Consider the following 72089-nt stretch of genomic DNA (forward strand, 5'->3'; position numbering starts at 1 on the left):
CTCTTCCAGTACACTTCCCGCCATCACCTCGCACAACCTGGGCCGTCCAGATTTCCACTGGTCCAGCAACAGCCTGCGAGTGGGCTTTTCCACACCGCCCCCACCTGCCTATGAATCAATTATAAAGGCATTCCCAGATTCCTGAGTAGGGTGCTTTTGGTTTAAATTTGTTTCTTCCTTTTACTGAAATAGAATTACAAATAGGCTAACTGGAATTTTGAGGGCATGGCCCAAACAGCTAATGAGTTTCCAAGCTGAGTTATGCTCAAGTAGTTGGACATGACAGTGTAAAACACATTTCTTTGAATACATTTTTTCCTTCCTTGTGTCTCACAAAATAGTAATATTTTCCAATTAGTTGTCTATTTATGTATTTTGTACTCAACGTGAAGGTTATTAAAGACAGTGATTCTTATCTAAGACTCAGCTGTGATACAATATATATATATTAGACTAAAATTAAAACTTTAGATATTCGTGGTTTACAATACTCATTCACTGTCCAATGTGACTAGAAAGGGGAAAAAAATCACTATGTCACTTTTTAAAAACAAAACAAAAACTATCTTAAGGAAACTTAATTTTACTTTCTTCGGAATGATGTGAATTGTTTTATAATCCTGAATTTTTAATGGATTATATAAGCACAAAAATGACAGAACAGAGATTTCAAAGTTCCTTGAAGGCATTCATTTATGAGAGGAGTCAGAACCAAGGAAAGGAAGGGAACTTCTGTGGGTGTTATAGAACACTTCAGTTTTACCACTTATTTTTCCCCCAGACTTTGTGTCTTTTCTGAGAATAGTTATCTACACCACTGAGGCAAAATCCGTAAGTTTCCTGAAACACTGAACTCTTCTTCACTGTTGTAGTTATGTTGTTAGAAAAACAGCAATAGCAAATCCAATTCATTGACCTAACAATACACTTTAACACTGAGCTTACATTTTCCTAAAGGATACATTTTATTTCATAGATCTAAATCTAGCAACCAGGAAACACTTTATCTAGGGACCTTCTCTTGGAACTCACAAACAACTAGGGGTCAGTAGTGAGAGAGTTTGTCATGAAATAAATGTTATAACCATGAATAATTCTCCTTCCTGGATCAGCTCATCAGGCATCATCCTTTGTTTGCTTTCCTACGAATTTCAATCTCAGATTCTATGAAGAGTCTTTGTATAATGATGAAACCATGTCATATGGTCCTGGTGCAATCACTTAAGGAGTCTGCTTCCACAAAGAGCCACCCCTGTAAAGAAAGGTACATTCCCAAATATGGGTACCAGAGGGCTTCAGTGGCCAAATGCCCATGGCTGCCCTTTTTCATTTAAGGACACGAGTTCACTGGAGTATTATTCAAAAGTCCTGTGGTTCATATCTGATATAGTAACTATTTAGCTTATGTTGCTGTTTATTTGTTTCTCTGAACATTGTAATTTTAGTGAAGAAAAAAATGTACTCTCATTTTAGCTTCTGCAATGCAGCGCTCACAGCAAATAGTATCTGAAGATGGTTCAAGAATGTAATAATATCTACATATAGTAAGAGATTCTGTATAGCATTTTCTTTAATATTTTTATTAGCATTTATCTTCCACTGTTCTTCAAGGACAATTATTCTTAATGATGTCTATAGATCAATGCTCTCTAATGTAATATACCAGAAAGAAAGAAGAGGGAGGGAGGGAGGAAGGAAGTGAGGAAGAAGGAAAGAGAAGAAGAAAGAAAGAAAGAAAAAAAATCTCACAGGATAACCAATTTATTATCAGTTGGTTTTCAACAAATTTAGCAATTGTCATATAACCATGTAAGATTACAGAAGAGCATTAACTTAGTAACAAGGTTATCTTTTGCTTGTATGTCATCCTTAATATTTAATATGAGAAGTGAGGAAAGTGTATAGTTTTTAATCTAGAATTTATATTGGGAATAAAAATTGCTTGGTATCTCTCAAATTAGGAAAATAGAAGCAGAAGTCCTCTGGTGAATTTAACCATCTGGCGGAATTGTTAACACTTCTCTCTCCAAGTTATGGAACAATCAAAATGAATATCTTATAAATACTGTGCAATGTATGAAATGTGAAATTAAAGCAAAAACGAAGGACTTTTTAAGTCGATCTGTTTAATTTGAAATGTTCAGTTGATTATGAAATAAAATTAAACTGATGTCAATTTTGATTCAGTGTATTAAGTAACCATACTTACATTTACATTTACATTTAACCATACTTACATGGTTACATTTTAACCCAATCTAGACCATTCTTTATCTGCTCTTGAGACACAAACATTATTTTATATAAAAATATGTAACTAAAAACAATGACATTATAAATAAATGGAACAAGATATTTCAATTAATAATGCATATAGAAAATGACTACTTTTTTGTTCAAAACATTAATTTAGATTCTTACTTCACTGAACATGTAATTCCAGAATTATTTATTTAACTTTTTTTAGAGAATAAGCTTTTTCCTGAGATACGGTTGACATGTAACATTATATTCGTTTTAGGTATAACAGTATAATGATTCAATATAAGTATATTTTGCAAAATGATCACCACAAGTATAGTTAACATCCATTACCACACATAGTTACAAATTCTTTTTTCTTGTGATGAAAACTTTTAAGATCTACTCTCGTAATTTTCAAAGATACAATTCAGTATTATCAGCTCTAGTCACCATACTGTACATTACATCCTCAGAACATATTTATTTATTTATAAAATATTTTATTTATTTATTCATGAAAGACACAGAGAGAGAAAGGCAGAGACGTAGGCAGAGGGAGAAGCAGGCTCCAGACAGGGAGCCTGATGTGGGACTTGATCCTGAGACAGCAGATGACACCCTGAGCCAGGGGCAGGTGCTAAACCACTGAGCCACCCAGGCGTCCCACATATTTATTTTATAACTGGAAGTTTGTATCTTTTGACCACCACCCATTTCACTATACCCCCACCTCTGGCAACCACCAATGTGCTCTCTGTACCTATTAGTTTAAATAAACATTTTAAATAAAGACAATTTTAAAACGAGGAATTCAAAATGTTTAGCCAATCTATGAAACAGAAAAGGATCACTTTTTAAGAGCCAAAGGGATGGAATAAATTAACAAACTTATTCAAAGTTTAAAAGCAAGGAGAAGAAAAGAGAAAGGAAAAGGAGAAAAGGTAAAAGAAGAGATCCACCATAAATATAACAAACAAGTGACCAGTATCTTCAAGTTATAGTTAGCTCATACAAATGGATATGGAAAGCATTCAATTCTAAACTGATAAAGGAGTAAAGGACCAAAAACGATTATTCATCAAGAAAGTTTAGTTGATTAACCAGTATATGGTGAACTGGGCAGTATTACTACTAAGAAATTGCATTTGTATATTTAAACAATATTCTAGTCTTTTTGTCTATCATCTTAGCCGATCATTTTTAAAAGAATGGATCTCCTCACTGTTGACAAATATTCTAAGAGTGGTTGTCTCACACATTTCTGGTGGCAAGGTAAATTGGGAATACCCTTTTCAAAGACAGTCTGGTAAAATGTACCTAAAGGCTTGCACCAGACAGATCATGATGTCTCACAGTGTCTGCTGGGTACATAATTTCCTTTGAGAAAGATGGCAGTGGGCTTGTAGGGACACCAATCTTGCTATACTGGCCACGGATGACTGAATGAGAACATCTCATAGCAGATGGTGAGTAACTAAGCAAATTAGATCTTTCCTGCTTTGGGCTGAGAAGGTTGGGATAAAGGAAGAGTGTGGGAGAATTGCTAGCAGCAACACCTCAGGAGGGAAGGAGAAACTAGAATAGCAAAGATCTAAAGCAAAATCACAGCAGCAGCCTTTTTATAAACTCCTATTACTACTTCAGGTTACTTATATATATTTATGATTCCAAAGTTTGAAAGACACTAACTCCCAAACCAGTTCAAGGAGTAGGTGATGAGAAACAGACCCTTAGTGTGTCTTTACTGGGATAATTCTGCCCTCACTCAGGCAGGTGGATCACTGCTCTGGGCCACATGTCACATAAGACTCCACACTTTGGGTTAACTTTCCTGAAATTTACAACTCAGTGTGTAGGATGGCCACCACTGGGAATGCTATCCTGGATAAGGTGCCTTGAACCTGGATCAGAACCCATGTGGCTCTTGGTCCTTGTTTCTTCTTTTTGCAGTGTTCTTTGATCCTCTAGCCTATTACAGAGTGGACCATATTTCCCAGGAGCTCCCCAGCTTTTATTTATGGGGCTTCCTGAGTCCCTCTGGTGGTCCCAGTTCCAGGAGGCAGCCTGGCAACCAGATTACTTCTGCTGAATGGGGCATGTTTCTTTCATAGAATCACACATTGGATAACCAGAATGGTACTAACATGCTAATTTGGGGTAACTCACTCCGAACGAAGAATTTTTATGTGCATTGACTGTGTAATAAACAACTATTTAAGTATTATTTTTCAAGATGTTTAAAATATTTTGGGGGAGATCACTATACTTCATAAGTACCCATGAATTTTGTAAAACATTTTTTTTTTATTTTTCTAATTGGCTTTATTAGAAGTATCATGAATGGTGCAGCATTCTGTCTAGCAAGTAGAGGCAAACTCCTCTAAAACATTTTAAATCGATTTTTAATAGGGTTAAAGCCCCACAAAAAATATTAACCAGAGCCTCATATATCCTAGGTGTGCCCCTGTGCCGAGAGAATGCAGGGAGACATAAGACTTTTGCCTAATCTGATTTGCAAAGTAAACAATCCAAGCTTCAAGGTGATGAATGGTTACCATTTCTGACACTTGTAATTTGGATATTATAGTTACCAAAGAGCTTTGAGTCTTGTAGCTTTAGAGTGATTCCAAGAGGTAAAGCCATGCAGGAAAAACAAATCTCTGATCTCTCTTATGGTCTAGGTAAAATAGAAATTATCCATTTAAGTACGGTAGCATACATGGTGGCTTTTGCAAGGTATGTTATGGAAAAAATATCTCCTAGATCCAAAGCTGCTGACCAAGAGGAGATTGAACTCCAGGGTTCACCTGTATCACTGCAGCCAGAAGTCCCTACTGCTTATAGCCTTCACTTTGAGACTATGAAAGCTAGCTGCAGAAATGGATATGTTTATGAATTGTGGGATTTCCAGAATGCCAGAGACTCTATGATTAAAGATGGTCTTTGCTGATAAAAAGTCAGGCTTATAGGTAAGCCTCAGCTTATCTAAAGGCAGGTGGTGGGAAGACTGAAACTTAAATTGTTGTTGACTACAATTAGGACAGGAAGAACTAGGGCTGGCAGCTAGTACATAACAGAAGCCAAATGGCTGAACGGTCTTGGGAATCCCAGAGAAAAGTGTGCAGGATATCATGTTTGTTCAAAAATAAAGAACAAATTGATCGACAGTATTGACAAAATGCATGACGATGAGTTAATGATCTCTACATAAAGCACTCATGTGATCCTTACAAGAGAGAAATTAGGAAATCCACTGGTGAAAATGTAAATGAAAATGAAAAGTCCTGAATAGGAAACAAAACTCCATCTACACTGAAAGTAAGGGAAACTAAAAACTCCTATTAAAATCCACAAAGGATAGCAACAAGGTACGATAAACTTTGGTTGAGATTGACAAGGGATACCAAGAACAATGTGCACTTTCCAGCTCAAGGACATAATATGATATTATAGAGAACCATCAAAGTGAAGGAGATTTTAACAGGCAATTCGAATAGCCAGCCTGGAAAGACACGGGCTGGAGACAGGAATATGTTGGAAAAACCTACCACACCTTGCTCCAAACAGCTGCTGATCAACTGATTGGTCAGAACTCAAAATAAAAAAATAGGAAAGAAAGAAAAAAAGAAAAAGAAAGAAAGAAGAAAGAAAGAAAGAAAAAAGAAAGAAAGAAAGAAAGAAAGAAAGAGAGAGAGAGAAAGAAAGAAAGAAAGAAAGAAAGAAAGAAAGAAAGAAAGAAAAAGAAAGAAAGAAAGAAAGAAAGAAAAAGAAAAAAGTCAAAATAATTACTCTGCCCAGTAGCCCCCTCTTCCCCCCACTGCAAACAGACTTTCCATCAGGGACTGTTAAAGTCTGAAGACAAACTCTTTGTAACCTCAGAGAAATATATACACATAAAGTTTTTTTCTACTACTTTGATGTAATTACCTCATACATGATCAAGAGATAAAATTATACTGGTAGAAAGTCTTACAAGATCATTTGGGATTTTTCCCAGCACATTCATGTTTTGAAGTTATGGGAATAAACTTTCTCAAATGAAGAAAAAGAGCTCTAGCAACACCTGAAAATCACAAGAAAAACGCTGAAAATCTACAGAAGTGCACTAGAATTCATGGAGTAGTGGCCGATTTATTAGCATCACAAAGCACTGGGTTTTCCATATGGTAAGCTATCTGGCAAGGCTGTGATTGTAGATGGAGAAGCTGCAAAAATATTTCTCCATATTAAAACAATGGTTAAAGAAGACAGCTATCTCTTGGATCAGATTTTAAACTTATATGAAAATAGTCTCTTGATAGAGAATTAAATGTCCTCCAAGACTATACCTTGAATGAGGAAACGTGAGCTTCAGGCTTAAGGCTATAATGGATTGACTTACTCTGATCCTAGGTACAAATACTGTGTAGAAATTGAACCTCCATCATACTATTATTAGGAAGGTTATTGCTTTTGCTAGTGCTCTAGTTACAAAATTCCACAGGTCTTTTGGGTTTTTGAGTGATCTGTCCCCAATTTTATCTTATTAATAAGCAGTATTATCTATAGTGCTTGATTTTTTGTAGAACCTGGGATTTTGGGGGAATGCATATATAGTCTTATAGCAAAAACACAAATACAGACATACACACGTACAGATGAAAAGTTTCGGAAATTAGGGTATCTTCTTCTAGTATGAATGTCTTATCAACAAACATCCAGCTAAACATTACGCAGTGAACTAAGTTGCAATCCAAGGTTATCCACCTCAGATTGTAAGAGACTCTTCCAATATGAAAGAAGTGACCACAATTGATGGAAATTTCACAAATTAAGGGAAAAAACAAAGAGTCAAAACTCAGATTGCAGACTCCCACTGCCTTATCCACTTGACATATTGAATATTCAAACCTACCTACTCTGTCCTCCATCTCCAAGTACTCATCAAAAGCCAAAGGGCCCCAAGTAGAGAAGGGACACAAGAGATCCCACTAAATCTTTAATAGCAGATTTGGATAGAGTGGTCCCTATATTCATTCTCAACAGTAGTTCATTTGAGCCAGGTTTCCAATATTACTGTAGGAGCTGATTATAGAACTATCTCAAGGAAATCCCAAACGGGGAAGAAGACAGGCTTTAGAAGCAAATCAAACAAACTGCAATCATGGATTTCAATGCCAAGTCTCTTTCCCTCTCTTATGTTTGCTTTTCTCAACATGTTATGCTTCTCTTTTTCTTTTTGTAATGTAAAATAGAATGTCAATCACACACTAGGGGAAAAAGTAAAGCCAGAAATTGCCACAGTTAATTAGCTACTGGAGGATGGGAACCAAAGATGGATAGCTCCCTTACCTTTTATAGTACGAATGTATGGGACACACTATTTTGTCTGCAAAACCCCTGCTGTTTTGAAAACCACATTCTCTCCCCCTACCTACCCACATGATTATGGCAGGAACCATCACTGCATCAAATATCATCCCACAGGATGCCTGGGTGGCTCAGTGGTGAGCATCTACCTTTGGCTCCGGTCGTGATCCTGGGAGTCTGGGATCCAGTCCTGTATCAGGCTCCCTGTGGGGAGCCTGTTTCTCCTGCTGTCTATGTCTCTTGCCTCTCTCTGTGTGTCTCTCATGAATAATTTTTTTTAAAAAAGTCATATCTCTGTTGGTCTAGGAGAGTGTATCTGATCAAGCAAATCCAGTAGCCCTTCCCAAAGGATTTTGTGGGAGGGATCCTGAGAAAGGCCACTATCTCTCAGATAGCTAAACCAGTTAAGAAGTAAAATTTAAAAGCTCTATTCTGTCATATGATGGAAAAGACATACGACCAATTCACACAGAGAGCAGAATAAGATAAAAGTGTCAACGGCTTTGAAATTCTTAGTTCTGGGAAGCTCCTAAAGCCTGGCTATGTCCAACCTTCTCCTTCCTAATGGCATGAATAATGAAATCTTTCTAGAATTTCAGGAGACACCACAAAAGCTTTCTAGCAAATCTCCATTCACATACAAAACAAATTGGCTTAGATTACAATAACTTGCCAAAAAGATTTCCAACTAAATAGGAAAAAAAGAACTGGGAACAATATTCCTGGATTCTATGGTAAGTCTATGCTGAACTCCACAAGAAATTGTAAAATTCTTTTCCAAAGTGGCTGCATTTAAAATTTCACTAGCACCATATGAGAGTTCCCCTTATTCCATGTCCTCATCAATACTTGTTGTTTTCTATGATTTTAGCATTTTATTGGTTCTAGTGGATGTAAAGTGTATCTTACTGGAGTATTAATTTACATTTTTCTGAGGCTAAAGACTCTAAGCAACTTTCATTGTGCTTATTAACCATTTATATTATTTCTTTTGTGACATATCTTCTCAAAATATCTCAAATATTTTGCCACTTTTTTTTTTTTTAATTTTTATTTATTTATGATAGTCACAGAGAGAGAGAGAGGCAGAGACACAGGCGGAGCGGAGAAGCAGGCTCCATGCACCGGGAGCCCAATGTGGGATTCGATCCCGGGTCTCCAGGATCGCGCCCTGGGCCAAAGGCAGGCGCCAAACCGCTGCGCCACCCAGGGATCCCTATTTTGCCACTTTAACAAAAATTGAATTGTCTTCCTCTTATAGAGACTCAAGAGTTCACGTAATCTAAACAAGAGTCCTTTATCAGATGCATGTATTGGAAAATATTTTCTCTCAACTTTGGCTTGCCTTTTCATTTCTTAAAGTGTATTTAAAGAACACAAGTTCTTCATTTTTATGAAATAAATTGTATCAATGTGTATTATTTTATTATTTGTATCCACCCCAAAGTCAGAAAACATTGGTTCCTTCTGTGTTAGAACTGTGTAGCAACTTGTAGCTGCCTTAGCCCCCAGAACTCTGAACTCTCCTGAACTCTCTCTATGTACTGTTTAGGATCCCTCTCTCAGCTCTGGAATTTGTCCTCCCCCAAAATTTGATTGTAGGACTAACCTCATTTGTTTTTCGTCTTTCAGGAATCAAACTCATGTGCTGTCTGTTGCCCAATATGTAGATTTATCACTCTGCTGTCCAGCTCTATTTTTTTCTTTGACAAAACCTGCTTTGACTTCTCTAGTGACAGGCTGTCGGTTTTCACAGATACCCTGGTTTCAAGACTGCTGATTTTCAAGACTGCCATGGAACTGGAAAGAACAAGCTGGGAAGAAGCAAGTTAAAACGCGGAACAGCCCACTGTTCTTAACAAAGATTCAGTTGTTTCTCTTGAATAAATGCTTCGTGGGTTGTCCCAAGTCTTTGGTTAATTTCCAGAGTACTGAAAGATTGATTGATTGATTGATTTTTGCCTGAGATGTGACTTTTTAAAAAAATGTATTCATGAGGGACACACAGAGAAAGGCAAGAGACATAGGCAGCAGAAGAAACAGGTCTCCCTACAGGGAGCCTGATACAGGACTGGATCCCAGGCTCCCAGGATCACCACCAGAGCCAAAGGCAGATGCTCAACCACTAAGCCACCCAGCATTCTGTGAGATCACATCTCAATTTCAAAATCTGTACCACATATTCCAAGGCTTCCAGTTTTCTAATTCTCCAGAATAAATTTTCAACGTTATTAAATCAGTGTTTTCTGGATATTAGAATTTCTTGTTCCAATCCATTCTGGAAAATGATGCTTATGTGTGATAAACATTAAGATCTAATATATTGCTAAAGGTAATTTCAATCTTTGTGTTTAAACACGTCCATTCACCTGACCAAAAAGAAACCCAGTCAGAAGTGGTATTTTCCCTGGGACCTGTGTGTAGTGACTGATTTTTCTCTGCCTTATTCCTAAGTGCATGCATTTCCACAGTTTGTTCTTCAGTGAAATTTTCATTAGAGGAGACACTTCAGTAACATTTCCCACATGCTTTGACATTTTTTCTTTTTTAGGAAAATGTTTCATTCTATTAGATTAATTCCACCCTCAGGTATTTGCATAAGTGGTGTGGATCTGGCCTTTGACGTTATCTTCCTGAATGATCTCTGATTGCTCACTCAGTCATATCAGAGACACACAGTCTCATTGAATCTTGTGCTATCTTTACCAAATCAAATCTGTAAAGTTCACTTGTAATTTAATGTATTGTTTTTGAGTCATCTTGACATTTTGACTTCATAAGTGTAAACTGAAAACTGCATTTACTGGAAATTTGTTTTTAAAAATAAAACTACAAATGCCAGATCCCTGATCTACAGATGCTTTATAAAATTAGGCAATGTTTATGATGAGGTAATGCTCCTAAAAGAAAATGTTTAAAAAGAAATTTATATCAATTATTTCTAAAGTCCATAAAAGAACTAGACTATCTTCAATAGTGGAATATACAAGGAATGGTGTAAATTACTAGGACAAAATCCAATTGTTTTAAAAGGAGGTCCAGAACATAAACTAATGTTAAAAGGGTGACAATGTTTAGCATTCTTGAAGAAAAGCTTTTCTTATTTCAAAGTTATAAATATTGTAAATACATAAATAATCTTTGTGATATTGAAAATCAATGCCCTCAATTTTAATTAATAGAAGTTCTGAATATTTTATATTAAAACATATTAACATCTTATTTTATAGTAACATCAAAAGTTGAAATTTTCCTAGAGAATAATTTTTATTAATAACCTAAATAAACTAGAGTTAACTCTTGCTACTAAATGGAATCACAGCAGGATCAATCCCATCACTTCATTTTTATTTGCCATTTAGCTGGATCCATGCATGTTAGTGTTTAAAGGTAAAGGAAATGGCTAAACACAGGTGAAGAGGAACTTTGAGTATCTTTATGTTACACCTTCTGAGGTTAAGAAGTTTGGGAGTTATAAAAGGTATTTTTGGAAGGAGGATAACTGGGGAATTTGAACTGATACTCTATATTAGGTAATATTGGGAGGTTATTATGATTTATGTTAGATGTGAAAAATATTATGTTATTATATAGAAATAAGTCCTTACCTTTCAGAGATACATACTAAGAGTGAGATACTGTTAATTATTATTTACTCTATAATACTTTAGCAGAAAAAAAGCAAAAGAAGCAATATAGCACAATATTAACAACTTTAAAATCCAGGTGATAGGCTTATGAAACGCTCATGATACCACTTTCTCAACTCTCCGTATGTTTGGAAATTTTTTTAAAGATTTTATTTATTTACTCATGAGAAACAGAGAGAGAGAGAGAGAGAGAGAGAGAGAGAGAGGAAGAGACACAGGCCACAGGCAGAGGGAGAAGCAGCCTCCATGCAGGAAGCCTAATGCAGGACTCGATCCCGGCATTCCTGGGTCATGCCCTGGGCTGAAAGCAGGCGCTAAACCCCTGAGCCACCCAGAGAAGTTTTTGTTTTGCTTTTGTTTTTAAGTTTTATTTATTTATTAGAGAGAGAGAGAGAGAGAGAACAGGAGGGAGAGGGAAGGAGAATCTGAAGCAGACTCCACGCTGATGCCAAGCTCCATCCCACAACCAAAAGATCATGACCTGAGCAGAAACCGCGTGTTGGACACTTAACCTGCTGAGCCACCCAGGTGCCCCTGTTTGGAAGTTTTAGTAGTAAGATGTTTAAAATGTTTTAGAGCTAAAAAAAGAGAATGAAATTTTGGCCATCGAGCTTTAGCAACCCCCCAATGGAATACATGGATTAACAAAAGAAGTATTACTTGTTTCCTTTTATTCTAATTTTTCTAAAGTCTTATAAAACTTTAAAGTATAAATCAGAATTAATTAATTGCTTGCTTTGAAAGAAGTTGAATATAAAGAAAAATAATAATTAAAAACCTTTTTTTCCCCTTCTTTTTTCTTTTATGTCCTCCTTCTTGGCATTGTTTTTTTTTTTTTTAAGATTTTATTTATTTATTCATAAGAGAAACACACAGAGAGAGAGAAAGAGAGAGAGAGAGAGAGAGAGAGAGGCAGAGACATAAACAGGAGGAGAAACAGGCTCCATGCAGGGAACCTGACATGGAACTCTAGGATCCCAGGTCTCTAGGATCACACCCTGGGCTGAAGGCAGCACTAAACTGCAGAGCCACCCTGGCTGCCCTTGGCATTGTTATGTTAACATTTGTTAAAGGACTTCTAAACAGAAAAATGTAAATAAAAAATAGATGATAAAGCTAGGAGGAAATCAAGGGGAGGCAGTAATTATGTTAGTTCTCAAAAACATAGTCTTAACACTCCAAACACAGAAGAGCGAAGGGTCTCAGATTTGACTTTTAGTTTTCTAGCTGTAAATTTTTAAAAAGAAACACGAATGGATGCATTATTCAGAGTGCTCCTAAAATAAAGGCAAATCATGCATTAAGGCAAATCATTCATCCAGGCAAAGCCAAGTAATTTCTGATTTTTAAGTCCTAAAAATTATTCATTTGAAATTTATCCTGAAGGGGATCCTTTATGATGTAATGAACAAAACTTGAAGCAACTGCCTTAGGATAGCTAAAGCAAGGAGTTTTTTGGAATGTGTCTTAATTCAGGCAGTTGTCATTATGACAAAAGAAAATCAGTAAAAATAAACCTATTGGGGCAAATGTCACAGTATCTTCAAGGTAAACAGCACTTCTATGGGCCTGGAAGTAGTTTTTGACATATCTTGAACAGAACTTTTTTTTTTTTTTTTTTAGATTTTATTTATTTATTCATGACAGAGAGAGAGAGAGAGAGAGAGAGAGAGAGAGAGGCGGAGACACAGGCAGAGGGAGAAGCAGGCTCCATGCAGGGAGCCCGACATGGGACTCGATCCCAGTACTCCAGGATCAGGTCCTGGGCTGAAGGCGGTGCTAAACTGCTGAGCTACTCCGGCTGCCCTTGAACCGAACTTGTTAACCAATTTCAAGAACCCAGTGGGAGTTGACAGATGAACTTTGAAGAGTTCTAGGAATCCTATAAATTGTGTACATTAGCAGGCATTTATGAACATGGATGCATTTGCGGAGGACAGGATTGTATCTTTTATTAGAAGGATATTTGTTTCAGAAGAAATTGAGAACCAACTGATTCACAGAAATGAAGAGACTGTTCATCTGTTATGAATATCTTTTTTTAAACTAGCTTTTTGAAAATATGTATGATAATGAGTTTCGAGATTATGCTCTCTACCCACTTCTCAAAATGAAAAAATTCTGTATATCCACTAAAGAACAAAATTGCATGCTCTGAGTCAGCTCATCAGGGTAGGCTTGATCTCCTGACAGTTGAGGTACTGATTTAGGACTAATTGGTAGAGAAACCTATTTCATGTATGCATAGAGATGAGCCCGGGGTATATTCTTTAGCTAGGATAAAGATTTTTACAGACAATAAATTGGGGTGTATTTCAAATAAAATTGAGAAAATAGCTTCATGTAATGTGTTAAGTTTAACATGAGTATTTTAAGAGCAAGTACAGTTGCTTATCTTAAACATTGCAAAAGAAAAGTTGAATAAATCACCCAAAGGCTGTCTGGCTTTGAGCAAAACAATTTCCTGGAACAACATGCTAATATAAATTGCTTGCAAAATGTATTCCTCTGTAACTGAATAAGGTACCTTGCTGAATATGGTTGTTAGCTATAAATGAGTTAAAAGTTTTCTTTCTGGCAATAAGGAGTCAGGCCAAAAGTTTCTTAAGGTCTTAGGTAGATGGTAAGTATAAAAATTTATTATACATCTTGTGTCTTTGTGTGTGCATTAAGATTTTATATTTATATATTATATATTAAGAAAAAATATTTTTAAAGATTTTATTTGTTTATATGACAGAGAGGAAGGGAGAAAGAGAGAGAACAAACAGTGGAGAGCGGCATGCAGAAGGAGAGAGGGAGAAACAGTCTCCCCGCCCAGCAGGGAGCTGGATGTGAGGCTTGATCCCAGAAACTTGGGATCTTGACCCGAGCCAAAAGCAGATGCTTAACTGACTGAGCCACCCAGGTGCCCCAAGAAAAATACATTAAATGTATATGTATGTAAATGTACGCATGTATGTACATGGTAGAGCTTGAGTTCAAATCAAAGCAGTGTAACTCCAGAATGTATGCCTTACCCACTGAGCGAGGCTCCCTCCATGTGAAGAATACAATCGTATTATTTGCTAATAAAAGAATATTGCCTTTCCACTCTCTGTAAAGGGATTTAATAAAGGAACAACGCATCTATCTCACTCAAAATACTATTTAGTCACTAAAGAGCAAGTAAATGTTAAAAAAAAAAACTATTATTTTATCCTAGAAATAATTAACTGTTCTGTCAAGACCATTTGTATAGTGAACATTTTGTTTTAGGTTTCATAATTGAGAGAAGTCTAGAACAGTTAATGTAATAGCTGGATGTCTTTCAGTCAGCTATTGTCTAAGCATAGGAAGTATTGCTTCATTTGTACATAATTAAGAGAGTCCATTTAAATGGTTTATTCTTCTTACTCTCGAATGCCTCCAGCCAGCCTCATGATTGTTTACACAAGTTCCCACAATAATACTATGAGGAATTTATCCCAATAAAATTATATAGAGAAGGCAAAAAGCTATATTCATGGAGATATCCAGTCTATCTTTATTAATAGTCAAATATAAGATGGGGGGAGGACCCCAGAGGTCTCATATTAAGGGGCAGAAAGGCAGCTATATCAACAAAATGAAATATTACCAGAAATGTTGTAAGTAATTATGAAAATTCCATAAAATCATAGAAAATGTCTGTCTAAGTGTTGAGAAAAGATATCAAATACTAATTTATAAATGTGTATTAACATCTACTATAACTTTAACAATAAAAAATATAAACTGGTAAAAGGAAATGTGAAAAATGGAGTCATATAATGGAATTATACACATTTTGTTATTCTTTCCCTAACATTGTGTTTTTTTTTTTTCTTTCTGATTAACATTTGAGAGTTTCTTGACAGATTTCTGGGTTTTCATTAGAAGCCTTTAAAGTTTCACTGGTGATTGAAGCCCCTGGGTCATTCAGTTGGTTAAGCATCTGCCTTCCACTCAGGTCGTGATATTTGGCATTTCTAGCTAATGATACTTCATATTTAGTGACTATATTGTTTAAATAATTATAATTTATATCCTGTTATGCATTTATTAACTACTTTTCAAGCTATTTCTAGGTCTTTCAAATGGTTTCTACAAATGAGAGAATATATTCAAAATTAAAACTATTCAGGAACAGCTGAGATATCTGTTTCTCAATTTGGCTTCATAAAGCATATGGCTTCTCCATGTCTGCACTAGTTTAGTAACTTCAGAAGCCAGCTATTACTTGAGGACACTTAGGTTAATAAAGCTAGGAGGAAGGTTTTAGAAGGACGTTGGCCCTTTTTTATTTTCCATGAAAATGTATAGGGAGTATAGAAATGGCAAAGAGTGTAGTATGTATACCAAATCTGAAGCCCAAAGTTAAATAATTTTTCCCTAGTTTAGTACATTAACTTCAACTATTTCAGAGGACAAATTAAAAATACCCCAATATTGGTAGAGTTTCCAGTCTAGGTTAAAGTGAGTAAGAAATTTTGACATCTAATATGTCTGCTTATCCTAATGAAAACTCCCAGCTTAAATAAACCCCAATTTGGAAGATTTTAAATCCTGGAATTAACTTGATTCTCTACACTTTAAATCACAATTTAGGGTGAATTGACTTTTGGGGTATTTTTGTAAAGATACAATAATCTTAATACATTTGAAACCTCCTATTTCTTAGAAGAAGCTGCAATTGATGACAGCATCCAGTTTCTAACCTTCCATCCATCAAAATCATGCTCTTTTAAGCATCTCTCCTTACTAGTTTCCAAGAATTGTTTTTTCCCCTTTGGTCTTAGGCAAGAATAGAAATATTACTCAAAAGACTTATTTTTTAAATGTATTTGTATGCCTCAATTATTCTTGGATACCTCTTTACAATTTCATGTACTCCCAAAAAATAGTACATATTAAATGCAGATACATTAAAATTTAGAAAAGTGGATTGAGAAGAAAGAATTTATCAGTAACATGCTCCCACACATGGATAATTACTATTATGATGTTGATATATATTTTAATAATTCTTTCTTCTCAAGAAACTTATAAAAGGGTAGTGGAACAAAATAAAGCCCCTGCTGTTGCACTGGTCTGCCACTCAAAATCAAGACTGAAATTCATATTCTCCACTATAGTAGTCCTCCCTTATCCATGGGGAATATATTCCAAGACCCCCAGTGGATGTCTGAAACGGTGCGCAGTACCAAACCCTATACATACTATGTTATTTCTATAAGTACATACTAATGATAAAGTTTAATTTATAAATTAGGCACAGTAAGAGATTAACAACAAAGCTAATAATAAAATAGAACAATTATAATGACATACTCTAATAAAAGTTCTGTGAATGTGGTTTCTTTCTCCAAATATCTTACTGTACTGCACTCACCCTTTTTCCCATGATGAAGTGAAATGACACAATGCCTATAGGGTAAAATGAAGTGAGCTGAATGATGTAGATATTGTGACATAGTGTTAGGCTGCAATTGATCTTTTGACACTTCATCAGAGAAAGAATCATCTGCTTCCAGACCCATTGTTGACGGCAGGTAACTGAAACCATGGAAAGCAAAACCAGATATAATGGAGGACCCCTGTACTGCTCATTCTAGATTCCCTTCATGTTCAGCTAGCACACCTGATAGACTCCATAACACACCTACTGATGGCATGAAACAGACTCTCATTTGTGAGATGTCTGAGTCTTTGCCATCACTCTGTCCTCAGAATGTAAGTGCTATTGACCATTTAATATACAGAGTAGAAAACAGCACTAAAAGATCACATAATTTAAAAGTGAATGGGACTCTTGCTGCACTCGCAGGTAGAAGCTTATTCCCTCTAGGTATTTAATACCTCTATAAACCCAGAAGCCCAGATTTGCCAGAAATGGGAACTACAAATTCTTTAAGTGGGTCACTGAGAATGATGGTGGTAAGCAGGTTTAATTCTTACTTCCATCCCTCAGTTTCTGAGCTCAAGTATTATATCTACTGGCCAGTAGCTTCTGAGAGAAGTAACATGTACTTGTGCAAGTAGGTCCCATAGTTATATGCCATTGTTGCATCTCCAATGCTGCAAGGAGACCCCTTGATCCCTGTGCAATCCAGTTTTGGTAGATTGAGCAGTCTATAAATCCTGGAACAGTAATCAGTCAATCAATCAATCTTTAAAATAGAAAAATAAAATAGCTGCTAAAAGTGCTCAGATTTTCTCCTATTTAACAAACAAACAAGCAAACAGGCAGACAAAAAAAAAACCCTCTTAATCTGATTTCTCTTAAAGTATTGTCATATCTGTCCTTCATAACAAAATCAAACTTCTTGAAAGCCTTCTCTTTAATTTCTCTACTTCCTCACCTCCCAGAAGCTACCATGGTCCGACTTCTGCTACTACAGTCTTTCTCCAATTGACTTATTTACTCAGCATACTACCCTCCAGTTCCATTCATTTCAATGTAAATGGCAGGTATTCACCCTTTCTGATGGCTGAGTAATATTCTATTGTGTATATATACCACATCTTTATCCATTCATCTGTCAATGGACATCTCAGCTCTTTCCCCAGTTTGGCTATTGTGGAGATTGCTGCTATGAACATTGGGGTAAATACCCAATAGTGCAATTTCTGGGTCATAGGGTTGCTCTATTCTTAACTTCTTAAGGAACCTCCACACTATTTTCCAGAGTGGCTGCACCAGCTTGCATTCCACCAACAATGCAAGAAGTTCCCCCTTTCTCCACATCCTTGGCAATATTTGTTGTTTCTTGTCTTGTTAATTTTAGCCATTCTCGCTGGTATAAAGTGGTATCTCATTGTGGTTTTGATTTGTATTTCCCTGATTAGGTACCTTAATTTTTTTTTATATATTTTCAACTCTTCTCTCTCACAAAACTGTCTCTTTCATCTAAAAATATTATACTTCTACCTGCCCTCAGATTAAGATCTCACCTTCTATTTTCCATAAGTGTCATAAAATATAATTTGCTCAACTCCCTACTAATACAACTTCACATCTACATCAAACCTTTTATCCTTTTCTGCAGATGCCATGGAATAGACCTTAATGACTTCTCAGAAGCCTGGTGCTATTGACTAGCCTACTCTTCTGTCTTGAATATTCACACATTTAGTTTTCCACTGGCATCTTGCTATCATCACTAAAATATATGTAAGCCCCATTCACCATGAAGAGCCTTTCCTTTACAATTGCTATGCTGTCTTCCTCCTCCTTTTCCACAGTCAGTGTTTTTAAGAGTTTCTGGCTACTTTTACTTCTGACACTCCAACATATTAGAATCAGGATTTCTCTCTCCCCATTTCACCAATATTGTTGCTGAGAACCCCCCTTGCCAAACAATCTTATGTAAAGTTTAAATTAGCATATTACCTGAAACTCAGAAAGATTCACTACTACTGATCATCTTAAAAAATATTAGTTTCCATTTCCTTTTAAAACCTCTATTCTTTAGATTTATCCTGTACCACCAACAGTCTTCTTTTTACTTGTCCTTTTTTCTTGTCTCTCTCTACACTTTGTCCTTAGGCAATCCAACCTAGCCCTGTGAGTTCCTTTACTGTAGTCAAGTTAATGAATCATATATTTCTTTTTTAAAAGATTTATTTATTTATTTATTTATTTATTTATTTATTTATTTATAGAGCACAGGCAAGTGAGAGTGGGAGGTAGCAGCAGAGGGAGAAGGAGAATCTCAGGCTGACTCTGTGCTGAGGGCACAGAGTCCAACTTGGGACTCAATCTCAATATTGAGCAGAAAACCAAGATTCAGACGCCCAACTCACTGAGCCATCCAGGTGCCCAAATCTAACATATTTCTTGCTCTTACATTTCTTTTGAACTCCCAAGTCATATGTCCTTCCATCACCTCTGCAATTACATTATAGGATTTATAGGTCCTTAAATTTAACATCCAGGACTTAATTTATAATCTTCATTCTCCTCACCTAATTGTACCAATAGTTAGTTTCTTTCCCCCTATTTCCTATTCTACCGAAAGCTATCAATACCTGGCCCAGTTCAAGCTAGAAATCTAAGAAAACCTCTTAGTCTTCTCTCTCACATCTGCCATTTCCAAAGAGTCACTAAGTAACCCATCCACTGCTATCAGTTTAGGGCAAATCATTACTATATTTTCACTTTTACCATCTCTTAACTCACTGATTTAGTAATAATTGCTTGGGAAAACCCAGCTGAGGGCCCATGCCCTTTCAAGCAACTTTCATCCACATGTACTTACTACCATCCAAAATTATTGTCTTGAAATGTTCTTTCATTATTTTAGATGATTATTGAATATTCAAATCTTACAACCATTAACTATCAAAGATGCTACTCTAGTTTGACTGAAGTACAGCAATTCAAATTTAGGCACCAGTGTCATGGCTATGAAATATAAGCATGTATTGACATGTTAGACATGTGCCTTCCAAGGACTGGTGAATTATTCTTGGGCTCAATTCATTGAATATCTGGCTAATCACTTAATGTCCAATCATCTTCAAATCAATTAACTCCTCAGCTTCTGTATGTCCTTCTACTTGAAAAAAGAGTAGATACTCTACCCAGCCGGTCCTTTAAAAAGGAGTGAAGAATGCCCAGCTCTCTAGCACACACACTAGGCCTGTTGTACATCCTAAAACTATTCTATTTACCAGATAAAAGACTCAGTTTTTTGAGGAACAGTGTGTACTAGGACCATGCCTACCCACTCAACATTGTAAAATTGCAATACTATCCCCTTACCACCAAAACTAAACAGCCTGGAATTTAATTCTCTTTGTGATCAAAACACCTCCACTTTTATTCCTGCTGTGTACTGTGAGGCAGCATTAAATTTGATTTTGTTTTTCTCATATTCTGTGAATTGACATGTCTATAAAAAGATCTGCTTGTTCTAAGAAATAAATCTGCTTTAGTATCCTTTGAAACTTGAATTCCAATCTTCCTCAGACTGATATGTTGGTCTTTCTCGAGTCAGTATTTAATGGGTACTTCATGTAGCACCTAGACTGATCTCTTAAAAACCAACATCAGCTTGGGATGCATGGATGGCTCAGTCCGTTAAGCATCCACCTCTTGGTTTCATCTCAGGTGGTGATCTCAGGGTCATGGGATTGAGCCCCATGTTGGGTTCCACACTCAGCACACTGTCTGCTTGTTCCTCTCCCTCTGTTCTTCCCCTTGCTCTCTCTCTAAAAAATAATAATAATAAATAAGATCTTTAACAACAAATATCAGCTCATATCATATCTCTACTTACTGGCTTTCCTTTCCCTTAGGATAAGGCCCTGTATCAAATTTTTATTTATGCCATACCTCCAGATCTTCTCAAATGTTCTTTGTTAAACCTGGAATATTCTTCCTTATTTCTCTTTTGTATTTTTTTAAGGTGCTCTAGTCACTCAATAAATCTCAGCATCAATATAACTTCCTCAGAAATACCTGCTCTAGTTCTCATAATACGTACTTTTTACATCAATCCACATACATCACCTACAAAGCAGGTGGCAGGCTAGATTTGGTCATGGGCTATATTTTGCCGACTCTTGAAGTATAACCACATAATTGAAGAGATATTTCTTTGGGACACAAGTCTGCAAACAACTTATTCTATGAATCCAATGAATACAACTCTAAAGGTTTTACAAATTAAAAACAATAATTAGAAGTTTTTTATAGAAGAGAATTTCTAATTTTTTTTTCTTTTTGCTTCAATCTAGGAAGTAGAAGAGATTTAACATTAAGATTAAATAGTGCCAGATGGAATTAATTTTTTATTTAAAAAAACTTTCCATTTTTCCCATTTAAATTATTAAGTTCCTTCTGATCAGTAAGCATTTTGGAGGAACTTATACCAAGCATTGGGGCTATAATGATGCATAAGACTCAATTTCAGTCAGAGACGTAATTAAATAAATTGTCATTTAAGTGCAGTGTGAAAAAAACCTATGAAAGAATAATACAGATGAGGTGGTACAAAAGCAAGTCTAGTGGGTGAGAGAAGGCATTCTAAAGGAGTGGTGAATCACACTTTTTAGAAAACATTCCCTTTTCTTTTGTGAAAAAAAAAAGTTATTTTATAAGAATTCTACTGGCTTCGGCCAATATTTATCCAGGTTAAAATATTTATCAATATACTAATCAAGTATTAATCAGAGGGCTGCTAAAACATATTATTTCTTTATGAGACTAAAAAGTAGCCTATTTATTATTTAGTGAGACTTGGCCTGGGAGAGATAATAAATAAGCCTGAGAATTTTTTCAAAAGATAAAATTGGTAAGATTAGGGGGGAGAAAAAGCATCCTAAGACTAAATTGAATTTGAGGATGGGAAAGAAATACTGGACATAGCCCAAGAGAACCAAAAAGTGATAAAAATTAAAAGATTTGAGGCCCAAACCAAAAAAAGTTGAAATGAGTACAACTTCAATCTCATTCATCTATCTAAAGTAATTATTGAGCACTTATTATGTGTCAGGCACTGTTAAAATTGTCTCAGGGTATATGAAATGTAATACTCTGCAACAATACAGTATGCTCAGTGTTATCCTAGGGGAAATACAGAGTTGATGGGAGTTCCAAAACAGGGTATCTGGCCCAGACTGAATAGAAGAGTGGTTTGAGATTTTCTGGAAAAGCTGGGACCTGAAAGAGAGGAGATTGGATTGGGTGTTCCTGAGGGATGAAATGGTATTGTATGAAAACCACAGGCAACAGAGAATATGGTCCTTCTGAAGAACTGAAGGTTGTTCAGCATGGCTTGAGAATAAATTATGGCCAGATGGTTTGGGGTCAGCAAGGAGCCATTGAGAGCAGCATGTACCAGGCTTGCCTGCCTGTTACTGGGTCAGTACTTTACAAGAAAAGGATCACCCATAGAAAGGCTCAAATGGGAGAGTTATGATCAGAGATACATTTTACAAAAATCATTTTGGCAGCCTTGTGAAGGAAGGATTGGAAGAAAGGCTGGACACAGTGCTGGAGACTAAGGCAGTAGCACAGGAGAGAGAATGGCCACCCAGCCTTCTCCGGAGAGTCCTTAGCTTTGTTTCCAGAGATCCTAGAGTCTCACATTTGACTTTTTTCCTCCTTATTTCAAATGATAAGAACTCTCACATATGTGCATATAATTGTCAGATCATTGATATCTATGCCTAGAAACATGGATAACTTGGAAATCATCTACGTCTTTTTCCTTTTTCAAGAAGAATGCCCAGAACACCTCTGCTTGTTATGAAGAAGAGAAGGACGCATTGTGTGCTTTCTTTATCTAATATTTAATTACAGAACTGTTATAAGGGAAAAACTGGCAGAGCTTGGCTTTCTCCGTCTCTTTACCTGGTGTTTCTTTGGAGGTAATCTAAAAACCTTGGAGCCATAGACTAGTGTGGACTCAGGAAGACATTTCCTATTGTGATGCCACTCAACACAGTTTCAGTAGGCTATTATTTTGGTTAAGAACTCTTTCCAACAAATGTAAATCACTGGGCATAACTATCTGTTAATATCATCAATATGGTCAAATGTCTGTGGATAAACCCGCATTATCACAGCAGCAAAGGTAGTCATGCCCTCTTCCCTTCACTTCCCTGTTGCTTTGGTTTATGTAACACATTCTCTATTCTGTGGGTTGCTAATCTGCCAGATTCACAGTCTAGTGAAAAGTCAGTGGATTTGGAGAGAGAAAAGAAGGATCCCAATTCCAGCTTTGCTACTCATTTGAAGTCACTTGCTTCTTTGGGATATGGAATTGCTATAAACTCCCAAAATGAAGTAATGGGATAAAATTATCTTAAATTCTTTCTATCTAAAAATTATGGTTTTATGAGTCAGATAGAACACCAGTTTCTCAGGCTGAAAGTCCAGAGAAATGACTACAGATACAGGATATTAAAATGACAATTAAGAAAGAAAAAAAAAAAAACTCAAACAACTAGTTTATCAAATAGCCAGAGCTCCTGCTTCCTAGACAGTGAGGTTTTCTTTCCTGAGGCTGAGGCGCCAGGAGCCCTGGTGAGGTGCAGGCCATGTTTGTCTCAGATCTTCTTCCCCAGAGCATTTCTGCTACTTTACTTCCAGAAAAGACCCCTATCAGGGCTTGGTGATTGGCTTCTGGCAGCACACTGACCTTTCCTCACCAAATGGATTAGCAATGGATCTAACCTCTTTTCCTGGAGGGGCTTGAGTAGCACCAAGTGTATGAATGGGCTGCTAGTTTATTTGCATTTTGGCCACAATCTTCAAAAACCAATTGCGCACCAATCTAACAGACCTGCTTAGGGCAACAGTGACCTTCCTCCAAGCTTCTGCATTGATTTTTCTAAGGAGTCTCCCAACTTGAATTAAAAATATCAAAAGTTGAGACACCTGGGTGGCTCAGCGGTTGAGCATCTGTCTTCGGCTCAGGCATGATCCCGGGATCTGGGATCGAGTCCCACGTCGGGCTCCTTGCATGGAGCCTGCTTCTCCCTCTGCCTGTGTCTATCTCTCTCTCCTTGTCTCTCATGAATAAATAAATAAAATCTTAAAATATATATATATCAAAAGTTAAAAAATGAGCAGGTTTTCTAAAGCTACTAAATCCCAAAATTAAATGTCTCCAGATAGTCTTAAAAGTGTGAGGTCTGGTACAGGAGTGGGAGAGCAAAGGTAGGGACTGGGCAGGATAAAAATGGCTCTTTCCAAAGGTGAATGGATGTGAGTTTAATAAAGAACTTAAGGACCAATGAAGTAGCAAAAGACTCATGGGCTATCCTCCGCAGCAAGCTGTAGGCCCCTCTAAGGTTGCAGTTAAGGGGCCACCTACAGAATCTGGGTTTTGGTGGAGGAATGTAGACTATGTAGATCATGGTCTATGGAGAATAAATATTCAAAGCTCTCTTTCTTCTAATATTCCATCCTTTTAATTTCCTATCACTTCTTCCCCTTGGCTTAGCCTGACAGAAGCCAGAGGAACACAGGGCAAGGATGGATCTGGAGGTCAGCCTCTAAGGAATAAAAAGCAGTGTGAAGAAAAGCAGTTAGCAGATTCAAGGCAGGCAATTGGAGAACATCTAACAGAGAGGAGCATCTGGGTTTGCAGTCTGTGGGATCAGACCTGCCTGAGAGCAAAACTCAGGTATACTAGAAGGCCATAGAAGGAGTGAGGCAAAATGAAAGAAATAGCCTGGGAGCTTGAAGGCCAAGGAATAGGATGGGGAAGCCTAAGGAGGCTTCAGCCAGAACTGAAGCTGGGAACCAACTAGAATGACTAGAGAGACAAGGGGGTCGGTCTTGTTATTCTAGGAGGGGTCAATGGCTTCTGTTTCACAGTCTCTAATAAAGTGATTTGATCCTAAGTAGGATACAAGTTTCTGGAGAGGCTTCTCCTATGCAAAGCATGATCAGAGACAAAACACAAGTTCATTTGTAAAACAATAGTAAAACACATTTTCACAAGCCATGTAGTAGGACATACAAAAAATTAGCTTTACAATCTTTCCTCTGACTCAACCTCTGTTTTGATCTCCCATTCCACAGAAAATGTACAATGTACAATTACTGCGTTTACCCAGAAATTACTAAGATTTAAAATTCTGTCAATTCAGGATCTGCTATTCCTTTCTTTTTTCTCAGAATAGCATCTAAGTTTCTGAGAGTGTATATAATAACATGAAATCTGGGAGGCTACCCTTGGGTCCTTGGGAGATATTCTGTGCTTTGCTGTCATCTGCTGTCAGGTATGTACGGGTCCCTGGTTAGATGTCTGGCCTTTGGTAGACTGGTGGGTCCTTTCCACTTTTTACCCTGACAGCATTTAGGGTTTCACCCAACAGGGTGTTTGTTTGTTTGTTTGTTTGTTTTGTTTTTGTCTTATAGCTTTATCTATTTCCTCTTGTACCATAGCAAAGAGTGCTTCTCCATGCTTTGCTGTGGCAATCAGATAAGAAAAGAAGCCAAATTCATCTCTGTTGTTTGGTTCACAAGCTTAATAGGATGGTGTTCTGTCACCAATTCCTTCAGCTCTACCATAAACTCCCACCTAGGAGCAGAAGGTTGCCTCCTCATCTTTAATAATCTCTTCTCCCTATCTCCCTGTCTGAGGAAGGTGGATATAGTGGTGCAGGGGACATGAGAATTCACTCAATAAAAATCCTTGCCAAATCATTCATTCTAATATCTAGACTTCAGTGTTATTTAAGAGCCAAGAATTGGACACTGTCATCTTTCTCTTCCTTCACTGTGAACTTCTCCCTTTCCTTGTCGACCTCACATATTCTGATCCTCAAGGTGAGGAGGTCAGCAAATTCGTTACATGGAATGTGTCTATGGGGGAGTACTTGTAGAGGACAGATGATATTGTGAAGCAGATAAAATTTGGTATTAAAACTTTAATACTTTGTTTTTAAACTTTCCTATCTTGGAATTGTATGCTTTTGTGATTTTTCTCTACAGCTTTCCTCCAAAATCTACTTTTGTAAAATTATCTCATAAACAACCTTAAAGTAAGGTATAAAAGGTTCATAGCATTGTTCTTTCTGCATGTATTTTGGTTAAAACAAGAAAATTCTGAAATATAAGGATGATTTTCTATAAAATTCTCAGCATCAGTAAATGGGGTAGGTGATGGTATTGTAGAATTAAAAGAGAGATCGTCTCTCGTCTTATCATTTACATGTCCAGTTGCTTAATGTTTATTAACACATTTTTAGACTCCAGAATGAATTCTAGTAGTAACTTTAAAGGAAAAATTTACATTTGCTTTACACATTTTCTTCATCAAATCACTGATATCACAATATACAAATCTTGGAAGTAAATTGAAATTTTCTAAGTTGAAGAGATTAAAAAGGTTTATGTTGTAAAAATTATAAACAATTATATATATGTACTGTAAGTACTTATAAATATTAAATATATATTTAAATATTTAAAATACTAAAGTACTTTTAATATACAATACAAATATTATATACAGGTATGTGTACACATACTTTTAATATTAAAATGATACAGGTGGGGATCCCTGGGTGGCGCAGCGGTTTGGCGCCTGCCTTTGGCCCAGGGCGCGATCTTGGAAACCCGGGATCGAATCCCACGTCGGGCTCCCGGTGCATGGAGCCTGCTTCTCCCTCTGCCTGTGTCTCTGCCTCTCTCTCTCTCTCTCTGTGTGACTATCATAAATAATAAATAAAAAAAATTTAAAAAAAAATTTAAAAAAAAATAAAATAAAATGATACAGGTGTATATAATATATATTATACATATATGCAGACATATATTATTCATAATATTTAACACAAATTATACATAATATATATAAAGAATGCATGTATGTATGTATTTCCTAGTACAAGTTATTGAAAGCTATAGGACTTAAGAATATTAAAGCAAATGTGACCTCTTAAGTAATTCCCCAAACAGGATGCTCCAAACCAGACATTGACAAAGCTTTTCAGTGAAGGGCAAATATAAACATTTAGGCTTTGTGGGCATATATATATATATATATATATATATATATATATAGTCTTTGTCATAACAATTCATCTTGGCCATTTTCAACATGAAAACAGCCATAGATGGTGCATATGTGATAAACATTTCCATATTCCAGTAAAACTTTACTTATGGACACTGAAATTTAAATTTCATATACTTTTCACGTGTCACAAAATTTTAAAAAAATTTTTCCAACCTTTTAAAAATGTAAACATCAGGGATGCCTGGGTGGCTCAGGGATTGAGCATCTGTCTTTGGCTCAGGGCATGATCGCAGAATCCGGAATCCCAGAATCCCACATCAGGCTCCTTGCATGGAGCCTGCTTCTCTCTCTCTGCCTAGGTCTCTGCCTCTCTCTCTCTCTCTCTTTCTGTGTCATAAATAAATAAATAAATAAATAAATAAATAAATAAATAAATAAAATCTTTTTAAGAAAATGTAAGCATCATTCTTAGTTTAAGAGATGTAAAAACTGAAGGGGTTTCCAGACCTCATTTTGACCTAACCCCTAGAGAATAATTACTTCAGCGAGATGGTCTCAGAGCGAGTGTGAGTTGGGGTGAGTTAGGCCACAAAGCTGTCACACCAAAAGGCTAGAGAGGACACATTGGGCATGTCATCCATAACAGCAGTAAAGACTCTCTATTAGCAATTTGCACTAAGAAAAAAAGAGTGAATCTGAATTTCTGCCTGTCTCCTGAGCTTGAAAATTCCTTCCATCTGACTTCCCTACATTCAGTATATTTTAGTTCAGTTTTCTTGGCCTTGTTGGTGAGAAGACAGGACAGATGGCAATATTTTTATATGCTTTTATTTTCCTTCTTTGATGTGTCAGCATTGATTACAGTAGTAACCAAAGTTACAACAAATCACCAGTTGACAGAAAGAAAGCTATTATCAAGATCAAAACAGCTACCTTTCAATGCCTTATTTGTTATTAACTACCTGAATGACCTTGCGAAAAATACTTCAACTCTGGGTGTCAGTTTAAGTATTTGTAAAAGAAGGGTCTTGGAGATTTGTTCTAAGTGTATGAATGAATGATAGTTCTTCTTACAAACATCACTTCACTGAGAAGCGTTCCAGTAGGGATTACGTTTTGCTAAAGATGTTAGAAGGTATGAAGGTATAAAGATATGTTAAAGTAGCAAAAAAAGCAGATTAAAAAACTAAATTCACATTTGTATTTTTGTATTTACTGAGTTTTATAGTAAAATATTCAGGAGTAATTCAGCTGCAGTATTTTTCTTATGTTTATTTTTCTAGAAACATCCATAATTTAAGTGGTTAAGTGCCCCTAGTTTACATCCATTTTTTTGAAAAAAAAAAAAAAGACAAGATACACATCAAAAAAAAAAAAAACCCAAAAAAACAAAAAATGAGGAAAAAAAAAAACCCAACCAAAAAACCAACCTTGTGAATTAAGACTTTAAACCTGCAGATGGTGCTATGACCCCATTTGAAATTCAGTTTTGCTTTCTAGCTTAAATTCATAGGGGAAAAGCAGTTCTTTGATTTAGTTTATTTTTATCCAGAAGTAATAAAATTGATTTCTCTTTACTTTTGTGTTTTATTATTATAATGGGAGAAACTGTCTTTACTACTGGAAAAATCTAATATAGTTACTCTTTGTGAATGCTAAGGGCTTCCTTAGACCAAATAATAATCAATTTTATGTCTTTTTTCACTTAGATTTTTCTGCTTATCATTCAGCACTGGTTTTTCTGTGACTTTCAATCAATTTACTTTGCTGTTTCTGTTCTTAGATAAAATTGTTTCATTGAGAATTGAGTGACAAAGAGCTAAGGATAAAAAATTCCACATGAGAACCATTTCAACCTCTAGTTTGTAATAATCAGGTAAAAAAAAGATTTCCTGGAATTAAGCCACAGGAACTCTGGCTAAAGTCAGAGCTGTCAACTGGGAAACAAATTTCCAGACATTTTGAAATTTAATTCATTTAATTTTTCTTGTAACTGGATTGGAAAATATGATTAAGCATAGCAGGATATTCTTTTACTGGATCAGTCTGGCTTTGAATGAAGCCAATAGATACTAAATTTTAAAGTAAAAGAAAGGGGGCTTTACAGTGTTTCTCCCTTGAGGAACTTATGAACAAAAGTGTAAAAGAATACGCATGCTGGAAATTTTTTAAAATTATAGGAAAGATGGTATTTTACTTTGTTGTCCACGAACTTTTCATGTGGCTATATTTTTACCTGAAACTCTGGCTTGAATAGATGCTAGTCTAATTTGAATTAAAACCCCTACAAGCAGAAATTAAGTATTTATCAAAATACTCCACAAATACTTTCGAACTAGTTCTTTGAAACCTGTCAATTGACTAAGCTGGAAATGTTCAATGGGTGTGAATGTATATTCAGGGATGGAGGGGAGAAACAGAATAATTCTATATAGTTCAGGGACTTATACAAGTGATGAAGATTTCTTCCTTTACAAAGGGAGAAAAATTGAATCCCTTGAGATATACAATCTGATTGTTTTTTGGATCATATGAGATCACATATATGAAAGTACATTGGGAATTACGATATTTTGTACAAATGTGAAACAGCAGTACCACTATGACTTTATACAACAGCGTGTATATTATGCTATCTTAGAGCCTTTCTGAAAGTTTTATCTTAGAAATAGTTTCAACACAAAGGAAATGTAATAATAGAAAGATAGGAAATTATTTCTAGATGTTTTGAAATTAGATCTCAGGAAAGACTAAATCAAAATTTACATGAATAACATAAAAAATTGTAAAGGCTTTAGAATTGATACTTTATGATAAAGGAGAATTATACATTTGTAGGCATAAGTGCTTGGGTTTTTTTTGCACCTATTTCTGCACATACAACTCTTATTTTCTTAAGGAACTCCAATGGCCCTGGTTAACAATCATTCTCCTACTTTCTTATTACTAATTAAAGATTAAATATTTCATATTAAGGTTGGTACCTTTTTGTTACTGTTTATTTAAGGAAAAGTAAATTTCCTCTTTATATCTTATGTCTTGAAGTTACTCACTATAAATTTATATAAATCAGACATAATGACAATTTAATAAGGACTCAAGCCTTATTCATCCCGTGGGAGTACTACTGTGACGTCTTTCAGAGAGCTTTGTGATTGCTCAGCCCTAAGTGTAAGCCCTATAAAATGATGGGCTTTGAAATGCTGGTCAGGGTAGAGTGAAAAGCAGTTGCCGGCAATAATAGCCAACCCATAGCCAGTACCAAGTTCTGGTTCAGCTCTGAGGGCAGAGAACTGCTGGAGCCTTTCTCCGCCTCATAGGACTTCAGCACCTAAGACAGCTCCAACATTCTTCTTCCATACAGAAAGCTCCTGAGGAACACTACTTGGCAAGGTGAGTAAAAACTTTACCTGTCTTCCTTTTCCCCCCTGCTCCTGCTTTCAAACTTTTCCCAGGGTATACTGAATATTTCTCTCTCTTGAAAAGAATTTTATAATGTTCCTCCCTTACAACAACAAAGAACAGTTTCTCAGGTCACCTGGTAAGTGTAGAAATGCTTCAATTTCTTATATATTCATGGATTTTCTAAATTCCTTTGGTTAGAAGTTGCTTTGCCCTGTATGCTCAATACTTTTACTCAATACTGTTTTTTAAAATATATTAAAGTAAGAGGTTTTCTTTTAACCTGTTATATACATTTCTGACTGAAGGGTTTAGTGGGTACATTTGTTTTACAAGTTTCAACTTGCTTTTTTAGTGCTGTTCTATTTCATAAGTAAGTTATGTGAATCAAGGAAGCATTTTTTTCCTCTTTAAGTCTAAATTCTGTGATTTTTATAGACAGCAAGAAAATCAAAGCTCAAATTCCTAATTTTCTATGTAAGAACTGTTTAGAAATGAAATCTGTAAATGGATTAGATGTAAAAAAATAGTACAAACACTATTTTTAACATGTTTTTCCTTTTGTGGCAAAAATTATTTCAATGGTAATATGCAGTTTAATAATTTTTTAAAAGATTTTATTTATTTATTCATGAGAGACACAGAGAAAGAGAGAGAGGCAGAGACACAAGCAGAAAGAGAGAAGCAGGCTCCATGCAGGGAGCCCGATGTGGGACTCGATCCCAGGACTCCAGAATCATGCCCTGGGCCAAAGGCAGGCACTTAACCACTGAGCCACCCAAGGATCCCCAGTTTAATAATTTTTGATATTAATTTTCACTACTAAGTTGTTCAAATCCAGGCTTAAGGAAATAAGTTCCTAATAACCTCTACAATTAGAAGAGGAAAAAGAAATGTTTGTATAATTTTATACTGATAAGTATATGTACATATATACATAAATAGACACACACATTATTAAATAGAGGATACTCCAGTGTTATATTAACTAGACACTAGAAAGTTAAACTGTTTCTTTAGTTAGAAAAAATACTAAACGTGAATGCTTGAATGCTAAAACTCTGTTACAAGAAGATTGTTCTCATGAGTACTTCCATACCTGTGAAGGTATGGCATTCCACATACACTTAGCACAACTCTGCCTGATGAGAGACAGTTGAAAAGGACCCTAAGTTTTATTCAAGCAGCTGTGACCAAGAAAAATCTTCCTGACTTAAAAATTATATTGCAGTTTAACTCTTTCTATAAAATGAAAATTACTTTTTCCAAACTCTGCAAGAGGCTTCAGAAATAACTACTAGACACTTAGAATTACTTTGTTGGTGATACCTGTGGTGGGAAAAGCTGATGTGATTCTCTCTCTTTCAAGGCACGATGGAAACCAGAAGTAAGTCCCAGCTCCTTGTGCTGCTAACACTTGTCAGCATGCTCTTCTCCCACACGTTGGCATGGCCTCTTTTCGGAGCACCCTCTGCTCTGAGGTAAATATTCTTTCAATTCAGACAGTTCAACATTCCTTCTTCATCTATTGGGAATTTCCTATACATTATGTTGGACGACTCAATTTTTAAAGTTATGTATTATTTATTTAAATCTCTTGGTTGACGTGTTAAGCAAGTTTTTTGAACATCAGATCAACATGATTATATATATATATATATATGCCACTTTCAGGGCATGAGAGACAGTGTAAATGACGTTTTAAGGATATGGTGGATCACATTTCCAAACAGGGAGGAAGGAGGATTTGACTTTTTTTCATTCAAAACCAGTTTTAGATAAGTAATGAGCTTTTATCCATTGTCATCTCAGTTCAATTCAGTTTCTGATGGAAAAAATTAGATGTTTAGTTGCCTGCCTCATTATAGTTCATTTTCAAGATCAATCAGTAAATAATCTTAAGGTTATAGGCTAATCAGTGAAACATAAATACAATCATACTGAACAGATACACCTATCAAGCCAGAATCAATTGGCCAATATTATGAATTGTGGAATAACTGATCTACTGAGATGCCCTGCCCCAGTGAATGAATTTTAATGTACTTGGTTTCAACCCTAAATTCTTAGTTTCACTGTTCTCTATGTTGTATTTCATGTCTCAAATTCATAAATTACAACACAACTCTTATTTAAAGCTTTCTCTGAAATAAATTTATCTTAGGAAGTAAACAGTAAATGAAAACTACATTAGTTTGATTTTGTCCTTCCACCGTACAGGCACCACTAGATCTAAAAACAAAATCATCACTTCTTTGCTCATTTTCCCATTTCTGATTCTTTTTTCAAGGAAGACTTATACTCCATAGACTTAATGATCTCATAGCTATTAGTGTTTGTGAAATCTGCTTAAAGCCAGATCTTATGTTGCTTTATAACCAAATAGAATGATTCTATCTGAATGGTTATATCACATATCACAACAGACTATCATAAGAATGCTGAAGTTTGTTTGCATTGATTGCTAGGCTTCATACAAAGAGGAATGCTTATTACTTCCACCAACTACTACATCATCAAAATATGCACAAGTGCCCAGGAACTGACACACTCCTTAGAGGTTTACTCTAATAGTGAAAATCAATGCATTCATAATTTTAATAGTGTGCTGGTGTTCAAAATGTTCATGCATTAAAAAATATAGTCATATTCCATGTATAGCCATGACTATTCTTAGCCTTTCAGGAAAACATTGTGCAAACCTCATTAAAATTGTATTAATACATAAGATCAGAAATAAGAAGACTCCACAAAATTTGTTGAATTTGAGTAACTACTCAGAAATGGAGAGATTCTTTATACTTGACTAATACAGAGAAATACATCACACTAAGGTGAATCTTCAGATTAAAGCTGATAGATCTAGAGAAAGAAAGGCAGTTAATATCCACCTCTTGAGAAATGTTCGACAAATGATACTAAACACCAACAAATACAAGAATTGCTCCCAGTTTTCATATTGAATACTTAAATTTTTTGCAGTTTCTATTTCATACAAAATCTTTCTATCTGTGAAAAACTTTGCAAACTGAAGCTTTCACCAACAGAGTGTACTTTGCTTAATGCACTGATAGGATTGAACTCAGTAACTCTTATGTTTACTACAAACAGCTTGTAAAAGTTGCATGGCATCAGTTATATGGGCTAAAAAAAAATTCCACTATTTATACTCTAAACCATAGAAGCCAGTAAATCTAACTAATGCTATCCATATACTGGGAATGGGTAATACTTCTCAAGATTATTTAGTATCTTATTTCCAATGATTGTAAAATATAAGCGTTATCTTCTGAGAATAGAATAGATTATGGTTCTCCTGTCTGTTTCCTAATAGGTTGGATGAAAGAATGCCACTCGAAGGAGCAAATGAACCTGATCAAGTTTCCTTAAAAGTAGATGCTGACATCTTGCAAAATGCACTAGCTGAGAATGACACACCCTATTATGATGTGTCCAGGTGAGTTTGTTTTTTATTGAGATTTATTGTAGAAAGTAGGTTTTTGAAATATAAATATTTCACCTTTTGTGTCATTATGAAGCTATTCCTACAGTACATGTTAGAGGTTTCCATGTGCCATTGCTTCATGCAACCTGATTTACTGAAGCTCTAGCAGCTGTACATGATTTTCATGTAGAGAGATTGCAACAAGCTAGAATCAACAAATCCTTCACTTAACAGAGTGAACAATTCAAGTATAAACAGAGTAGCTCTATATGGAAGGCAAAGTGTAAAAATTCCTGATTTGGATGGGAAAGTTGGCTAACAGTCCCTATGGGCCTCTCTATCTTAAAAGATTTTGTTTCCAAATATGTTGACAGGAGAAATAGCAAAACATATAATAAGCTTTTTGCTAAAAATCAGAATAGTTTCTCCTTGTATATATCTTTATTCAGAGTAGAAGAAATAAAGCACCATTAATAAATAAGGAAAAACTCATTTAAATATATTATTTTTCCCAGCTATTGGAGAATTAGTTTAATTCAATTAATATGGAGACATGCTGGGATCCCTGGGTGGCGCAGCGGTTTAGCGCCTGTCTTTGGCCCAGGGCGCGATCCTGGAGATCCGGGATCGAATCCCACGTCGGGCTCCCCGTGCATGGAGCCTGCTTCTCCCTCTGCCTGTGTCTCTGCCTCTCTCTCTCTCTCTCTCTGTGTGACTATCATAAATAAATAAACATTAAAAAAAAAATATGGAGACATGCTTCTAAAATTTAAATTCTTTACTTTTTCAAAGTTTTGTGCTAGAAATATATATCTCAATATAAGTTATTAGAAAATATATCTTATTAGGTAGTCAAGAAGACTTCTTTTGCACTTAAGTTTGCATGAGAAGCTTTCAAATAGCTGCTAATACATTTATTTCCTATTTAATGAGGCAAAATAATATTTTAAGAGATTATTTAAGAAATAATGGCTATCCTTCTTCTGTCTTTTAGGAATGCCAGACATGCTGATGGAGTTTTCACCAGTGACTTTAGTAGACTTTTGGGTCAGCTTTCTGCCAAAAAATACCTTGAGTCCCTTATTGGAAAACGAGTTGGGTAAAGATGATTTATTATTTTTATCAAACACCTTATGATTATTTAATCTGCAAGTTATTGTTTTTCACTGTTAGCACTTTACTTACTTAATAACTCTTGATGATGTGCAATTTAATTGAAAAACAATTTATATTCTTAAATAAAATATACAGGCCCATGGATTAGGGAAATAGGCTTTTTAGTGATATCCTATTACTCATTGGCATACTTATTTTTCTTAAATGTCAATCATTTATAAATCTGCAATCAAATTGAACTAGACACAGTAAAAAAAAGACATAATATGAACTGAATAAAATTTTAATATTTACCACAGTATTTGTTTTTTAATTCCTGATCAACCAAGCCTTGGAAGTTCTTTCTTTAAATGGCCAATTGCTGAATATTTATATGGCACTATTCAGGGTGGCAAAGCTTTTAAGAATGTATTTTTAAAGAAATTTTCCTCCCAATGAAGCAGAACACAACTTCAACCATTTTCCTTTTTTAAAAATAAATTATTTGCTCAATTAGTACAAAATGTGTGTTAAGGTTCCCAGTAAGTACCAAAATATGTTGGAGTATTCATTGCTCCCTTATACTTAGGCTTAGATATATTTTCATTTCAGTCTTTTTGTAGTAGAAAAGACACTGGGCATTGGAATTCTTTTTTGTCTGACTCCAAGAAATTTGGAACTTTGGCATATTTACCATTTCTTATTAAAACTCTTTGATTTCCTTTCCTGTATTCTTTAGCAATAACATCTCAGAAGACCAGGGACCAATCAAACGCCATTCAGATGCAGTCTTCACTGACAACTATACCCGCCTTCGAAAACAAATGGCTGTAAAGAAATACCTGAACTCAATTCTGAATGGGAAGAGGAGGTAAAAAAACAGAGAACTTGCTAAAATGAGAAATTATAAATGGGTTCAGAAATAAAAGCTACATAAGAAGAGTTATTTATCAATCTATCTCACTATCTACACTCTGTGAAGCAGTAATGTTCAACCTTGGCCGACATTAGACTACCCTGGAGAGTTTTTAAGATCTTGATGTATGCCTTACCCAAAACCAACTGCCAGAAAATTAGTGCCTAGGCATTGGGGTATTTTTTTAGGAGCTCCCCACTTGACTCTACTGTGCATCCAGTATGAAGAAAGAGACTGTGGAGACATCTACTCTGAATCTGGGAACAAGTTTTATCAGAAGTACTAGTTTTTTGTTTCTTAGGTTTTTTAAGATTTTATTTATTTGAGGGGGAGGAGCAAAGGAGAGAATCTTAGACAGTGTTGAGCCTAGAATCTACTGTGGAGCTCAATCTCATGACCTGAGCAGAAACCCACTGAGCCACCTTGGCACCCCCAGAAATGCCGTTTTTTTTAAGATTTTAAAGTGCAGTCAATTAACAATTTGACATCACAAGGAACTCCTTTCATATGCATAGTCAATACCTTTATTTTACCAAATTAAGCCATGAGTTCTTTTGTATTTGAATATTCTATAAGACCCATGTCTCTCCATGTGTATAAGTATTGGATTATAATAAATAGAAAGTGGGATGCTCTCTCTTTTTATTCCAATTATTTTTGTTTAGATGGTGAGCATTAAGAACAATATTGCTTGGGCAAGATCAGAGAAGATTAATGCCTTTGCCGGCCAGATCATAATTCTGTAAAAATAATTTTAAACACTTTAAGGACAATCTTAGTTAATAGCTAACCTCAAAGATAATTGGTTAGTCCTCAGTGCACTTTATAGAAGCCAAAGAACAGCAAAAGTTATGCATCATCAGTTCCTTGGAAGCTTTCTCATTTAAGAGCCTTCACATGCACACTTTTCTTTTTCTGGTCTGCAGCAGTGAGGGAGAATCGCCTGACTTTCCTGAAGAGCTAGAAAAATAATGGAAAGCTCTTTGAAGCAAAGCTGCTGACAACTTCCCAGTGGTAGGTGTATCTTTGTATTCTTATTTTTATTTTATTCTGAGAGCAAACATCTAATTATTTGAATAGTTAAGAGTCACTTGGTAAAAAACAGCTTAGAGTTCTCACAATGAGACCTTATAGAAAACGACACTTCTATCTGAAGTGGACTCCCACCCAGTAAACAGCTTAAAATGATTCATGCAGTGCTCTGATAGCAAAGAAGAGAAGGCTCACAATGGGCCAACAGTTTGCTACCTGCATGGTACTCCTAATTTACTCAGACTTATTCCTAACCTGTCGAGATATAAAACAGAAGAATCTGACTCATACTAATCAGAAAAACTGGTTTTTTTTCTTGAGACTCAAGCCATGTTGCTTTTATTAATGTAAGGGTTAGCCCTATAAATGACTGTTAACACTTCATTTAGTATACAGAGAAATACCCCAAAATTGCAGCATTGTTCCTTTTTATGAAAATACCAAGGCATTCGGTCTAATTTAATTCCTTGAACCATAGCAAGCTTCATGCAGCGAAGTTAAATTCAGCTTCTCTTACCTATATAGTGAATGTAGGTGCTACGATCCAATACTATTTATTCAAATATTCAAATTCAAATATTTTTTGAGCAAAGAAAACACGAGTAGACTTTTCCTTTGTTAAGTGATAAGCTTGTTATCCCAGTTGCTTTTACGGACATATGGATACAAGATGTAATTCTCCTGAGTAATGTCTACATTAGCTCATAAAAACATATTTATATTTGGCCAATGCCTAAAGGAATTTTATGTCATCATTGTATCAGAGGTTGGTAAACTTTCTCTATAAAAGGTTACTGAGTAAATATTTTTGGCTTTGTCAGTTATATGGTTTCTGTTACAACTACTCAAACTCTGCCCTTGTAGCATGAAAGCAGCCACAGATGATATGTAAAATGAATGGGAGCTGCTGTTACAATAGTTTATTTGTAAAACCTAAAGGTAGACTGGACTACAATCTCTGACTAGGTCAAGGAGACTAAAATAGAAACATGCTCAGATGGAAGGCAATCCATGGTTATACTGAAGTTCCTGGAGCAGGGATCTAAGGTTTTTGTGAGAATCATCAAGTGGGAGACACCCGCCTGATTGGTTACTTTTGTCCACTAAGAGAGACAGATGCTCAGTGTCCTGCACTTGCTCACTCTTTATCATGTATAGACATTTCAGAGAAACAAGTTCCTTTGCTCAAAGAAGAAAAATCACATACAGCTTCTTGAAAAAAAAGTTTACAAAGAAGTAGTCTATTTCATTTAATTAAGAAATACAAGAGGCACTAAAATATAAAGGAGGTTTCATCATTTTATCTTTTGCAAGCCATAAGATCATTTATGAGATTCCACCCTCCCTTCTTTTCTTTTCTGAATGGGTAACTTTGGACAACTTCTTTTAATGGGAAATCCTGTGTGTCAACCATGTGGAAATTACAAATGGATACTTAAAATGACTAATTAAAGCATCTCTTCACATCTCAGTTCCCTTTCTGATAATCAGTCCTTTGGAATATGAGTTCCTGATATTCCAGAACGTGATTTCCTATAATGACAGACTATTCACAGAGGGAAATAGATGTGATAAAGTCAGTGGATGAATGAAGGAAACTAAGATGCTGTAAATAAAAATGTATTCTTAAAAGGTTTTATTTATTTATTCATGATACACACACACACACACACACACAGAGAGAGAGAGAGAGAAAGGCAGAGACACAGGCAGAGGGAGAAGCAGGCTCCATGCAGGGAGCCTGACATGGGACTCGATCACGGGTCTCCAGGATCAGGCCCTGGGCTGCAGGCGGCACTAAACTGCTGAGCACCCGGGGTGCCCAATAAAAATATTTTTATGCTTAAAACACCGATTCTTTCTTTTTCAGAATTCGTGAAGGAAAACGATAGAAGTAATTATATTTTGAGTTCTACATAAGTAATTCAAGAAAACAACTTCAATATCAAAACCAAATAAAATATATAGTGTTGTGAATGTTGTGATTTGTTTTATCCTAATGTAATAACTGTGATGTTTACATTGTAAATATTATTTGGGAGTTCTAAAATTTGTCTTTGACTCATAAAGATTATGTAATTTCATATGCTGTGTATCCTTTCTAACAAAAATATATTTAGTGATAAGTAAATACTAGGTTAATGCCAATTTTGTGAAGCTTTGGGGGAGAGTAATAGAGCACAAATGATGTGTGTATTTATAGAGCATACTTAACTATTCAGAAGCATGGAGCACATAATCAGTGTGTCTAAATTTGAATGTTAAGCAGCTAGGAAGCTGTGTTAAATAAACTGCAAAATGTCCAAGAGAAAACTAACAACAAAGATAAAAAGACATTCTTCAAAACAGATTTTCAGAAAGTGGTATACATTTTCACATTTTTAGGCATCATTTAATTTGAATAAGATTTAAAACCTCTCTAATCTGGATCTCTAATTGCCAAATGCTCTCTTCTGTTGTGATGTTCAAGTGAAAGAGAATGACCTCTGTTTCTGACATTGGACCTTTCTTTTCTGCTTGTGTGAAATATGTGTAAAATGGAAAATGAATGTCACTTTTGTTTTTCAGTAATAAATTTTTTTCCATAATTACTCAAATAATGCTTTGGTCATCAGCTTCATTCAGTGAAAGTACATTTGGAGACATGACTATTTTTCCAAAAGGATTGTAGGAAATTAAATAGAAAAAATAAAGAACTTTGATTATCATTGCAGACACTTTCTATTGTTTTGATTCTGTTAAATGATGCAGTGGTAACTCATGTTAGCTCTCAAGTTCCAAGCATTAGATAGTTTTGTGATGTTTGAGGTAGGACTATGTTGATTCTGTGTGAGAGTTCTAAAATAGTGACTTAAATATGACAGAAATTTTTTGCTCACATTACACCAAAAGGGAAATATCATAGGTTAGTTTGAAGGTACTGCTCCATGAAGCCCTCAGAAATCTAAACCTCTCCTCATCATGAAAATCGCAGCCAGCGTTCCAGTCATCATCACTACATTCTAGGCAATAGGATGGAAGAAAATGCATAGGAAAAAGAGAGGCAAAGAGTTCATGCAGGTTCTCTTTTCACTGATATTTTTGCTAACAATCCCACTGACTAGAACAGAGTTTATGATCAGAGTCATTTGTAAATCAGGCTAGAAAATGTTTAGTTTTTTTTCTGGATAGTCATGTGCCCTACTAAAAACTGGGGTTCTTATAAAATAATGAAAGATAGACTTCTGTGGGAATTTTTTTATAAGTCTCAGGCTATGGATCTTAAATTCCTACCATAAGCCTTAAAGAAATGATAAAGAAGGTAAGAGTCAATAGACCCTCACAAGGCAAAATTATCATCACAAGGCAAAATTTTGTTCAAGTTCATTTGCTACAATTAGAACAAATGGATATATATGGAGAGACTAGTATAGAACTACCAGTAAATGCAAAGCAGTTTACACAAGTTGAAGTGAATTGGACTAATTGTGTCTTTTGCTCATTTCTGATTTTGCATAGCATTAAATTAAATTATAGCATAGCATTAAATTAGGTGAACTTTCTAGGCAAAGTACTACAGTGAAAACCAAAAACTTCTAGATGTGATTTGCACATAAGAAGCTTGTAAAGATCAAATGAGGACCTAATTGTAGCACAATTTAAGTGTTAATCTAAGAATTTTATTATCTTATTAATTTAAGTCTTTTCAATTTAGTCCCTATTTCTTTAAGAAATATTGATCAAATGAATATGACATGCAGTTTAGAGATCTGAGAGATGAGTGTTCTGAGCAGAAGGAACAGCAAGTGCAAGTGAGGGGCAAATCAAATCGGACAGCAAGGAAGCCAATGTGGCCAGAGCAGTGTGAGCTGGACTGGACAGAGGACATGAGATCAGGGAGGTTACTAAAGACCTTGTGAGACCTCACAGGCCAGCACAAGGATTTAGCAGTGAGATGAGGAGATGTGGCTGAGTTTTAGATAATGGTGAAATATTATCTGAACTGCATTTTAACAGGATCATTCTGGCTGCTGTGTTGGGAATAGGGTGAAGGGGTGCTGAGGGGGGAAGCAGGAGGAGGATTTTATTGCTATAAATCAGGCAAATGATGATGGTGATGACCAGGGTTTACACAGTGCAGGTGGTGAGAGGTGGAGTCTGCATATGTTTCAAAAGTGGAGTCAGACTTTTTGCTAATAGTTTAAAGATATGGAAGAGAAAAGTCCAGAATGATTCCAAGGTAAATTCCTGAGCAATTGAAGAATAAGGGCTATGAACTAGAATGAAAAATATTGAGGAGGTGGGTGGTTCCAGGGGAGGATGGGTTTAGCTTTGGACATGTTATATACCTGAGGATGTGTGGGGTTGCAGGTCAAAGGTTGGAAGACTTCAGGATAGAAATAGGATTTAAAGACACAAATTGTGAGATCATCAAGGGACTAAATGTAGCTTAAAAAGAATCCCAACACATAACACCTGGGTGTATTAATTAACTTGGACTGCCATAACAGGGTGCCACAGACTGGGTTAAAAGAATAGAAATTTATTGTTTCACAGTCCTGGAGGCAAAAGTCTGTGCAAGATGTTGGCTGGATTGTTTCCTCCTGAGTAATAGGAGGGAGAATCTGATCCATGACTCTCTTTGGCTTCTGATGGTTTGTTGGCAGTCTTTGGTTTATAGAAGCATCACCTAGGTCTTGATCTTGATCTTCACATGGTGTCATCCCTGTGTATGTGTCTCCAAAATTCCCCATTTTATAAGGACATGAGTCATATTGGATTAGTGACCATACTAATGAGAAAGTGTGTAGTTCTGGAAAACAAGTAAAGAAAGCCTTTCAAAGGAAGAAGTCATCATTAGCAGATCTGTATGTGCCACTGTGTAAAATAAGATTCATTTATTGATGTCTTAAATGTTTATGTGTCCTACACTGTTCTAAGTTCTGACAACATAACAGTGAACAAAATAGACAAATTCCTACCCACATAGCTCACATTCTATTGAGGGAAACAGATGATAAATGACATAGTTAAGTAAAATACATATTATAGTAGAAAGTTAAATGTGTGAAGGGAAAAACAATAATGCAGGGAAAGAGGATGTGAAGTGTTAAAAAAAAGAAGGTTGAAACTTTAAAGTTTCTATAGGAAACATCACAAGAAGGTGAATTTGAGAAGAGCCCTGAAAGAAATGGTGAAATTAGTTGAGAATCTCTATGGGAAGAACATTCTAGGCAAAGGGAATTCCAGATACAAAAGCTTTTAAATGGGGACTTATTTAATATTTTAGGCAGACAGGAGGCCAATTTGGCTTTAAGTGGTGCAAATGACAGAAACATAATGTAAGAGAGGTTATGAGGAACCAAGCCTCATAGGGACATCCCAAGTCATAGCAAAAGTCCAGTTTTATTTTGAAGCAGTTGGGCAACGATTAACAGAATTGGTTGTCATCATAAGCCTTCACAAAAATAGTATTGGTGGAATAATGTGGATAAAAGCTGGGTTGGAATGGATCCAAGAGAATGGGGAGAGGGATGTCTATATTGTGAATACTGATGACTCTGAGGTGTCTTCCTGCTTAGAAGAGCAAAGAAGAGGGGAGGGATCGGAGGGGGGGGAAGAGATCAAGTAATTTGTTTTTTATGGGGGAGAAATATCAAAAACATGTTTGCAGGCTGAAAGGAATGGAAGAACAGGAAATCTGCTGATGCTAGGTAAAGGGAGATTTTGCTTGATTCATACCCTTTAGATGAAGAGCAAATGAATGATACACCAGGGGCAGGGCTAACATTTGCATTGCATAGTACTCTTCAACAGGCAGAGAGAGTGTTTGGGGCAAAGGTGGATGAATGGGTGGATGAGGCAGTAATGTTATGGGTTCTATGGGTTATGGGTTATAGGTTCCAAACTTAGGTTCAGCTGCCCACCACTCAAAGATTAATACTTGAGAGACAGGTGAAGGTAGGAAAGGAATGTTCACTTTGTTCAAGAACCGACAACCTGGGAAGATGGCCGTCTAATGTCCCAAAGACCATCTTCCCTGTCCAGGTGAAGCTGAAGGGTTCTAAAGTGGGGACAGGAATGCGGGGGGCAGGATGGCGGAAGAGCAGGGTCCCCAAGTCACCCGTCCCCACCAACTTACCTAGATAATTTTCAAATCATCCTGAAAACCTACAAATTTGGTCTGAGATTTAAAGAGAGAACAGCTGGAATGCTACAGTGAGAAGAATTCGCGCTTCTATCAAGGTAGGAAGACGGAAAAAATAAAGAAATAAAAAAGCCTCCAAGGGGGAGGGGCCCCGCAAGGAGCCCCTAAAGCCTGAGCGAGCGGCCCCAGGACCGGAGAGCCCAGCCCTGGAGAAGCAGGACCTTCACCAACCTTCCCGGAGGGAGAGGCGCTCACAGGGAGTTGGAGCAGGACCCCAGGAGCGGCGGGGATGCCCTCAGGGTCCCAGGGGCACTAACAGACACCTGCGCCCTAGGGAGAGCAGGCCACACCCGCGGCCGAGCTCCCTAAAGGGCTGCAGCGCGTGTCCGGCCCCGGAGCAGCTCGGAGGTGGCTCTGCACAGAGGGGGCTGTGGCCCAGGAGCGCGATCCAGCAGCACAGGCTCCAGAGCACAGGGCGCCGGGACACAGCCCAGGATCCGGCGCTCCCCCCGAGACAGGTGGAGGCCGGGAGGGCACAAGACAGCGAGGACGCTCCTCCCCCCGGGCAGCCCCGAGCTGTGCAGATCAGTGCCTCCGCCCCCAGAGCGTGAGGCCCCCGCGGACCGGGAGACTGTGGTGTTTGCTGATGGAGCTGACTCTAGGGCTGGAGAGCTGGCCGCCGCCACTGGTTGATCCTCCTGGTGTCACCGTGTGCCTGGGACTGAGCAGGGGCCTCACAGGATAGACAGCTCCCACTAAGCTCTGCACTTGGCAGGGGGCTGAGCAGCTCTCCCAGGTGCACACACTGAGAATCAGCACAGCAGGCCCCTCCCCCGGAAGAGAAGCTAGAAGGACAGGGGAAAAACAAGCTATTGACCAAGCAGCACTGGAAAGTTCCAGGGGAAGTGGAAGGATTTACAGTATATACAATCAGAGGATACTCCCCCTTGTATTTTGTTTTCTGTTTGTTTCCCCTCCTTTTTCCTTCTTCTTTCTTCTTCTTCTTCTTCTTCTTCTTCTTCTTCTTCTTCTTCTTCTTCTTCTTCTTCTTCTTCTCTCTCCTTTTCTCCTTTTTTCACTACTTGTTTTTGGCCACTCTGCACTGAGCAAAATGACTAGAAGGAAAAACTCACCTCAAAAGAAAGAATCATAAACAGTTTTCTCTCACACAGAGTTACAAAATTTGGATTACAATTCAATGTCAGAAAGCCAATTCAGAAGCACTATTATAAAGCTACTAGGTGGCTCTAGAAAAAAGCATAAAGGATTCAAGAGACTTCATGACTGCAGAATTTAAATTTAAATTTAAATTTAGAATTTAGATCTAATCAGACCGAAATTAAAAATCAATTAAATGAGATGCAATCCAAACTGGAGGTCCTAACGACAAGGTTTAATGAGGTAGAATGAGTGACATAGAAGACAAGTTGATGGCAAGGAGGGAAACTGAGGAAAAAAGAGAAAAACAATTAAAAGATCATGAGGATAGGTTAAGGGAAATAAATGACAGCCTCAGACGGAAAAATCTACATTTAATTGGGGTTCCCAAGGGTGCCGAAAGAGACAGAGGTCCAGAATATGTATTTGAACAAATCATAGCTGAGAACTTTCCTAACCTGGGAAGGGAAAAAGGCATTCAGACCCAGGAAATAGAGAGATCCCCCCCAAAATCAATAGAAACTGCTCAACACCTCAACATTTAATAGTGAAGCTTGCAAATTCCAAAGATAGAGAGAAGATCCTTAAAGCAGCAAGAGACAAGAAATCTCTAACTTTTAGGGGAGAGATATTAGATTAACAGCAGACCTCTCCACAGAGACCTGGCAGGCCTGAAAGGGCTGGCAGGATATATTCAGAGTCCTAAATGAGAAGAACATGCAGCCAAGAATACTTTATCCAGCAAAGCTCTCATTCAGAATAGAAGGAGAGATAAAGAGCTTCCAAGATAGGCAGAAACTGAAAGAATATGTGACCACCAAACCAGCTCTGCAAGAAATACTAAGGGGGACTCTGTAATAGAAAGAGGAAGTCCAAGGAAACTCCACAAAAACAGGGACTGAATAGGTATCATGATGACACTAAATTCATATCTTTCAATAGTAACTCTGAACGTGAACGGGCTTAATGACCCCATCAAAAGGTGCAGGGTTTCAGACTGGATAAAAAAGCAAGACCCATCTATTTGCTGTCTATAAGAGACTCATTTTAGACCTAAGGACACCTACAGCCTGAAAATAAAAGGTTGGAGAACTATTTACCATTCAAATGGTCCTCAAAAGAAAGCAGGGGTAGCCATCCTTATATCAGATAAATTAAAGTTTATCCCAAAGACTGTAGTAAGAGATGAAGAGGGATACTATATCATATTTAAAGGATCTAACCAACAAGGGGGCCTAACTATCATGAATATTTATGCCCTGAATGTGGGAGCTGCCAAGTAAATCAATCAATTAATAACCAAAGTTAAGACCTACTTAGATAATAATACACTTATACTTGGTGACTTGAATGTAGCGCTTTCTACAATCGACAGATATTCTAAGCACATCTCCAAAGAAACAAGAGCTTTAAATGCTACACTGGACCAGATGGATTTCACAGATATTTGCAGAATTTTACATCCAAGTGCAACTGAATACACATTCTTCTCAAGTGCACATGGAACTTTCTCCAGAATAGACCACATACTGGGTCACAAATCAGGTCTTAACCAATACCAAAAGATTGGGATCATCCCTTGCATATTTTCAGACCATAACGCTTTGAAATTAGAACTAAATCACAAGAAGTTTGGAAGGATTTCAAGCACGTGGAGGTTAAGGATGATCCTGCTAAAGGATGAAAGGGTCAACCAGGAAATTAGGGAAGAATTAAAAAGATTCATGGAAATGAATGAGAATGAAGATACAACCATTCAAAATCTTTGGATACAGCAAAAGCAGTCCTGAGGGGGAAATACATCGCAGTGCAAGCATCCATCCAAAAACTGGAAAGAACTCAAATACAAAAGCTAACCTTGCACCTAAAGGAGATGGAGAAAAAACAGAAAATAGGTCCTACACCCAGCAGAAGAAGAGAATTAATAAAGATTCGAGCAGAACTCCATGAAATACAGACCAGAAGAACTGTGGAACAGATTAACAAAACCAGGAGTTGGTTCTTTGAAAGAATTAATAAGATAGATAAACCATTAGCCAGCCTCATTAAAAAGAAGAGAGAAAGACTCAAATTAATAAAATCATGAATGAGAGAGATCACCACCAAAACCAAGAAAATACAATCGATCTTAAAAACTTATTATGAGCAGCTTTATGCCAATAAATTAGGCAATCTAGAAGAAATGGACATATTTCTGGAAAACCACAAACTACCAAAACTGGAACAGGAAGAAATAGAAAACCTGAACAGGCCGATAACCGGGGAGGAAATTGAAGCAGTCATCAAAAACCTCCCAAGACACAAAAGTCCAGGGTCGGATGGCTTCCCAGGGGAATTCCATCAAATGTTTAAAGAAGAAAGAATACCTATTCTACTAAAGCTCTTTGGAAGGATAAAAAGAGATGGAGTACTTCCAAACTCGTTCTATGAGGCCAGCATCACCTTAATTCCAAAACCAGACAAAGAACCCACCAAAAAGGAGAATTATAGACCAATATCCCTGATGAACATGGATGCAAAAATTCTCAACAAGATACTAGCCAATAGGATACAACAATACATTACTAAGATTATTCACCATGACCAAGTGGGATTTATCTCCAGGATGCAAGGCTGGTTCAACACTCAAAAAGCAATCAATGTGATTGATCATATCAGCAAGAGAAAAACCAAGAACCATATGATCCTCTCAATAGATGCAGAGAAAGCATTTGACAAAATACAGCATCTATTCCTGATCAAAACTCTTGAGAGTGTAGGGATAGAAGGAATATTCCTCAGCATCTTAAAAGCCGTCTACTAAAAGTCCACAACAAATATCATTCTCAATGGGGAAACCCTGTGGGCCTTTCCCCTAATATCAGGAACACAACAAGGATGCCCACTCTCACCACTGCTATTCATCTTAGTACTAGAAGTCCTAGCCTCAGCAATCAAGCAACAAAAAGAAATGAAAGGCATTCAAATTGGCAAAGAAGAAGTCAAAGTCTCCCTCTTTGCTGATGACATGATACTCTACATAGAAAACCCAAAAGACTCCACCCCAACATTGCTAGAACTCATACAGCAATTCGGCAGTGTGGTAGGATACAAAATCAATGCCCAGAAATCAGTGGCATTTCTATACACTAACAATGAGACTGCAGAAAGAGAAATTAAGGAGTCAATCCCATTTACAACTGCACCCAAAAGCATAAGAGACCTAGGAATAAACCTAACCAAAGAGGTAAAGGATCTATACCCTAAAAACTACAGAACAGTCCTGAAAGAAATTGAGGACGACACAAAGAGATGGAAAAATATTCCATGCTCATGGATTGGCAGAATTAATATTGTGAAAATGTCAATGTTACCCAGGGCAATTTACACGTTTAATGCAATCCCTATCAAAATACCATGGACTTTCTTCAGAGAGTTAGAACAAATCATTTTAAGATTTGTGTGGAATCAGAAAAGACCCTGAATAGCCAGGGGAATTTTAAAAAAGAAAACCATAGCTGGGGGCATCACCATGCCAGATTTCAGGTTGTACTACAAAGCTGTGGTCATCAAGACAGTGTGGTACTGGCACAAAAACAGACACATAGATCTTTTCTGTAGATCAGAAAAGTACCACAGTGTGGTAGAAAAGATCTACAGAAAAGTACCACAGTGCCAGTGTGGTACTGGCACAAAAACAGACACATAGATCTTTTTTTTAATTTTTATTTACTTATGATAGTCACATAGAGAGAGAGAGGCAGAGACACAGGCAGAGGGAGAAGCAGGCTCCATGCACCGGGAGCCCGACGTGGGATTCGATCCCGGGTCTCCAGGATCGCGCCCTGGGCCAAAGGCAGGCGCCAAACCGCTGCGCCACCGAGGGATCCCTCTTTGTTTTCTTAACTTCTTTCGAAGTCAACCGCTGCCCCATGGAGCCTTGGGGGCCAGGCTCCCCACGCAGTCAGGAACAGGATAGAGAACCCGAAGTGGACCCTCAATTTTATGGTCAACTAATATTCAATAAAGGAGGAAAGACTATCCATTGGAAGAAAGACAGTCTCTTCAATAAATGGTGCTGGGAAAATTGGACATCCACATGCAGAAGAATGAAACTAGACCACTCTCTTGCACCATACACAAGATAAACTCAAAATGGGTGAAAGATCTAAATGTGAGACAAGAGTCCATCAAAATCCTAGAGGAGAACACAGGCAACACCCTTTTTGAACTCGGCCACAGTAACGTTTTGCAAGATACATCCACAAAGGCAAAGGAAACAAAAGCAAAAATGAACTATTGGGACTTCATCAAGATAAGAAGCTTTTGCACAGCAATTGATACAGTCAACAAAACTAAAAGACAACCTACAGAATGGGAGAAGATATCTGCAAATGACATATCAGATAAAGGGCTAGTTTCCAAGATCTATAAAGAACTTCTTAAACTCAACACCAAAGAAACAAACAATCCAATCATGAAATGGGCAAAAGACATGAACAGAAATCTCACAGAGGAAGACATAGACATGGCCAAAAAGCACATGAGGAAATGCTCCGCATCACTTGCCATCAGGGAAATACAAATCCAAACCACCATGAGATACCACCTCACCCCAGTCAGAATGGTGAAAATTTACAAGACAGGAAACCACAAATGTTGGAGAGGATGTGGAGAAAGGGGAACCCTCCTGCACTGTTGGTGGGAATGTGAACTGGTGCAGCCACTCTGGAAAACTGTGTGGAGGTTCCTCAAAGAGTTAAAAATAGACCTGCCCTGCGACCCAGCAATTGCACTGCTGGGGATTTACCTCAAAGATACAGATGCAATGAAACGCCGGGACACCTGCACCCCGATGTTTATAGCAGCAATGTCCACAATAGCCAAACTGTGGAAGGAGCCTCGGTGTCCATCGAAAGATGAATGGATAAAGAAGATGTGGTCTATGTATACAATGGAATATTACTCAGCCATTAGAAACGACAAATACCCACTATTTGCCTCGACGTGGATGGAACTGGAGGGTATTATGCTGAGTGAAATAAGTCAATTAGATAAAGGCAAATATTATATGGTCTCATTCATTTGGGGAATATAAAAATAGTGAAAGGGAATAAAGGGGAAAGGAGAAAAAATGAGTGGGAAATATCAGAGAGGGAGACAGAACATGAGAGACTCCTAACTCTGGGAAACAAACAAGGGGTGGTGGAAAGGGAGGTGGGCGGGGGGTGGGGGTGACGGTGACGGGCACTGAGGGGGGCACTTGATGGGATGAGCACTGGGTATTATGCTATATATTGGCAAATTGAACTCCAATAAAAAGGAATTTCAAAAAAAGAAAGGGGGGACACACAGGAAAAAGGAGAGGAGCTCTGTGCAGGGGAAGCTGATGGCCAGGTGGTTACTTGTATGTCAACAGGACCCTGAACTGACTCGCTGGCATCATTGGGAGCTACTCTGAACTGTGGTCAGGTCTTATCTTCTGGGAAAGTTTGATAGTTTACTCCTTAAAGCTGGTGGTCTACAAGTCTCAAGGAAAGTAGATTAGCTCTGCGATAGGTCAAGGGATTTAAGTCAGCAAGCCAGATTACAGACAAGCTTGAAGCAAGTGAACCCTTAAGACTCAGTGAGGGAGCTGTTACAGTAGAAGTTCATGAAATGCTTCTCTGTGACATCTGTTTTCTCCAGGAAATAGCTTTGAGATAGGTAAGGAGGTAGTGGAGATGTGAGAAAAGTTAGAAAAGAATGAAATACTTTAATAGATGAGTGAGCAAGTAAATGAAGTAGGAAAAATTCTTTTCTGATCTGAACAATTCAGTGATGAAGGAGGTAATTTAGAAACATGGATCAATTTAGTCTGAGATTATTTTTAAATTATCTTGAAAGTTTAATGAAAGCTAAGCAACTTTTCCTCGAAATATGCATATTTAAATTTCTGTGCTTTTGGAACAGTCTCTGAATCTTGCTTATGCTTGGAATTTTAGGGGCTTCATTGATTGATCTGTAAAAATCATGAGGCTGGTAGTTGTGTTGGTTGGAGTTAGGCAGAAGAGACCCTGCAAATAGAGAAAATGATATGTAGACCCTTAAAGTCATCCAAAGGTGAAACCCTAAGATTTAGAGTACAGTAGTGGTAATGAGAAAGGAAAGGAGTGATAGTGAGAGCTTACGCAGCAGGCACTTCCCTACTGTCTTCATATTGTTACATCATATCAAATGTATGAGGTACGTACTATATATTCAAGTCACTTTTGAGATGAAGAAGCAGAAATACGAAGTAGATAACAAAAGCCACGACCCTAGAAACTCTTGAAGAAATGTTCTATGCAGTCCCCTAGTGAGTCTTATTAAGACTCCAGAAAAACTATGTGACTTTCTCCAGGTTATAAAATTATTTGGTGGCAGAGCAGGGAATAAGGCTCAGAAGCTTTCTGCATCTCACTCACTTTCATACCTGGTACTGAAATTGTCAAAATTCAACGCATTCTACACAGATTCCTTTGACATTTACGCTAGTCTCAGTCCCATCTCTGCAGAGCCTGCCCTGCCCTCCTGGTATCTCAGAGGCGAGCCTGTTAAGAAGCCAGAGTACTCATTGCAGCGTCAGGCTTTTCCAAACAGTGCTCTGCTTCTCTCCTTATGCCTAGGAAGCATGGAAGACCCCAGACCCCACTCTGTTTCAGCAGAGATTCTGGATGGCAGCCTTTCCCATCTCACTCCCTCCATAAGGATGGGCAATGTCTGCTTGTGTGTCCCATTCTGCTCCGTCTCCTGTGTCCTCAACTTTCCTTATCTCTTAGGTTTCTGAAGCCTTAGCCTAGAAATCCAGTTTCAGCTAACTCATGCCCCACTCTTTGTTGACCCTTTCCAGGGGCTTCCCTGTGGTTTTCCTTACTTCATGTGGAACAGAAGGAAGATTTGGTAGTGCCTCAAATGGGCCTTGTCTGTGAACGTGGCTCTTGCCCCCCTTTTCCCTCCCACATCCCAAATCTCTCTATGGAACTCCATCTCTGTCTGCAATTGGGCAGAAGTTGCAAAGGGTCACAAAGGTTTTATTTGTGAGTGTGGGTCCCGTTCTGAACAGCCCGAACTATTTCCTACCTGTGATATTCTCACTTCCCATTTGTTCCCTCCTCCTAGTTTATTTTCTCTTTGCTCCCTGCATGCTCTTTATCACTATAGATAGTGCTTTCCTGTGATTACTAGAAAAGAAATATCTAAGGGGTCTGGGTTTTGATATATTTCAAATTTTTTTTTAAATTTTTTATTTATTTATGATAGTCACAGAGAGAGAGAGAGAGGCAGAGACACAGGTGGAGGGAGAAGCAGGCTCCATGCACCGGGAGCCTGATGTGGGATTCGATCCCGGGTCTCCAGGATCGCGCCCTGGGCCAAAGGCAGGCGCTGCACCACCCAGGGATCCCTTTGATATATTTCAAATAATAGAAAATACCTACCATTTAACCCATCAACCTATTGTGTCTGTAACAATATGAATAACTTTTTTAGTGACAATCTCTAAAATGACCATCTCTAAAGAAGTTGCCTCTTGATTTACATATGACATGAATTTAAAAGGTCTTGTTTTAGTGTATTATACAACATTCATCTCAGTGCTTTGGTCATTGAGTGAGGTCCTTTCTGTGGCTTTGACACTTGTGCCTGACTTGAAAAAAGAGGAACTTTCATTTTTATCTTGACTTACATTTATAAATTCATATGTAATGCACAATTAGCAATACATTATCCCTTTGCAATTTGAATTACATTTTAAGGTGCCTGCAATATAAGAGCTAATTAGCAAAAAAACAAAAACAAAAACAAAAACAAAAAACACCTTATGTTTGGTTTACTCCGTAGTAGGATAAATGTTTGAAATATTAACTGCTGTGTTAGTATTTTGTACACCATTGATTAAATTTGGCACCTCATCAGGGGAGGCGGAATAGTGGCACCTGAGGATGTCCATCCCTTAATCTCTGAAATTTATGAGTATGTTAGCTTACAAAGTAAGAGACTTTGCAGATGTGATTAATTTAAAGGTCCTAAAATAAGAAGATTATCCTGGATTATTCAAGTATCCCAATGTAAACACAAGGGTTCCTTAAAGAGTGAAGTGGACGGTCTGTAGAGTCCGAGAAGGAGATGTGACAATATAGAGATTGGAGAGATGCTGATGCTTAGAGTAGATCAGGAATCAGAAAATGCAGGAGGTTTCTGGAAGCTGGAAAAGGCAAGGAAAAAATTCTCTCCTAGAGTTTCAGAAGGATTATAGCCCTGCCTATATCTTGATAGCAGCCTCATTTGGACTAAGTTTGGATTTTTGTCCTCCAGACCCATGAAATAATAAATCTATGTTGTTTTAAGCCCGGAGGCTTATGGAAACTCACTACAGCAGCAATAGATTATCAATACAATTGTCCTCCAATTACAATAAAACTCAAGTCTGGCCTCCATTGTTTTAGGGTAGATTGTTATAACCACTGAAATTAAAATTTTCTTTGAATTTTATAGTATAATCCCAGGGGAAAAGCAGGTGTCAAAACCTGAATTTGCTGAGGTAAACCCGAATTGACTAAGATGATAATAAATTGAGATTTTTAAAAAATATTAAAGATAGTAAGTGCTTGAAGTACAAATTAATTTCAGTTATAAAAATAGTCATATTCTTATACATCTGAGTTCAAAATTTGACTAAGATTAATGTCCTCTAAAATTATATTAGAAATCATTCTTTATAGACCTGAAAAGAATATTTATTTCTTCCTTTGCCTTCAGTCAATACATACAAAATCTACCAATGACATAGTATTACAAGGGTTTTTCCAATCCAAAATGGTAGACTGAGCCCATGAATGTGTCTCCTTATTCCCCAAATATCATTCACCTAATGGGAAGAGTAAGGAAATATTATTTCATATAACAAAGAATTAAAAGGGAGCCATGAGTGGTCAAGAGATTGCAATATATTTTGAGGGGAAGATGGGCAGTTCATTTAAGAGTGGATCCATGGAACAACTATGGGAGACTAAATACTGACAGTCTGTGGCTGATGACTTATTCTACAGAAAAGCTCGGATGTACTTGCATTATGGCAAGTCCAATAACTATTGTTTTCATGTAGAAATTCCTCCCCGGCATTTATTGGAAAACTTGTACACTTCAGCAATTATAGAAAAAGTCAGCTGAGAAATTGAAAATGCAAGAACTAAAGTTTAACAATCTACATAGAAATGTTCCTTGTTTGAAGGAATTCACTTGTATAGCTAGGGCTGTCATAACAAAGTACTGTAGACTAATGACTTAAACAACAGAAATTAAATGCCTCACAGTTCTAAAGGCTAGAGTCTAAAATCGAGCTGTCAGCAGAGTAGTTCCTTTCGAGGCTTTTCTCCTTGAATTGTAGATGGCAATTTTCTCTGTGTCTTCACATGGTCTTTCCTCTGTCACACACATGTCTGTGTCCAAATTTCCTCTTCTTATAAGAATACATACGGGATCAGGATATATGGGATTAAGACCCTCCCTAATGATCTCATTTTTAATTTATTTACCTCTTCAAAGACCCTATCTCCAAATGTGGTCATATTTTATGGTACCTGGGAGTTAGGACTTCAACATATGGATTTTAGGAGGACTTTATTCAGCCCATGATGCCATTGAGGTCAAGTCAAAAGCAAGAACAGGAAATGCTGATACATGGAGTTCACTTCTTTTAATGTGTCTTGTTATCAAATGTTTATATTATAAATAAAAATGTTTTACTGAAATATATATTTTTGTCACAATGTATCAGCATAAAATAACAAATTGTGCGGTTATTATTATGTTATTTTTTGTTATAGAAAACCTCTGAAACTTTTGGTATGATCAGAAAAATTGTCACCTTTATTATGATTGTCATCATTTTAGAAATATGTAAATAATTGTTATTAAAAAAAACAATTTAGAATTTTGGGAATTCCTGAGAATTTCTGCCAATGTTGATTAATCTTTCCTGAATATCAAACATTAATATTTTTCAGGAATTTGAGAATGTTACAATCAAGGGCAAGATTCTAGAAGAGTTTAAAATAGGGACATAGATAGATAGATTTATATACAAGATTGTTGCCTTCCCTTGCTTGTTAGAGAAAGCTGAAACCCCTAGAAGCCCCAAAGCATAAAAATTAGAGTTATTCTCTAAAGAAATGGGAAAAAAAAAACTACCCAAGAACTAGCACGGCTAGTGTGAGAGTTGATGCCCCAGAATTAAGCTTTCTTTCATTTAGGCTCATCTGAGTGATATCAGGCTCTCTCCTTGCTCAGAATTGAAAGAAGCCTGCCTTCAATTAAATTCATCCACATACAATGATTATTCAAGTAGAACTTAAGTTAATGGTGGCAGGTGCTATTATAAATGCTGATTATGATTGAAAACCCAAAGATCTCCAAATATTTGAGGAAAACTTGAAGAAGGAAAGACCAAATTCCAAAGAGAGAGAGAGAGAGAGGGTGGGAGTGAGAGAGAATAGGATGAAAACGGCATGTAAAAGAAGAAAAGATAAAATCTAAGAGATGACTAAGAAAAATGGCATATAAAAAACAAGAACTTGATGTTGGAATAGAGAGAAGAAAAAAAATCTCTTGAACTTTAAAGCTGCCCAAATGCAAATGAAATTCAACAGAAGAGTGTTATGTCAAAGTCATAAAATCACCTAAAATATTACAGATAAACTTAGAAATAAAAAAATGATAATCAATTGATAATCAATTGATCAGTAATCAATACATGAAGTCTTGCATCTAAGCAGAAGTTTCAGGAAAAGAAAATGAAGAAAAGAGGTGGAAGAAAATATTCAAAGAAATATCACAGGAATCTTTTTTACCTTCCCAATATTGTATTTCACATGGGGTCTGAAAAACAGCCTCAAAGATTCATCAGTGAATCCATATTGGGTACCATGGAAACTATCCCAGAATGTCTAATTTGTTGAATTTGTCAATTTAGGACTACATGCTTTTGTGAGGGCATCAAATGTTCCTGAGAGTGAGTTACAAATATGGCAAATGAACTCTTTCTTACAAGGTTTCTAAATATTTTAAGCATGTTTATATTTACAACTTCCAGTGGAGGTAGGGGATACATTCCAAATGTTCTGTTTTCTGACAACTGTATAAAAATTAAAGTGAATCTATTCAGTATAGCAAGCAAAGTTACATCTTTTGTTAGTTTTAACGTAAAAATCTCTATGTATTACTATTAATATAGTAATACTACCATACATACACTCTTTCTCATTTTTAGAAACAGAAACTCTATTCTATAGGATATCACAAAAATAGAGACTAAGAATTCTATAATAATATCTATGCATTCTTGAGAATCCTTGGAGGTGCAAACTTAATCTAAATTTCAGAAAAACATACTATATTTATTTATTTGCCTCTGGTTTGGTATTCCAAACTCAAATGGTACCCTCCTCTGGTTAACTGGTCACAGTTACACCTGTTTGAAAGAAGAGAGCTGGAAAGACACATTAAAAGCATCTCCCTTTTCACAAAGTCTATTGAACAGCTTTCTCTCCCTATTAGAAGGAAAACATTTCCTTCGTCCTTCTCTTTTGCTTTATGTAATTGCAAGTCTCTTACAAGATGCGTCTCCTTTCACACTTGAACTTTTCAAATTTTTTTACCCCCTCACAATTGTGCTCTTTCCTTTATCTCTTCCTTGGAAACTCGCCCTGGTTTCATAATTTGCTTTTTTCTCTTTTGCTTGTCTGTTCTCTATAGAGTTGTGGGTTCATTCACTAGGGCATCTTGCTCAGCTCCTTGCCTTCCCCACATATTAACCTCATTAGTTCCAAATTTCTCTTTGTCTCTTAGATTTTCTTTTCATTAGGACGTAGGCACGCAGGTGATACTTTTAAAGACATATTTTGTAATTTACAGTATGTTTATCTGTTTTATTCAAAAACGGAATCTTTGAGCTGGAATTTGCCATTTCCTGTAAGGTTAGATTTTACTACTAGAGCATAATGATTTATGCCATTATTTTCTTTTTATCCGCCCCCCCCCCAACTGAGTTCCTTTTTACTACAAAATGTAATACATATATGTTCCCTGATAGTGAGTTATGAATATAGCAAATGAACTCTTACCAGGTTTCTAAATATTTTAAGCATGTTTATGTTTACAACTCCGAGTGCGGGGCTGGGGGAGTGGATTCCAAATGTTTTATTTTCTAATAACTCTATAAAAATTAAAGTGAATCTATTCAGTCTAGCAAGCAAAGTTATATCTTTTCTTTTATTGGTTTTAATGTTAAAACCCCATGTATTACTATTAATATATTAATATAACTATATATATTTTTAAATTTTTATTTATTTATTCATGAGAGACACACAGAGAGAGACAGAGACAAAGGCAGAGGGAGCAGGCTCCCTGTGGGAAGCCTGATACAGGACTGGATCCCAGGACCCTGGGATCACGACCTGAGCTGAAGGCAGACGCTCAACCACTAAGCTACCCAGGTGCCCCAATATAACTATATTAATAGTAATACTACCACACACACACTGTTTCTGGGTTTTAGAAACAGAAACTCTATTCTATGGGATATCACAAAAATAGAGACTAAGAATTATATAATAATATCTATGAATTCTTGACAATCTTTGGAGGTGCGAATATTAGTCAATCTAGATTTGAGAAAAACATATATTGTAATGTATATATATACTATTCAAGAATGTATAGAATATGTTATGTATATACATATAAAAGAATATGAATAAGATGAAAATATTTTTTGCTACAGGTCTTTATTTTATGCCATTATTCTTTTTTTTTTTTTAATGCCATTATTCTTGATGTTTACTCAGACATGTTTTTCCCTTATCTTTAGCCATATTCTTGTAGACTTGGTAGTGACTAATAAGATAGAGGTTTGGAGCAACAGGTATATTTAAAAAAAAGAGAATTTATCATTGAAGGGTAAATTTAAAATTGTGTGCAGATAGTAAAGATAAGATTAATGGAGTAAAACTGAGAAAATTCCCTATTTTAAGGTGTTAGCTCTTGTTAAGCAGCTGCTTAGATGGGTGTTGGCCTGAAAATGTAAAGGCAAGAGGTATCAAAGGCGGTAGCAAAAAGAGGTATCAAAGGCGATAGCAAACACTGAATTCAACGTAGAGGCTGGTGTAATAATGTCATTTTAAAATGTTACAATGAGGGACGCCTGGGTGGCTTAGCGCTTGAGCATCTGCCTTTGGCTCAGGGGTTCCGGGATTGAGTCCCACATCGGGCTCCCTGCATGGAGCCTGCTTCTCTCTCTGCCTATGTCTCTGCCTCTCTCTCGCTGTGTCTCTCATGAAAAAATAAATAAATCTTTTAAAAAATGAATAAATAAAATGTTACAATGAGGGAGGCACTTGACAGGATGAACACTGGGTGTTATATGTTGGCAAATCGAACTCCAATAAAAACATACAAAATAAATAAATAAATAAAATCTTAAAAAATAAATAAAATGTTACGAGGCTGTATATTGATTTTATTTTATTTTTTATTTTTTTATTTTTTAAAAAAGATTTTATTTATTTATTTATTTATTTATTTATTTATTTATTTGAGACACACAGAGAGAGGCAGAGACATAGGCAGAGGGAGAAGCAGGCTCCATGTAGGGACTTGATCCCAGGACTCCAAGATCACGCCCTGGGCGGAAGACAGATGTTCAACCACTGAACCACCAAGGTGCCCTGGGTCCATCTCTTTATTTAAGATTAATTTCTAGAAGTGGAAGCCCTGGGTCCAAACCCAGAATATTGTGAATTTAATTGATATTGCTAACTTAAACTCTAAAAAGGTTATATTACAAGGAAAAAAAAACGCTATTTATTTGGATACCTAACAATCCACATCTTTGCTAACATGATGGGTAAAATGTGTTTTAATTTTCATTTTTTAATTCAGCGAAGTTTAATTTAGTTTCCATCTTCATAATTTTGGTTTCTAGCATTATCCATTTTCAATTCATTACCTTCTTAATTTCTAATTTTAGCCATGTGCTGTTATTACTCTTTTTTATAAGGAACAGCCTATTCTTCTTACATCATAACATCCCATGGAATCTCACTGAAGATCTAAAACAGTTTTTAGAGGTCTCAGACACTTCTTCTTAACCTTTAAAAAGGTAGTGTCCTACCTGCCTCTTTACTATCCCTATGGAATTATTAGAGTTCTCAACTTACGGATTTCCTGAGTGAACAGAACTTTTTCAGAAGTGTGATATAGATAGAGAAATCAAAGTTCCTATTTTGATCTAATTTTCTTTTAATATTTGAGCCCTAGCTTTTCTGTTTTTAACCCATTTCTGAGTTTTGGACAAATCTGTCTAGTCCTATCTTTTGTAAGTCCTGGTTTCAACTCATGCTATCAGGGATTGTCTCTCTTTGGCTCTTGGTACAAACCTGGTACAGACCCTGCCTCGGCCTCAGGCAACAATTCACTCCTGCTCAGCACCGCATTGCAAAGATCAGTTGCTTACTGTTCTCACCCATAGATCAACTTAGAGACAGACATAGGTCTTCCTGGCTCCTGTTTAACTAAAACACAAAGAATATTGACTTTCACCTAGGCAGGTGCTGGTCCTTGATGGGCAACACACAGTTATAGCAAGAAATGTTTCACAAATGATGTCTGAATTGGTCTAGTTAAGATTAATAAAATCACACTGCTTAGAAAGAATTATCCATTGACTTAGAGTCAACAAAAGTTTTTTTTCTAATATTAAAATATAGATAGAATTGTTTGGCGGTGGGGGGGAACTAACTTGAAATAAATCAAAAAAATATCTTCACATTAATCGTTCTTCTCATACACTTCAAGTTTGTACTTAATGCCTTTCTCCTCCTGGACATCAGAAAGAACACCTGGGTATTCTGGTAGAAGTTTATATTTCTCCAAATCAATTTCTGGGGAAAAAGTGTCCCTTTCAAATTCATGCATAATCCTTGTCACAAATAGTCTAAGATGGCCTGGTTTGTTCATGGCTTCCTTATAAACAGAACTGCCTCCCACTATCCAAACCATGTCCACTTTATTTGCTAATTCTGGCTGCTCAGTAAGTTTTAAAGCATCATCCAGACTTTTGGCAAGAAAATTAGCTCCTTGTGGAGGTTCCTTGAGGTCTCTGCTGAGAACTATATTAATTCTGTCCTTTAAAGGTCGATTCTTCTCAGGAATAGAGAACCATCTCTTCCTACCCATAATCACCAAATTCTGTTTACCTGAGTGGGGGCCAGGGCAGGTCCATGTTCCCGCCAATGCCCATGTTCTGGGACACGGCGACGAAGCAGTTCAGCGTGAGCACCATGGCGCCGCCGGACTGTATAGTGATTTTTAAAATGAAATATGTTAAAAAAATGAAATATGTTAGTATTTGATTTTTAAAATCGAATGTCATTTACTAAATTGTGGGGCATAATGGTCAAGTTATTTATAACTAGGAAACTAACAATGGCTAATTTTTATTGAAGTAATACTATTCAACTCAGGGAATTATAAGGGAAAAGGTAAATTTGAGTTTTTGCCAAGGTTCACACTTTCCTGGGGGAAGTAGAGCATAAGTATCTATGATAAAAGATGTATTGGAAGAAACAAGAAGGCAGACATAGCATATTTGTTCTCTGCGATGCTTAGTGGGATACTAACAGCAGGAGCTTAATGGAAAAGGCTGTTTCTCACTGGATAATAACCAAGAGACAAATACCTTCTACATATTAGTTTGAATAAATGAGAAAATCAGTGCCATTAGTCACTGTGTGTTTAGGATAAGCAAAATTACTCTTCCTTGCGGCCATATTGTGAGAAGAAAAACATGATTCTAAAGAAACTCAGTGACGAACAAATAATGCATCTGAGCCTTCCTTAGCCTTTCCCAGTGCTGTAAAAGTGCTGGCCCATGAAAGTAAACAGCTTTGGAGTGTAAAGATGGATGCTTCTCTTTTCCATAACTTCTGATGTCTCTATATATCCTCACTGGGACCCAGGAACTCATTCTTGGGTTTGACAATGAAGCACACATTTATCACTATGAAAATCAAGTATCAGAGTAGAACTGGGAACAGAGCCTGTTACAGAACCATGAAGAAGTTCACACGAGAAGTTCAATAAATGCCTGCTCCTAATTTGAACACGGGAAGTTGAAGCAAGGTTAGTACGTACTTTACTTTTGCCTCCTGAAGGTTTTCAATTCCTATTAAAAAAAAAAAAAAACTGGAGGCAAGCTTTCCCCATTGAATTAAGGAGTCATGAGGACATCAGTCTCATTGCCTAGAATGCACTAGAATAACCTTAGCTCTAGGACATTGAAATGAATGTTTAGGAACTGTACTGCACATCTACAACTACAGGCAGGTCAAGAAGCAAGATTAACTTTTCCAGGAATCAAACACTAAGAGTATAAAAGCAGGAGCCTGTTTACATCAGGGCTCCTTCCCCAGGGTCATTGGGCAGCTCAGGAGCTGCCTGAGCCACAGATGGTGTTTGGTCTCTATAGGCATAGTGACCTTTCTCTGGTCCATTCGCTAGCACAGGGCCAGCATCTCCGTTTGGAGAGGGGCTGAATGGTCTCCAGACCCTGCCTCGGCCTCAGTCAACAATTCACTTCTGCTCAGCACCACATTGCAAAGATCAGTTGCTTACTGTTCTGACCCATAGATCAACTTAGAGACAGACATAGGTCTTTCTGGCTCCTGTTTAACTAAAACACAAAGAATATTGACTTTCAGCCTTTGTTTTTTCCCGAAACATAGCTACAAGGTTTCAAACAAATGGAACCTCTATTCTATGCTTAGTTTCCCACCTTTCTTTAGCTCTTTTAACTTAAAATGCCAGAAATGCTGACCAGGAAATCACAGAATAGGATTTGGGGAAAAGGAAATTATCAGTGAAAGTAGTTCATGTGTAAAATGTAATAATAATTCACGTTATTATAATTACCATAACATATAATTTGGTTTGTTCAAATCAGAAGGAATCCAATCTCAAATTCTAACTATGATTCAGAGCGTGGAAAATTGCTTGAGAATTTTATTCAACATGAGTCGATCCTGTTCTATCTCACCATAGTGAGCTCATTTTAATTTATGAATTATAAATTAAATTATTTATAATTTTATATTTTAATTTTAATTTATTATAAATTAAATTATTATAAAAACCAAAGTTTAAAGAAATTTTATAGGAAATACGTGGTAAACAGAGCAATAAAAGTACTGCTTATGCTTTACTGTAGTCAAAACCCAGTATTCTCACCAGTAGCATAGTACGCCAAACCCCTACGAAATTCCAAATTTCCTATGCAAATAAAATAGAGTAGGAATTATTTAAATTTGCTATCCTATAAGTTTAGAATGGCACTTCTGTGGATATTGCTACTGTAAAAATTTGTTTCTCTCTCCATCTTCTTATACATTTAAAGACAGTCTTCAAAAACAAAATAGAACAACAAAAATACATAATTTGTAATCCAGTAAGAGCAGAAATTAAAAGGATTTGGGGAAACTGCAGCAATAATTGGATTTTCACAGCTACTACACAGTCTTCCCTGTCTCTACTCTCTAAGGCTACTCAAGGATATAGAATTACATGAGATAGTTCCCATTATCTGTTGAACTAGAGGGGCTGTAGTCTACAAGCTACGGAACTGTAGCTGGATCTCCACAGCCAAGTAGAGGTGAGATTGAGGCAGGGCTCAGTTTGAGAGAGGAGCTTGGTGGGAATGGGGAAATTTTGATGATCACTGCTCACCTAGCCCTGACTGCTCTGTGAGACAAATTAATCCTACTGCCTTCTGAGAGATGTCAGCAGTTTGAACTGAATGGCTACCTTCTTACATAGAAGAGGATCAACCAGTTCTTTCAAATTATCCTGCTCTGAGGGAAGCTTAGGAACTTCTGGACTCCCAAATGACCCCTGTCATACTGAGAGGACACCTTGAAGACCCTTCTAACCTCAACCTTTGCTGAAACAGAATCATTCTTTCCAGTTTATACTTTACTGACCCACCACTGCCTGAAGGAAACCATTAACTAGATCTACATAGTACTGAGAAAATTCAAACCTAAAACATTAATGTTTTCAAGTGACTTCAAGGGTCAGGTAGTTAAAATAAATATATGAGAATTCACATACTATTATAGTGTAGAGATCGGTGGAACTTTGATCTAATAGAAAGGGAATATGCTATAGAAAACAATTACATAATTTTTTAAAAAGTATGTATACTGGCCAAGCACATCAAGTCTTTGGGTCAATTTTAGACCATAAGGTTAGTTTATAACTTTGGAATTTTGAATATGAAGAATCAGTACACAGCAACTTTTTCTTATTCTTAAGGTATAATTAAAGTTGAAGAAGGGAGTTTCAAGGAGGGAGATTTAGTTGAAAAATCAGAGTTAATGAAAGAAACAGGAGAGACCATGATTGGGGATCTCTAACAGGCATATAAATATATAAAACATAATATAGGATTTTATCTTATTAAAACATAAGCCAGAGCCCAATGGAAAGGCCATAATATGGGTCTAGGACCCAAGATTTGGAAGTTAGAAAATATCAGTAGAGGAAAGTGAATAGTAAATAAGATGAACACCATTGGAAAGTGTTTGAGAGCCTCTAGGCCAAAGATTCAATCCAGAACCATGCATTGCATTTAGTTGTCATGTCTTTTTAATGTTCTTGAATCTGGAATAATTCCTTGATCTTTTTTGTCCTTCTTGATCTTGACATTTTTAAGAGAAGGAAAATTATTTTTGTAGAATTGTCCCCCAATTTGGTTTTGATATTTTTCACAATTATATTCAGGCATAAAATTTTGGCAGTGCTACTACAGGGGGCATATGAAACGATCGTAACAATAAAGAGAAGAAAAGATAAAAACCTGAGTGAAGGTAGTGACCATGGAAATAGGTAAAACATAAATCTTAAATATTAAAAATGGTAGAATTGACATAACTTGATAATTGAGAAAATGTAAGGTGGAAGGAATAAGATAGGGATAAATTCTGTAATAATAAATATCATGTATTGAATAATTACCATTTACAAGGGACACTGCTAAGTGCTCTACATATACCTTCTCATGTCATTGTGAAATGACAGTAGCTATTATTGCCAACCCAGTCGCATGGGGAAAAAAAGAGAGACTGATGGAAATTAAGTAACTGGCATGAGAGCATATCACGTAGAAGAGAATTTGTAACCAGGCAAGCTCACTCCAGAGCCCTTGTTTTTATCTGCTGTGCTATACAAGTTATCAGTTTCTAACAGTGGTGAGTCAGGCTGATATATTAAGTATAGGATAAAGAGGAAAGTTTAAGGAGAAAGATCCTGATTCAAGCAATAAAAGGTTGAATTTGAGGTTTATAGGATATTCATGTGGAGATACATAGTAGCTCAGAAGAGATAACTGACCTCAAGTTATACATTTTGGATTCATCATCAATTTATAAGAAAGAGACCATGCTATGAAAAATAGGGAGATACCACAGGAAGATTCAGACAGTGAAAGGGAAAATGCGGTGATATGACTCTGGAGAACACCAGCTTTGAAAGGACTGCCAGAGGAAGGAGGTTAAATGTAATTTTCCCCACTTTTCACATTGAAGTAAAATAGAAGTAGGGAAATACACACATCATTAAGTTTTCATGAAGTGCATGCTCTCAGATAATAGCACTAAGATCAAGCAGCAGGAGTTTACCAGTACCCCACCAGCCCTATTTGAGGTAATACTCACACCCAGGTAATACTTACACCCAGGTAATACTCATAACCACTGTGCTGATTCCTGAGAACATAAATTAGTTTCTCCAGTTTCTGAAAATGATATAAATGGAATTTCATAGTAGATACTCTTCTTTGTCTGGCTTCTTTCAGTCAGTATTATTTTTGTTCATCCATTTATTTCAGTAGATTAGTTTGCTAATTTGCATTGTCGTAAAGCATTCTACTGTGTCACAGACACACCCTAAGAGGACTCACAATGCGCCATGCCTTTGTAAAATCCCCTCCCCTGGAGTGATGAAGGCAGACTTGCTTTTCATGAATAGAATATCAAAAGTGGTGCAATGTCACTTCCATGATCATGCTTGTGTAAGATTCCATCTTAGCTGACTGTAGTGACTTTCCTGCTTGCCTTGAAGAGGTAAATGGTACATTGTGAACTTCCTAAGGAGAGGACCTCAGGGCAGGGAGCAGCAGGCTGAAGGTAAGAGGCTAGATCCCTCGGTCATACAGCCAACAGGAAAATAAATTCTGCCAACAACCAAATGCACTTAGAAGCAGATTCTTCCCTATGAGTGAGGAACAGTCAGGGTTAGAAAGGGAGAGATAGGTAGGGGGCCAGGGAATCAGGCTCACAAAACAAAATCCCCAAAATGCTGAGATGTAAGGAAACCACAAATAAGGGAACAAACCAGACCACCTTGCCCTAGGGGTTTTGGCAGGAAGAAAAACCTGTGCTAGAGTGCCTATGAAATTTATCAAGAATCTGAGAGGATAATGAACTAAGAAGTTGGCTGGGGTCCTTGCAAGACCCACTAAAAGTCAGTCACAGGAGCTGCTGGGAAATTCCCACAGGGGCCACTGAGAAATTCCCATAGGGAAGTCATCCATAGGGAATGCTAAGAAATACCCACAGAGGAAGCTGAGGGTGAGCTCCACTGGGTGTCCCACAGGCTAGCCTAGCACTGCGTGTGCAAAAGGAAAGAGGGTGTACCACACCAATGGAAAAAATCCTTCCCTCCTACAGTGTTCCTTCCAATGTCCTCTAACCCAGGATCTCAAGCAAACCCATGACCACTGGTTTTGGAGCTGACACAAATTGGCAACTGATACAGGTATATACCCAGAAGAGATTCATTGTCTTTTTATTCTCTTCTAAATTAGTGTGAAAGTAAGAAAACAAAAATGATAGAAATATTACTTAATGTCTCTTTCAACAAAATCTTTCATTTTTATATTTATATTTCATTTATATATTTATATTATTTTTTATATTTCATTTTAATATTTGAAAGATATCTTTATAACAAACTACATTAGAAAAAATCAAGATAATAGCAGAAATCAGTGAAGTAGAATATAAAGAAATAATAGCAAATCGAACTCCAATAAAAAATATACATGTTAAAAAAAAGAACAAAACTCTGTATAATCTCCCTTGCTATTTGAAAATATTCATGATATTTAAAAAAAAAACTCTGGCAATACTGGTCCAGAAAAGAAGAAATAAGGTGCAAGTCACATACAAAATATTAGGCATGAAATGGGAAATTAATTGCACATATAAAAGTGATTAAAAATATAATAAGAAAATAAAAGCATCTTTTATGCCAATAAACTTGAAACTTCCTGGAAAATATAACTGATTAAAATATGTTTAAGTAGGAATAGAAGAATAAATAACCTTCTATCTATTAAGGAAATTAAAATAATTTTTAACTTTGTTGTGGACTGAATGTTTGTGCCCTGCTCCTTCCTCATATATTGAAGCCGTAACCCCCAATGCAATAATATTGGAGCCTTTGGAAGGTAATTAGGGTTAGAAGAGGTCAGAGTGGGACCCTGATAAGAATAACTAAAGAATAACCAAAAAAATTGTTCTCTCTTTTTTTCTTTTCCTGCCATGTGAGGACAGCAAGAAGATTGTCTACAAACCAGAGAAAGTTCACTCACCAGAAACAGACCATGTTGTCACTTTGATCTTGGCCTTTTAGCCTCCAGAACTATGAGAAAAGCAAATTTCTGTTGTTTAAGCTACCTACTCTATGATATACACTATGGCACTCAGATGACTAAGACAAAAATAATTTCACAACGGAAACTCCAGACTCAGTATATTGTATATTTTTTTACTTGCATTCTATCAAACATTCAAAGGATAGATCAGTCCAATTTCCAGACAATTAAAAGCAGATCCACTATCCAACTCATTCTATAACTTAACTTTTGATAAAATTAGATAAAAAAACACATGGGAAAAAGGACAGTCTAGGCCAGTGTCATTCAGGAACATAGATGCAAAATTCCAAACAAATGGGTATTTGGGTGACTCCGTTAAGCTTCCAACTCTTGATTTTGGCTCAGTTTGTGATCTCAGGGTAGTGAAACTGAGCCCAAGTCAGACTCCATGCTCAGCGGGATATCTGTTGGAACTTCTCTCACTCCCTCTGTCCCTCCCCCTGCTCATGTGTATTCTCTCTCTCTTCCTATCACTCTCTAAAATAAGTAAATCTTAAAATAATAATAATAATAATAATAATGCCCAAACGAAGTGTTAGCAAACCAAATTTGCTGTCAAATGAATTGGAAAGACCCTGGGCCCTGAGGCCTTGACTTAGCCTGTCTCAAAGACGTTGCTGAAGGCCCTTGGTCTCATCATGAGAAAGAATTCAAAGACAGACAACACAGCAGATGAGGAACACAAGCAGGAAAGTTTATTAAAGCAACTGTTACAGAATTCCTTATCCTTTAGTGCCCACAATTCTCGGTCATGAGGCTTCCAAGAATGAAGAGGTAGACCAGATGAAGAGTGCTGGGCAGCAAAGCAAATAGTAAAGTTTATTGAGTGATAGTACAAAGCTCCCAGAGTGGGAGGGGTCCCGAGAGGGTTGCCTCTGGAGTTTCTAAGTCCAGGGGTTTTTATGGGCTTTTTGTCAGGCTCTTTTAATCTCCAATGTGCCTTTCATCCAATCAGGGTTTTGTCATCTATCATATGGGAAAGGATAGAGGGCTCCTTCCAGGGTGGTGTAAAACCCTTTTAAGGGTGGTTTCCTTGTAGGTCAGGGGTCCTTGTCCCTGCCTGCCTTTCTTCCAACTATCCATCATCAAAAGTACACTCTAGAGGTGCGAGAGCAGATAAGCTTGAGAGAGAGAGAGAGAGAGAGAGAGAGAGAGATGTGTGTCCTGCGGGTTTGGGTTTCTATCTTTTATTGAGTGTTGTTAACTAAGGGGTGGAATATTTACTACTTGAGACAAGGATTTCTTGGAAGTAGGGTTTCACACTTTTTTTTTCCTTATTTGGTCAGGGGTTTCTTGTCATGGCACTGCCATTTTGGTCTTTCTGGTTTGATCTGATTTGTGTGTGTGTGTGTGTGTGTGTGTGTGTGTGTGTGTGTGTGTGGCTTTATTTTGAAGTGCTTACCAGGATAGGCCTTTTCCCCATAGCTGGCTATTCTTTCCTCTTTGCTAGCCTCCAGGCATCCTATTAAAACCTAACTAGCTGCTTCTATAAAAAATTCATCTGTATTTAAGATAAAACAAATGGATTAAGTCATATTCATCCTAAGAATGCAATAGTGTTTTAATATTAACCAAAAAAAAAAATCTTTCACTAATTTGCTAATTATTTTTTAAATACTTAAAAAATATGGGGTGCCTGGGGGGCTCAGTGGGTTAAGCATCTGCCTTTGGCTCAAGTTGTGATCCCAGGGTCCTAGGATAGAGCCCTGCATTAGGCTCCCAATTCAGCAGGGAGTCTGCTTTTCCCTCTCCCACTGCCTCTCTCCCTACTTGTGCTCTTTCAAATAAATGAGTAAAATCTTAAAAACAAACAAACAAAATAAATAAAACCTTTTAAAAACAATTTTAAAGTATTCACCACATAAGCAGATGAAAGCACCTAAAACTGTATGATAACAGATGCCCATAAATGTTTGATAGATTCCTGTACCCATTCGTGGTAATAAATAGATAGATAGATGATAGATTAGATAGATAGATACATAGATGATAGATAGATAGATAGATAGATAGATAGATAGATAGATAGATAGATGATAGATAGATAATAGATAAATAAATAAAATAAAAATATATAATTTAGTAAAAGTTATATACCCAAAACTTACAGTACATGATTTTCAATGGGAAAACATTAGAAGCGCTCTCTTTAAAATTAAGAACATGTCTGAGATGCTCAAAATTATTGTTTCTATTCAATTCAAACTTGTACTATAGGCTCCAGTCAGAGAAAGAACATAAAAATAAACTCCTGCACACCTCCACTATACAAGAACATTCTTGGCAGCGCTGTTTGTAATATCCTTAAATTGGAAAGATAAACATAAAATGCAGATACTGTTTAATTTACTTGCTTAAGATCCTTGTATACTTTATTCTTCCAGTTATGTTATCCTTTCCTTGCTTGTGGGAGGCAGATTGGGTTTTTTTTGTGATTGCACAATGCTTAGAAGCTAAACCAATACATTGTTTAAAGTATTTTTAAAAGTAATTAGGAAACTAGTGGATTAACAGCAGTAACAATCAGGTATAAGTTAATATTTCATATTTTATATAAGCATAAGTATATATTTTTATAGTTCATGCTTATAAAATTATCATATAACATTTAAAGCTGATGTCATTTTTAAAGAATTACACTTAGTATTTTTTGTTCTATGACTAGGTTCATATAATCCTCATTTGGATCTTTATACATTTGATAATGAATATAGATGTTTTGAATGAAAATAAGCATAAACATATTCGAATATCCTTGGTTCTTTATAGATATATGGGTTATAAAATTACATAGGAAAACATAATGATGCCTAAAAGGAACATAAATATTGCAGATCATGGCTAATTATACTCTAATGCTCATGGAATTGGTTAATCATATTCATGACTAGCAATGAACTTACTAGAATTCCTAATACACCCTCTATGCTAATGAACAATTACAGTGTTGCCAGTGTTATAATCCAATGCTAGGAATGTAGGTGATTTCAGTTGACTTGCGTGGGGGAAGGCTTAATGTAATTCATGTGCAAGTAAGATATCATACAGTCTAAGAAGGTAAGTAAGACAATAGAATAATGCTCTTGAGATGGCTCACTTTCTTTTTGGTGAACAACATAAGCTGAGCTGAGACCACAATTTAAATTATGAAATAATGTGTTGTTAAGTCCCCCATCACACTCTGTTTTTCAGCCCCAGCTCTAAAGCCCAAGCTCTACAAGCTGCTTAGAGCTACCCCACTAGACGCATTCTATCAGTTGTCTCCCCTGGGTCATGCAGCGGTGTGGAATAGAGGTCATTTTGAACTTTATTTAAAGTCTCACGATTTTAACCATTCTTTTGTTCTTCAATATGATCTCTGAATTCATCTCTGAGAGCCAGAGACATATATCTTTATGAATGATGATAAAAATGTAGATACTCTCTGAGGAAACTTAATGGAACTCTTCAGACCCAGCACTGAGCTGACATACAGAGCCATTTGTTTTTTAGTTGCTCTGGAACTAAGGTTTTAAATTCTCAGCTCCACTGAAAACCAATTGTATCTCTACAATCTGTAGAAAAGAAGAAAGGAAAGAAAGAAGGAATGTTACATTAGAATGTAAGGTCTATGATAACAGGATTTTTTTTTCAATTCACTATAGTTCACTAGAGTATCTTCAAGGCTTAGAAAAGAGGCTGGCACATATTTTTCAGTAAATATTTGTGAAAGAAAAGAAAGAGAGGAAGGAAACACAAATGTTAGCAAATTTCTCTACGCAGACCATCCACCTGCTCTTGTCCTTCCCTTGGTGGACCTGGCTTCTTATTTTTAAAAGGTATTTTTTTCGTACCCAAATACCTCCTACGGACGAGTCAAATATCAGATCTGCCTTGCTTACCATTAGCCATTTTGAAAATATACTCCAGTGAATCTGACCAGGAATTTAACATTTAATTAAACCTTTCAGTGGAATTAGTTATAAATGTTGAAACTCCAAAACAATATAAAGCTATTGGACAATAAGGAAATACCACAGGTGATGTGATGCAACTAAATCTAAGAACATTTCAGGGAAGGAAACCCGAGAAAACATCAGAAAAACATAGTGTAAGATATAAATTTAATAGATTCGTCTTCTGTTTTTCTTTCTATAAGTAGAACTATCCCTTACACAATTCCAGCAGTTGAAGACTTGTTGTTTAAACGTGGAAGGTAATTTGGCCAATTTCTCAGGTCTGCCCATGGAAAGTGAACAGAGGTTAGGACACACACATTTTTTTGGCCTGCAAAACAGAAGACTCTTCTCTGGCATATACTGCCAAGCCAATGCTCAACTGCACCATGTTAAAGAAAAATTGCACCAGACAGAAGGAAACAAGCAAGGGCAACTTTAGTCAAGACTATTGCCATAGGGGAGGGACTCAACTCTGCTGAAACAAAATGCAGGAAGGTTTTTAAGGGCTGAGATGAGCTAGTAGAGAAAGACTGCAGGACATTAGGAAGGAGATATTGATCAATGGGAGTGGCCATCTGTATTTGCTAATTGATAATCATCAAAGTCAGGCTCCTTCTTTCCCACTGACACTGGCAGACAGAGGCACTATCACTATTTCATGATTACATTTCAAGAAGATAGCTCTCAGATCCTTGTTGAAGATATTCCTGGGTTCTAAATCCGGCAAGAGGCTGGGAAAAAATGAGTGCACATTTCAAAGGATCAGAGAAACAATGCAATAACAAATTTGCTGAAGTAATAATTCTTTTTTAAAAAAGGAATTCAGGGGCAGCCTGGGTGGCTCAGCGGATTAGCACTGCCTTCAGCCCAGAGTGTGATCCTGGAGACCCAGGATCAAGTCCCACGACAGACTCCCTGCATTGAGCCTGCTTCTCCCTCTGCCTCTCTCTCTCTCTCTCTCTCTCTCTCCCCCCTCTGTGTACTCTCATGAATAAATAAATAAAATCTTAAAAAAAAAAAAAAAAAGAATTCAGGAGCGTATAGTCAGGAAGAAATCTGTCTAAAATTTTTGTCAGAATGAGTGAACCTTAAGGCTATCTTTCTTGGTTAAGCAGTCATCACAGTTTATATGAAGCCCTCATGTATCTTCATGTCTCTTCACATCTCTAACAGAAATACTATGTGTGAGTCACTCCGTGCACCCAACAAATTTTCTTCCAATACCAACCCCTTCCAGGCACTGGACCCTGGGAATAGAATCAGGAATACAGGCTTGCGGGGCAATGAGAAAATAGAAGATAAATAATCACCTATGTAAATATAAATCACAAACAAGGCAAGTTTCATCAAAAAAGATCTGTCATGGTTTAAGAGTTTGTAACAGGGTAACTTGACATAGTTTGAGTGACAGGAAAGAATTCCTTCAGGAAGGAATGTTTGAGCTGAGATTGGAAGGACAAGTAGGAACTGAGTGAGGAAGGGAAGGAAATTTACAGGGCGAGTTGAGAGCCAGTGGAAAGGCTCTGAGACTGTGGATGGAGAAGGGCTGGAAAATTGAGAAGAATGAAAGAAGTTAGGGTAGCTGCAAAAGACATTGCCAGAGGCATCACAGCACAGCAGGAAATGAGCTGGAGGCCTGTGAGCCTGGATTCACTAGGATCTGAGATGATTAAAGGGAAGGCAGGATACAGCTAGAAGTGTGAGCCAGGGAAGACTGTCCTATGTAAACCTGTGGCTTTATCTCCCATCTATTGGCACAGTTTGCTTAGAGCTAATTTCTTGGACTCTGTTGCAGCAGGAGGTGATTTGACTCACTTTGCTCTCTTACAGCACCTCTCCAAGATAACTCACTGATGGGTTTTTTTTTTTTCAATTTAAATTTAAATTTTTAAATTTTTTTAAATAAATTTATTTTTTATTGGTGTTCAATTTGACAACATATAGAATATCACCCAGTGGTCATCCTGTCAAGTGCCCACCTCAGTGCCCGTTACCCAGTCACCCCCACCCCCCGCCCACCTCCAATTCCATCACCCCTAGTTCGTTTCCCAGAGTTAGGAGTCTTTCATGTTCTGTCTCCCTTTCTGATATTTCCCACTCATTTTTTCTCCTTTCCCCTTTATTCCCTTTCACTATTTTTTATATTCCCCAAATGAATGAGACCATATAATGTTTGTCCTTCTCCGATTGGCTTACTTCACTCAGCATAATACCCTCCGGTTCCATCCACGTCGAAGCAAATGGTGGGTATTTGTCGTTTCTAATGGCTGAGTAATATTGCATGTATATATAAACCACAGCTTCTTTATCCATTCATCTTTCGATGAACACCGAGGCTCCTTCCACAGTTTGGCTATTGTGGACATTGCTGCTATAAACATCGGGGTGCAGGTGTCCCGGCGTTTCATTGCATCTGAATCTTTGGGGTAAGTCTCCAGCAGTGCAATTGCTGGGTCGTAGGGCAGGTCTATTT

General features: G+C 36.8%; 2 protein-coding genes and 1 pseudogene across 3 annotated transcripts in view; 2 read left to right on the forward strand and 1 right to left on the reverse strand.

Annotated features, from left to right (window-relative positions):
• Positions 1–2182, forward strand: part of MYCT1 (MYC target 1) — a 22071-nt gene extending 19889 nt beyond the window's left edge. The window contains exon 2 of the mRNA XM_041746575.1: positions 1–2182. This exon is cut by the window's left edge and continues 364 nt beyond it. Coding sequence (XP_041602509.1) covers positions 1–145 — 145 coding nt within the window. The 3' untranslated portion in view covers positions 146–2182.
• Positions 2183–29923: 27741 nt separating this feature from the next.
• Positions 29924–39218, forward strand: LOC121484868 (vasoactive intestinal peptide). 2 transcript variants are annotated; one of them, XM_041744644.1, is made up of 7 exons: positions 29924–30124; positions 31503–31614; positions 33468–33590; positions 34573–34677; positions 35413–35544; positions 36519–36603; positions 38492–39218. In XM_041744644.1, exons 2-6 carry the CDS (start codon positions 31508–31510, stop codon positions 36559–36561), a joined length of 510 nt encoding a protein of 169 aa, XP_041600578.1. In that variant the 5' UTR covers positions 29924–30124; positions 31503–31507; the 3' UTR covers positions 36562–36603; positions 38492–39218. The 2 variants fall into 2 exon arrangements, with proteins under 2 accessions (XP_041600578.1, XP_041600577.1); XM_041744643.1 differs by having other exon boundaries at positions 29925–30124; positions 36516–36603.
• A 19514-nt stretch (positions 39219–58732) lies between these two features.
• Positions 58733–59246, reverse strand: LOC121485266 (annotated as a pseudogene).
• Positions 59247–72089: the final 12843 nt, after the last annotated feature.

Source organism: Vulpes lagopus, chromosome 2, assembly GCF_018345385.1.
Source record: "Vulpes lagopus strain Blue_001 chromosome 2, ASM1834538v1, whole genome shotgun sequence".
Lineage (NCBI taxonomy): Eukaryota > Metazoa > Chordata > Mammalia > Carnivora > Canidae > Vulpes > Vulpes lagopus.

Bases quoted from the DNA above. Each gene is read 5' to 3' on its own strand.
- LOC121484868 (XM_041744643.1), top strand. From the start codon at position 31,508: ATGGAAACCAGAAGTAAGTCCCAGCTCCTTGTGCTGCTAACACTTGTC. The intron at 33,591-34,572 runs GTGAGTTTGTTT...TCTGTCTTTTAG, and splicing joins CCCTATTATGATGTGTCCAG to GAATGCCAGACATGCTGATG. The intron at 34,678-35,412 runs GTAAAGATGATT...TGTATTCTTTAG, and splicing joins CTTATTGGAAAACGAGTTGG to CAATAACATCTCAGAAGACC.